At 36.5% G+C, this 72,089-nt stretch overlaps 2 protein-coding genes across 3 annotated transcripts; one reads left to right on the top strand and one right to left on the bottom strand.

The window, feature by feature from the left end:
* The first annotated feature begins 1,139 nt into the window (after positions 1–1,139).
* Positions 1,140–28,745, top strand: LOC18437485 (integral membrane protein (Protein of unknown function DUF92, transmembrane)). Of its 2 annotated transcripts, XM_088864808.1 has the most exons (6): positions 1,140–1,431; positions 8,983–9,236; positions 10,521–10,644; positions 12,064–12,168; positions 27,444–27,489; positions 28,375–28,745. In XM_088864808.1, exons 1-6 carry the CDS (start codon positions 1,165–1,167, stop codon positions 28,377–28,379), a joined length of 801 nt encoding a protein of 266 aa, XP_088720934.1. In that variant the 5' UTR covers positions 1,140–1,164; the 3' UTR covers positions 28,380–28,745. The 2 variants fall into 2 exon arrangements, with proteins under 2 accessions (XP_088720934.1, XP_011624597.2); XM_011626295.3 differs by lacking the exon at positions 27,444–27,489.
* A 31,055-nt stretch (positions 28,746–59,800) lies between these two features.
* On the bottom strand, positions 59,801–62,343 carry RLP29 (receptor like protein 29). The gene has a single exon (XM_020669213.2). It carries the CDS (start codon positions 61,537–61,539, stop codon positions 60,106–60,108), a length of 1,434 nt encoding a protein of 477 aa, XP_020524872.1. The 5' UTR covers positions 61,540–62,343; the 3' UTR covers positions 59,801–60,105.
* Positions 62,344–72,089: the final 9,746 nt, after the last annotated feature.

Genomic DNA, 72,089 nt, shown 5'->3' on the forward strand with positions numbered 1-72,089 from the left:
CATTTGGTCCTTCCCTTTCTTATACCAAACCCTACCAATTTTGCATACTTATTATTATAATCATAAGCTTTATCTTCGTCACTAAATGCCATTTCTATTGCAGGTTCAATACTTACAGCTTTTGCTAGGGCTGCCTCTGCATCTATAATTATAGGATGTCATTCTCCATCTATTCCAACTATGTCCTCATCAGAAAGATAATCATGATAAGCTTCATCTACCATAGCCTGAGCACCACACGCATGCCCATTTTTTGAATTAGTAATGTCGAGGGGGGAGGAAGGGGATGCTGATGTTGAGGCATCCATGACACATGTATAGTATGCATGTTTGATGTAATCAAATTACATAAATAGTGTGAGTTAAAATACAGAATTTGGGGAATCAACGAATATGAGACTTTGTATTATTACAATTATCTTTGTTGATTTTTGTGTATGCTTTTGCAATAATGTTATACTTTCAAAGTTATTAATCGAATTGCCAAAAATTACCAACATAAATTATATTTAAAAATATAATTTATTGCCAAACCCGCATTTCTACAATGTGTGGGTTGGCCGCATAAAAACCGTGTCCTTATCTCAAAATCTATTTTCATATCTAATTATAAAATTTTAAACTAAAAAAATAGTTAAATCAAGTAAATTTATAAACATATGAAAATCTTGAAAATAGACGGTCTAGATAATGTGTTGCAAGATACACTATTTCTAAGACTCAAAATCTTTTTCTTTCATATTCATACGTCGAGAGGATCAATTAGAGGATTTTTCTAACACTGAAACAACATGTTTGGATGGAGTTTTGCCGTATTGCATTTGTGTTTATTCCACATTGAGCCAAAGGTTTTATTACACACCTTAAGGTCGATCGCTTCTTTTGGAGATTCGGGAATTAAATGCCGACTTCACTCTTACAATTAATTCTCACTAGAGCTCAGTATGAAAAGCGAATCAGCCGGCCAGCATTACATCATTTTCTCTCACACGAAAGAGCATGGCTTTTCTCTCTCCTCTCGGCATAAATACGTTCCCTTTTACAATCCAATCCCAAAAGAATGGTTCTCATTTGCATCTGGCAACAACCCATCAAAGAAAACCAAGTGCGCTTAAAACTCTCAAAATCCCCATTCCCAGAAACCATGTATTAAATTTGAACACTATGATCCCCTTGAGGGCCCTGCAGACCCCAGAAGAATCATCAGGGATTTCAGGAGTTGTATCAGGCTTGCTTGATCCCATTGGAGCTTCAATACCAACTTGGGAATCAGCCATTGTGTGCAATTTGTTGATATTTCTGGTGGGCTTTCCAATTCTTGTATCTGGGTTGTCTGCTTCTGGTATTGGGGCTGCTTTTTTGCTTGGAGTTTTGACTTGGAGGGCATTTGGGGCCTCTGGGTTCTTGCTAGTTGCCATCTATTTCATCATTGTAAGTCTCTCTCTCTCTCTCTCTCTCTCTCTCTCTCTCTCACACACACACACACACACACACACACAAACACACACACACACATACACACACAGAGTTTAGTTGTTTCAATTAAGTCTGGAGCATCAATCTTTATCAGTTGCTATTCTGCCCTTTGCTCCAATGTCCTATCCTGAACCTTGTTCCTACAAGAAATCTGTAAACTTCTTCTACTAGAAACTGATAAAAGAGGATATTGAAGTGCTTAATTCGGATCTTATCTGGGATTTGATGTCACTTCTAGTGTAATGAGTATAATTGTAATTATGTGGTTAAGACCTTAATAGATCTACTTGGCTCGGGAAGAAAGACCTTAGATGGATCCATTAGTAGGTGAAACGCTTATTGAGGTTTAAGTCGAGGAATTTTGTTTTTTATTACTCTGCAACTTCTATAATTGATGCTGGTAGAGCCTGCCCATGTATTAAGAATGCTGCTCGATTTGAGCAATTTCAAATGTGTTATTGGTCCTATGCTATGTGTAAAGACTTGAGCTTCTGTATTTTTTGTTCTGTCTTTGTTATATGGATAACAAGAACACGTTTTTGGAATTTCAAGGGGGAGTGATGTGCCCCAAAACATATATGTTTCATTGATTTGTTCTTTCAATGATTACAAGTCCTTTTATGAGACTCTCACATTGCCTCTAAGGTATCAAATTGCCTCTAAGATATCAAATTTACAACTCTCACATTACAAGTCCTTTTATGTATTTGCCTTTGATAAAATTAATTCTAACTAAAAATAAAAGTTACTTGTTGTCCCTTATGATTACCCAAATCCATTTAAAATCAAGGATACGGAAGAGAACGAAACTTCTAGTAACATTATCCGCAACAATCCTAAACATGTCCTCCAAAAACCTTCTTGTTTAAAGAAATCATTCAGACTTTAATTTGAAATTAAAAATTGGAGATAACTTCCCATCGACAACAGTCTTGTCCTCAAGGATGGGATTGGGAGAATCTCTCGTGAAACTTCTGTCAGTTCTCCCAATTCATGAGTGCCCATTGTATTAAGACTTCTGTGACTTGTCTTATGATTTTTATTTACCATCTGGTGGTTCGAACTTGCTTGTGGCTCTATTGGACAATTCTGTCGTCGGTGAGAGACAGTAAATTCTCAGCAACAATATGAAATATGAAAGACCAGGTTAGTTTTTTACACTAGTGGTAGCTCAAGTTTGTAAGCTATTGAACCAATCTTTTGTATGATGTGATAGAGACTACAGACCATAGGAACGTGGAAATAACTTTGGTGATCCTCTAGCTGCTATTCATGTCTCCAGTATGGTTGAAGACATAGATAGGCCATATCACCCACATCAAGTATCGTTCGGATCGATTCTTATCAGCTGCTTCATTTGTTGTTGAGCTTTTTATCGGTTTTCCATCAGAACAACAAAGAATCTGGTCTTTTCTTCTTAATATAATATCCACAATTCCACATATTGGACCTTAGTGGATTCTAGGTTGTACTACAAGCTTGGGTGGTGTTTGGCTATATACAACCTTATACGGAGTCATCCAAGTTGAGGAGTGAAGGATGGTATTATACTACCATTTTACCCATGGAGACCACTTCACCTAGTGTTTGGGTTGGAAGCTTGAGTGACACAACAAATACATCTCCAAACGCCTATTGATCACCTTTGTTGGCATGATCCATTTGTGGGTGGTATGATGAACTCATTTGGAGCTGGTATCCTGCAAATGGAAGTACTATCCAAAAATTGCTTGTGAAGACTACACTTTGGTCATTAACTATGATGGAAGGCATCCTGTGCGACTTAAAAACATGTGCTACGAAAACTTGTTCCACTTGACTTGTTGTGAATGACCGAAATGGCATATGTGGACAATATCACGCTCTTTCCATGTGACCCAGTGGCCCTTAGATAAACGATGTTGAAGACTCTACTGAGTTCACTCAGGCTCGGCCACGTTACTCGGCCTCGGCTATGTGCCGAGGCAAGTATGGATGTATAGTGTACACACTCGCTCAGTGTGTCACCCTACAACACTTGGGTCAGTATTTTATAGACTCGCTTGAGTACCATGTGAGTAGGCTGAGAACATCTCGGTTGAGATTTGTTGAAATTTGGGGGAATCAAACCAAGTTTATAGGATTCTCCCAATTATTTTTCTGTGCAAGTATTGCATAGCACTTTTACAACATTGAGCTGTCAAAATTGATTCATCTAAAGAATTACTGATGGTGGATTGAATTATTGTTAGGGCCTTATCTGGGCTTGTTCGTCATCCAAATAGATCAAACCTTGATTTATTTGAATCAAACACACGAGAATTTGAGAATTTTTCCTCGGTTCTTTTGTGGAAAAAACTGATTTTGTGATTTTCCATCCAAAATAGAGGAAGGCATACGATTTACCAAATAACAAGCTGTCAAAACATCTCCCCAAAAATTTTTGGGCATATTTATATTCAACAATAAAGCATGAGTTACGTCTATTATATAACAGATTTTTCTTTTGCTGTCCCATTCTGTTGGGGAGTATGCGCATATGATGTGTGATGCAAAATGGCATTTGTGGCTAAAGAATTTTAGAAATCTGGAGACAAATATTCTTTGAAACTATTTAAACGCAAAAGGCAAACATTCCTTCCAAATTGAGTTTGAACTTCTTTATGAAACAATCAATAAATAGACAAGGCCTTAGATTTGTAATTCATTAAATATAACCATGTCATTTGAGAAAAATTATCAACACAAATTAACATTTGTAACTACATAGATTCTGAACTCTAGAAGGATCCCCATTGTTTGAATGAACATCTGAAAAAGACACAGACTTGGTTTATTTGTTTTAGAAGGAAAAGAAGTTCTATGATGCTTTCCTAACTCACAACCTCACACTCTTTAATGAAGGGATTAGCATCTTCAAATTATTGATCATTGGATGACCAAGTCTGCAATGCCATCGAGGAGAGGAAACACTGGAATGTAGAGCAACACCCACAAAACTATTATCAAGATAGTAACGCCCATTTGTCTCATGACTGCCACGAGTCATCTTCTTCGTCTTTAAATCCTAGAAAACACAATATGAGGGATATAGAGAGTCGCTGAACACTGAAGTGATTTAGTTAATTTACTCACTAACAATAAACTGAATGGAAACTTTAAAACATAAAGAACAGAAGATAAAGAGAGTGAAGATGTAGGACACACAATGCCTTTACCAGATACAACCATGGGCTGGAGTGATAATAGTAGTAGTACCATCTGGTTTATTGAGAGACGAGAACATAGAAGACTCACCGTCATATGATAAGAGGCTTTTGAATCAATGACCCAAGGAGAAGCCTTTTGAAAAGCAAGGAATGTAGAAGTACCTGTATTAGCTAGAGTGGCAGTGGAAGGGGAGGATGAATAGATGGCTGTTGGCTATTCTTGATTAACTTATTGTATTCTTCTTGCGAGAGCAGCATTAAGTCACTAGTAGAATGTAGAATTTGGTCTTGATCGTTGGAGCCAACTAGGTGCACACCATCACCTTCAGAACATAGGACACGTAATTTTCCCAAGTAGCCTTACCAAATTTACCCTAGCATTTTCAATAGTGTGATTTGTTCGTTCACAATGGGTGCACTCCGTGTTGCCTCGACCTCTACCACGACCTCCTCTTGAATCTTGACCACACCCTCTATTTCCACCACCGCAGCATCTGCCATCACCTTTACCCATGGAGGAGGTTAGAGCAGACCCATTAGCAGTGCTGGTAGCCGATGAAGAAGAAGATATAATAACCCATTGAAGGCGAGATATATATTATTGAGAGAGGGAAATTCACTACTAGCTAAGATCTGCCCCCAACAACATGATACTCAGGATTAAGGCAGATAGGAACTTTGCAACTCTAAGTTCCTCTCTTTGCATTTTATGAAGTTCCATATCATTAGTTAGGGGTTCCATATCATTAGTTAGGGGTTGCTAAAGATTCAACTCTTCGCACATTCCTCGAAGAGAACTATAATAATCACTAAGGCTTTTATCTCCTTGCTTTAAAAGACATATACTCTAATAAAATTGATAAATCCGAAAAATATTTTTATTAGAGGATTACATTTCCTTTACAGCTTCTCACACTTCCTTAGTAGTATCATAGAACATAACATCAGCTCTCACATGTGGTTTCATACTATTCCATGACCATGTCACAATCTGATAGTTCTCCTTAAGCCACTCATCACACCCACTTTTTGAGTCTTTTGGATCATCTTTAGTTAAAAATTTCATCTTACCCCTTTCACCTAAAAAAACCTTTATGTATCGGGCCCATTAAAGTTCTTGGGCCCATTTAATCTTTTAGAGATTGCTGGAATTCCTATTATGTCATTGACAGTAGGAACTTCAGGTTTACTTTCTGTGGCCATAACCATAGAACAATAAACTAGGTATGAAAGTATACACGAGATCACACTAAAAACACCTTAAACATGCTAAAAATTTATAAATCCAACAATCTACAAGCACGAAATAGCAGATAATACACACATTAACTTCTCAATCAACTAGAGGGAGAACACTTGTCTGTTTAAAAGCCGATGCACAAAGCTCTTTCCACTATGATGTACGAGGAAACCCCTAAACCAGTCATTCACAACTTCCGCAACACACCTTTCAGCATTTCACACTAGTTTCTGCTTTTCACATCCAAGAGGTGAACTTTTCAATGGCATGAACATGCACAATACACAGAGGCCACCATGTTGGCCTTACACACGTAAAGGAATATTTCTTGTTGAAATCAGCACATATAATTAGGTTTTTCCCTCTCTCTATTTTTTTTAAGACAAAAAGAACAAGACAGTAAGCATATCAATGCTCTGATATCATGTGAATGGTACTCGTGAACAGTTATGAGCAGTGCCGTGAACAATATCATGAATAGTGGCATGAACAATATCATGAACAATAAAAAATGTCAACACTAGAGGGAGAAAGGGAAAATAAGAGAAAAAGAAAAAGAGAAGATGGAAGAGAAGATAGGAGAGAGTGACATAAGATTCAAGCACCCCATTTCCCATTAGTATCTTTATTTGTAATGTTTGTTTAGGGCTTACAAAAGACAAAATACCCTCAATGAAAATAAGTATCCTAAAGCATATAAGAATGATAGAAATGCCCCAATACATAAAACAAGTTATTATTTAACAAAAACCATGCACACATGATTGAAATCAGTGTTCCTTGAGAGGGATATTGATGTAATGGATTTTTTAATTTTTTACTTGCTATATTCTAGATTTTAGGTTTGGGGTTATTTGGTGTTTCTAGTTTTTCATAGGGGCGTTTGTGTCTTTTTTAGTTGTATAGAATTGAGGGGTAGAATTGAAAGTTTAAGTTTTAACAGATGAAGTGTGAGGATTTAATCAGGATTTCTTTTGCAGCTCGTTAGGTTTTAGGGTTTTCATTTATAAATATGTAATTGAAGAAGAAAAGAATAGAACAAAGAAGAAGTGTTTATTCTGGGTCTTGTAAAAAGATCTTTTAGGATGGACTCCCTTGTATATCTTGAGAGAGGGTATATTCTCTCGCCCTTTGTTTATTTATTTATTTATTTATTTGGTTTGTATTTCCCCCCCTCCTCCCTGCATCAATTGATATGAGGGTCTTGAGATCCATATACGATAATGCTATCACAACATCTACCAATCGAACTATGGAGCATGTGGGTCAAATAATTGAGAGATTCAAAAAAGACCTAACAGAATATCTTGGTAGAATTGTACAAGTTCTACAAGATTTACTCTACAGATTGCAACACGTGTGACAGGAATATGAAGAGGTGGAAGATCAAAAACTGATCACCAGTTCAAGGTTTCGTCACACACCAGAACATGCTCTGGAAGTTGATAATGAAAAACAAATAGTCGATTTTTCAGATATATCACAACTGTGTTTGATTAAGTTCAGTACTCAAAAGTTTAATAAGAGAAAGGGTGAAAATTTTTAGTTGGAACAAAGTGGAGAAGATAATGAAGGAAAATTTTCGAATTCCATGAGCTCGAGGTTGAGCTTGTCCTAACCCCAGGAGATTGATGTAATGGGTTTTTATTTTCATATTGTTCTCTTTTCTAGATTTTAGATTTAGGATTATTTTGGGTTTCTAGTTTTCGTTTAGGGTATTTATGTATCTTTTAGTTGTAAAGAATTATGGGGTGGAATTGGAATTTAATTTTTAAGAGATGGAGGTTTAGGATTCAATATTGATTAGGGTTTATTTGGGAGCAAGTTAGGTTTACGGGTTTTCTTCTATAAATGTGTAGTTGGACAAGAAAAATAATAAAAAACAAAAAAAAAAATTATTTTGGGTCTTGTGAAAGGATATTTTTGGGATGGACTCCCTTGCAGACCTTGAGAGGGGTATAATCTTTCATCCCTTTAGTTTTATCTTTTAGTCTTCCCTACATTATATAAGCATATCGAGATTATTAGTTTGTCTATAGGAAGCTGAAATGATCTATGCATTGATAGTTGAACTGAAAATTCAGTGACCTGCATTTTGAACTAAAGCCGCTGAATACTGATTCACAGTTTTGTTTTAGCAAGCTAGGATTAATTGATTTCCTGTCACCATTTTGAAGGGGAATGCTAATCGATATAGTAGGTTCTCTGGGGAAGTTTGCTATTATGGATCAACTATCTATCTTTTCAGTCTCTTGATGTACTATAAGGGAAAATGATGTTTTTTTTTCCTTTATATACCTGTAGTCGCATTACAACTTGTTTTCACGTCACTTTAATCCCCAGGCACTGAAAGAGATGCGACCTAGAAACCTGAGGCTTCAGTGAGGCTTTTTTACCATGTCAATATTTAAGGAGTTCTTCATTTTGATACCTTTGTGGTGTATTGTAAAGATCAAGAAAGGATGATTAATAGGTGACATGCATACCCCAAGAAATAAATGACAAAGAGAACAGTAAAAGTGGGTTACGAGAACTTTGCCACTTAATATAAAAAAAAAATTGTTCTCCACTTGTTTATTTCTCAATTTTACCATTCTATATTATTTTTAGTACCATACATAATGCTCTGTTGATACTCATTTGCCTGGTCCAGGTTAATGAGTGGATCTCTGGAAATATGTGCTTAAAACCTTGATTCCAAATTGGAGAACTCTCCAAGTTCACTGGACTTGCCCACTTACCTTCTTCTATAAATGAAAAAAATAAGATATACCAGGGGTTTTTCTACTTTTTAGTGATGTTTTTATCACATAGATGATAGCTAGCGAAATGCTTAGAAAACGCACTTTGACATTCTGAGAAACAAGGTTCGCATCCTACCCTGCACAGTAGGGTTTTTGTTTTTAACCTGTTTGCAGTTTACTATTTAACTTTGCAAGTCGACTATGTTTTGGCAATTTCCAATCAGATCTCAAAGTTTGAGTTGTTAAACAATACTTGCAATATTTATGATCGTAATCATGAACAAAAAGGCTTTCTTGCTGTAACCATTTTTTTCTTAAATTAAATGCCAAACAGGGCACAGCCGCAACAAAGTTGAAGATTGCGCAAAAGGAGGCTCAAGGAGTGGCTGAGCAAAGGAGAGGAAGAAGGGGCCCTGGTAGTGTTATTGGTTCTAGTGCTGCTGGATGCTTTTGTGCATTTCTGTCAATCTACGGGATTGGTGGATCACAACTTTCTGCACTTTGGCAACTTGGGTTTGTGGCAAGTTTTTGTACAAAGCTGAGTGATACTGTTTCCAGTGAGATTGGGAAGGCTTATGGCAAAACAACGTAAGTGTACTGCTCTTTTATGCGACTACATGTGCTTTGAGTTGCATTAATAGTTATTTTAGATGCCATCATTTGTATGGATATAATTCTATTTGTGTGGTCTGTGTCCTGTGGTTTCTAACCTCCCTAAAAACTGTAGCAATTATCTAGGAGCTAACGTGGTTGGTAACCCATGTATTCTCTCCGCAATTTTTGATCGTTTGTGTTTCCCTCAGTTTAATGTACCTAGGAGCTTCCTTTTCTGATTTACATGGCTCTGGTGCAGTAATGTCAATATAATCCCATGAATCCTTGCATACTTAAAGTGTATAACGAAAATCTATAAATCTTATTATGAAAAGGCCAGGGGGAAATGTTCGTTCCACTCAAATTGATGGAAATATTTGTGGTGGTACCTTGAATGTGCCATAATTATGTACACATGAAACATATGATCTCAGTAGAAAATATTGAGGGATACCTGAAAATTCACGTTAGTCAATCATCACTATGGATGAATCTCTCAAGCAAAAAACCAGAATCAGATAGAACTTGGGCCAATGCCCTGCTCTTGAATGAAACCAAGCATAGGAAGTTGCATGAAATCATTGATTATTATATGTTTTTCTTGATCTTGTTAACTTTTTGGCCTGTCATATGTTTCATGAACTTTTTAAAATGAAAAAGGAACCTGATCTTTTCCCTTAAGCAGTCAAATTGCTTAAATGCACTCTTCTACAGCCAAACTAACGCAGTACCAAAGTGTACTTGTCAACATTGATTTAAACACACTAATTGTTTCGTTATTTTGAAGTTGCTTAGTGAATGGGATGTCTTTGAAACATGCTACTTCAAACCTTGAAAAGACAAAACTATGGAGAGAAGTGTTCTGAGGTTCATATTACGAAAGTGGTTAATAAAAGAAAATAATATTTAAACCATAGGAATGGTCATATGGGGATCAATGTGGGAGAAACATATGGAGTTAACTTGTTTCTTTGCATGACATAATATGCATGGAGGTTGGTGGGCCAGCCTGCTACAGCGAATATTGTTGTTTATCCATGTCCAAATTCTAAGGGTTAGAAAGCGTCATCACGGAAATTCACATTTATGTGGCACCATGCATACTGTTTATCCATATTGTTTTGCAAGCCAACTCAACTCTCTTCTGCTTTCTCTTCTGAATATTACATAAATGAAACCTGCTACCAAATACCAAAAAAGAAAGAAAATTTGTTCACGTAATTCTTTCTTAAGTGATGTGAAGCTTATAAACTCTGGAAACTTATTTGGTGAGAATAGGTATCTGGTGACGACATTGAAGGTAGTCCCAAAAGGAACGGAAGGAGCTGTGAGCTTCGAAGGGACCGTTGCTGGATTCATAGCTTCTGTTATTCTTGCCAGCATCAGTTGTTTCTTGGGCAAGGTCTGTATGCTAAAATTTTTCTAACTCTAAAAAGAAAAAAATCCCAAATGAAAATTATGCTTCTGAGAGTTTGCTTGGAAACTCAACTTACAATTGGAGAAACTCTGTTTTTGTTTGTTTAAACAGCCCTGGTTTGGCTGTCACACATGTTTTGTAATGTTCTGTACATGTGTTTAGTTTTCTAACAAAAATATGGCCTTTTACAAGGGGGATTAAACTTTTCATGTTCATTTTTTACCTCACCCACAAAATGGCAACTTTTTTTACTGTATACCTAAAGGTTTGGGTTTCAAAGGAGGCCTGGAACCATAAACTGGCTGTCACCTAAAAGGCATTGCAACAACATCTAAATGGCTTATTGGGGCATCATCCAGAGGAGGCCTACAGCTCTCTGGAAATACTACTATGCTTTTTGGCTTTGAGTATAATGTTGAATTCAGACTCTGTAGTTTGGCATGTTCAAATGCTTTAAAAGAAATGCAGAAGTTTCTTATACTAAAATTATTATAATAAAACTTTTGAGAACAAATTTGCAGAGCATAAACAATGGTGTGATGAAAAAGGAAATTCGTTGGTATATTGTTCCAGCAGTGTTACATGGTGTCTAAATATAAGAGGTGGAGGGTTTAAAGTTTCTCTCTTATTCAAACCTTGCTCACCAACCTAGTACAAAGAGGTAAAAAATAAGATATGTGATAGAATGTGGGCGACATATCATTTGAAGAAAAATGAAGATATTTTTTGCTTCGTAGAGTTAGGCACAGCCAGATGTATCTGAACCTTATTGAGAGGATTAAAAAATATTAATAAAGTAAGAGTTTTATGATTGTATTGACTGTTAAGCCTACAAAATAGCATGTGGAGATCCATGAAATGAAACAGTACTAATTTTCAATTTTTATATTTTATTTTTACGTCTTTTTGTGATTTAATTCGATCATAAATATTGCCATATTTAATACTTTGAAACTTTCCCCATAATGGGGGCTTTCATTAATGAGGTTGTAATTGAATTGCACTCGGTCGCTTCCTATGCAGTTTCCATCTCCTTTTGTTTCCTGAATGGGAATGGAACCATGCTTTTTTGCAAGTCCTAATCATAAGTTTTTTTCCTTTTTTGTGTTATCAAGAGAAATTTATCAAATCACACCTAAAAGTTAAGCTATTAAAAAACATTTCACCTTAGGTATGATCTGATGATTTCAAAACCCTTAATGATGTCATTTGATGGGCCATTTGAAATTTGATCAAAAGAATGATGGGCAATTTCAAGTCTGATGAAAAGATATGAGTCAAATGCTAAATAGTTCAACTCTTAGGTGTGATTTGATAAATTTCCCTAACATCAAATACTTTGCAATACCTTTCCATGTGAATTCCTACTAAAGACCTGATAGTATGATCCTTTCCATGAAGCAGATACATGTGGCAGAAGTAGTCATATGTGTGATAGCTTCTCAGGTTGCAAACTTTGGGGAGAGTCTGATTGGTGCTGCCTTGCAAGAAAAGGAGGGCTTCAAATGGGTATTCAAACTTTTTCTTCTTAACACACTAATTTTGTTTTTTTTTGTTTTTATTTTGCATAGAGAAAACTGAAAGAATCTGCTTTTAGCTTTCATAACTAAATATGGTTTTGTCAGTCTGCTCTTAGCTTTGATAACTAAAGTTGGTTTTGTTAGTTACCTTTTCTCTTGCCTTATGAAAGTCACAGCTTTCACTCGTAGGATATCAAATTGAACACTTATCTCTATGATCATGTTCTTAGTGATTTGACAATATCTTGTTACTTTTCCTTTCTGTTTCCTTTTTGAACATAAAAAATGCTAAGTATTTCTGATCAGCATCTATTTCTTGCTCAAATCTGTATGTAATAAAGGCTTGGTAGCAATGAGTTCTAATTGTCTGGTATTCATAAATATATGACCTTCAATATTACTGATACTAGTTGACCAGATGTGCCTGCCTAGGTGGGCAGCTAGGAACAAGGACATGCTAGGTCCCCTAGGAGTTCTTAGGATAAGGATTTAAGTCCGGTAGGCAGTTCTTAGGACATTTTTAGGGCCCCAAACTGAAAGGTGGACTATGTGACCGGGCAAGTGAATACCAATTAAAAATTTCTTCTATTCTTTTATACGTATTGCCACCCGGATCAGTTGTTCCAAAATACAATTTTGACTCAATGAAATAGCCAAGACCTCTCACTTGCATGCCATTAAAAGAAAATTACATTCATCATGAAGAACTAAAAATTACATAAGCAATAGAAACAACAAAAGCACGGAATATGAAACGTGTACCTTGCCTTAGGTTACCCCAATGACTTCGTATACCCCAAACTGGGTCACCTCCACTGATGGTGCATGGGATTTTAATTCAAGAACACACGTCACAATTAGGGAAACCTAGGCAAAAAAACCTTGGATAGCATCACATGGGTTTCCTTGACCAAGGCTCAACACATGAGCATGAGGCAAGGACCTAAGGCTAGGGCTTGTGTGACTTGGGTGTGCCATCCCTTAAGGGTTAACTCTTTCCTAAATCCTAATTTGGATGAGAGAAAGGAGAGAGAGAGGGCTAGAGGGGGGCATGCCCCCTTTGGTTGGTTAGAGAGAGAGAGGGAGATGAGATATAGAACCCCCATAGCCAGTATATATAGACAAGAGGCTAGGGCTTCTAGGTTAGGGTTTTGCCATCATAATGAGGTTTAATCTTGACCTTTGATCTTGAAGACTATGGGGTGAAGAGATCTCAATCATTCATTCTTTAGATCAGCCATCATAATTAAATGAATGATGTAGAATCTTATCCCTCTGTTTCTATAACTCCATTCCCATAAAATATTTTGTGTAAAGAAAGTATTTAATTCATACTTATTTGATATCTTATTCTTTCCTATCTAGTTTCAATTCAAATCTCTACACCTTAATTTTCCAAAACTTCAAATCATCACATGCCTTAGAAGGCACATGAAACAATAAGGAAAGTATGCATGGGGTGGGGCACACCACCCATGTCGTGTCCATGTGGGCCCCACGCCCCACACATTGGTAAGCCCATTGAACCCCATAGGGCCCCCAATATATTAATATTAATTTTTAGATATTAAAATAAATCTTACAAAACCTCCAAATGTTTTATTTTTCTCTTTGATTAAAAATAAATCCAGAAAATTGATAAAAATAAGTTTTCAATAAAATAAAATACCTAGTGGGGTCTAAAATTCATTTTCATTATTTATAAAATAATTAATATTTATTTAAATATATTAAAGAAGATTTGATGGGAATTGGATCCATGGAGATATGATTACGACAAATATACTGAGAACTCTATCCTCTCTAGAGACCGCATCTCATTACACGCACAACCCATCATAGGAGTTCATGATTAGACCGTCAAAATTAGCCAATAAGTGGAGAAGATACGATCTTAGACCATGGATTACAGGTCCCTCCCTGAGCATAAATCCATGGCCCATTTCAGCAGTATGCTCCATGGGTTCTTCCAACTACTATATCGTTGCAGGGAGTCATCTCTTCCACACATCTACACATCACACCTTTATCCAAATGGTCGCTTCCCGGATGGCTATCTAGTGTACATGCCGTGTGGTGGTAATGATGAGGATTTAAGCCTTTGTCCTCGCGGGCCATCCATCACACGCAGGGGTCAAATCCATGTCTCCTGGCTAACTGTCCAAGGCACATCTCCGACCTCATCTAGGGATAAGCCCACATCGAAACCCTTACTGGTTGTGCTTACACGATGCCCAGGACTATGGGTTTTGTACTTCACATTGAGTCATAGCCAGTCAAAACTCATGTGAGTCTAAGGCATTATTAATGCCCTTCAGTCCAAGCTAGACTATACTCCCACTGAAGTCAATAATTCATTATATATTTTTCAGTACATGCTCTCATAAGGCCTTTAAATGGTCACAAAAACCCAACATCTCCCACTTGGCCTTTGAAAGCCTTACAATTTCTCTTCCTCACTTTCTCTTTGCCCCATCCCATGTACATGTTTGGCGAACACATTCATCACTAACCCCTTAGTTAAAGGGTCTGCAATCATTGCCTTTGTGGGGAGATGCACAATCTCTATCTCTCCAAGTTGGACCTCGTTTCGAATATTATAATATGCTGGCTTGATGTGCTTGGACTTCTTGTGAAAACATGGGTCTTTAGATACACATTTTGCTGATTGGTTGTCATAGAAGATCTTCGCACACAGGTATCTCACAGGTACGCTGATTGAGAAACTTCTTTATCCATGCAGCATCCTTGGTTGCTTGACAACATGCCACGTACTCAGATTCCATAGTGGACAGTGCTCCCACATCTTGTTTCTTTGCCATTCAAGAATCTGCCTCGCCAAGCAGCATGAAGACATACGCAGATGTCACCTTGGCATCATCAAGGTCTCCTGGATAGTCCGCATCTGAGTACCCTTGTATGACTATGCTCACCCCCCTCTATATGCGAGTGCATAATCCGTGGTCCTTTTCAAATATCTGAGTACTCTCTTAACTTCCTTCCAATGTTCCAATCCAGGATTGCATTGGCAGCGGCTAATCACACTCATGGAAAATGACAGGCAGTGTTTCAAAAAGCGCTAGGCGGGTCCTAGGCGGCCTTGGGGGTTCAGGCCGCCCAGCGCCTAGGCGGGCACCCAGAACTTGCGCGGGCCAGTGGAATCCAAAAAGGATTCTACAGTTATATATTGTATAAAATATAAGAATTAAGTATTTAGGGCACATCAGAATTCAAAGTATTTTGCACACACTCCATAAGCTTAAGCATAAGTCGGTCCATATCCAATTAAAACTTAAAATTTACCAACCAACCAAATTACCAAACCAAAGTTACCAAATAGTATCAAACCAGTGGAACTACAAATCCACTATCCACAATACATAACCAAGAGGAAGAAAACAAAAATGGAAGTAATACTCGAAGACTCAAAAGAATCTTCAATAGTTCAATCAAAGTTCAAAGTTTAATAATTATTTAACATTCATCATTCATCATCATAAAAAGTAGGGTCAGCTGCATTTGCATCATATTCATCGGAGTTATCACCCTTCTCAACATATTGGTCGTTCTCCTCCGTCTTTTCTGAATCTGCCTCTTCTTCCTTCTCTTCCTCCACCCTCGTTCTCTGCGTAGAAGATCTAGTGGCCCTAGGAGGGTCAGCTGATGTCTCTGAAGCATCCATGTCCCATGTCCCATGTCAATCCTTCATACCCCTTGACCTCATCATTATCAACTAACCACTCCATAGCATTGTCCATATTTTTTGATCGATGGGGTCTCTCTTAGCAAATCTGTCCTTCAAGAATCAATTATACTTGATATAGACTAGGTCATTGAGCTTCTTTGATTCAAGCCTGCCCCTTTTCTTTCTATGAATCTAACAAAATCAAATGAAACTAATTAAAATCTATGGTTCAGGTATGATTAATACAATTATACAAATTACCCTTACGGCCTTACCTCTTCAAAAGTACTCCAATTGCGCTCACAACCGGATGAGGAAGTGGTTAGGTTTAAGATCCGAATGGCCAACTTTTGTAAATTTGGAGAACTACACCCATGTTGGCTCCACCAATTGGCTGCAAAGATATAAAATAAAATCATAAATAAGTAATAAAATTGTAAAAATGAAACTTGATTACTTGAACTTGATGAACTTAAGAATATTATTACTACCTAGATCAATTTTGGTCATTTGCCTCATCACCATTGGACTCCCAAAAGATCTTAATGAGCACTTGTAATTTATCAGCTCATCAGCGCATATAATATCCTGGATATCAATATCAGGGACTAACACATCTACACACTTTATTAAATCCAGTCATAATTGTGTCATTTGTGTGTATATCCTTGTCAATATAAAGAAAAAAGCTAGGTTCAAATAATAACCAACTGCAGGCAATGGCCGATGTAGCTGCCTATCCCACTTCTCATCAATAATCTCCCAAACAGACTTGTAGCAGTTCTTAACATCATCAAAATTTTGGGCTATCTCTCTGTTGTAGTTCTCCATAGCCTCATATATGTAGCCCGTAGAAGCCTTGTCACTATCAACCATGCGAAGGACTTTGATAAGATGAAAAAATACCTTAACAGCGGCCTTCACCCCTCGCCAAAAAGCCTTAGAAAAGATAATATCTCTCACTTTCTTCCTAACCTGATCTTTGGACCACTTGCATGCTCCAGTCATTTGAGGTAAACATATGTCTCAACTACACTCTCCTCGAATGTAGGCTATCTAGGCATAAGTACCACAAATCTCATGACTCCAGGCCTCACAATCTCTTTCTTCTTTGTAAATCTACGCATCATGTTGAGGGTGAGATGGTGGCTATAAATGAAATTTGTAACTGACTTTACCTTCTTCACTGCACCTGATATCTCGGTTAAACTACCAAGAGCCTCAAGCATGAGGTCTATACAATGTGTTGCACATGGTGTCTAAAAGATTCTACGATAAGCTATGCGCAATAAAGTAGTTGCAGCAACATTAGGAGCAGCATTGTCTGTGACAACCTGTAGAACAAGATGCTTCCCAATCTCCTCGATTTTCTTCTCTATAACTTGGAATATGTAACGGGCATTATGGATATGATCAGAAGCATCAATAGACCTCAAAAAACAGTCCCTAAAGGACAATTCACAAGCAAATTCTTCTGACTGCTTCTCTTCCTATCATTCCAAGCATCAGTCATAATAGAAACCCCATACTGAGCCCATGCATCCTTCTTAACTTTTACAACTTCCTTTGTGACACTCACTGCTTTTTTCAAAAGAAGCTCTGAAAGCTCATATGGGGTTGGGGGTTTCATCCCGGCGCAAATTGGCCAATTGTGTCTACCGCGGCATAGAAGCTGCTTAGGCGAGTGGTATTGAAAGAAATGCTCGCCTCATAAAACCATGTAGCAACAGAATAAGCAGCTCTATCTCTCTCTTCCTTCTTCATTCTATTTTCAATGGTGGTTTGCTTCTTTGTTTTCTCTCTTGCAACCTCAGGGTCAAGTCGAGGCAAAAAACTTTCCATAGGACTTCTAACCCGAGGCTTCTTACTCTCAGAACCAGAACCAGAACCAGAAGCAATTACAACTCCCTTTCCCTTTCCCCTAATAATGGATTGTTCTACCTCTTGACATCCCTCTCCAATCCCACCCTCATCATTATCATCATCATCATCAATTATGCTTGATATAGACTAGGTCATTGAGCTTCTTTGATTCAAGCCTGCCCCTTCTCTTTGTATGAATCTAACAAAATCAAATGAAACTAATTAAAATCTATAGTTCAGGTATGATTAATACAATTATACAAATTACCCTTACGGCCTTACCCCTTCTAAAGTACTTCAATTGCGCTCTCAACCGGATGAGGAAGTGGTTAGGTTTAAGATCCGAATGGCCAACTTTTGTAACTTTGGAGAACTACACCCATGTTGGCTCCACCAATTGGCTGCAAAGATATAAAATAAAATCATAAATAAGTAATAAAATTGTAAAAATGAAACTTGATTACTTGAACTTGATGAACTTAAGAATATTATTACTACCTGGATCAATTTTGGTCATTTGCCTCATCGCCATTGGACTCCCAAAAGACTTTAATGAGTACTCGTAATTTATCAGCTCATCAACGCATATAATATCTTGGATATCAAGATCAGGGACTAACACATCTACACACTTTATTAAATCCAGTCATAATTGTGTCATTTGTGTGTATATCCTTATCAATATAAAAAAAAAAGCTAGGTTCAAATAATAATCAATTGCAGGCAATGGCCGATGTAGCTGCCTATCCCACTTCTCATCATCAATCTCCCAAACAGACTTGTAGCGATTCTTAACATCATCAAAATTTTGGGCTATCTCTCTGTTGTAGTTCTCCATAGCCTCATATATGTAGCCCGTAGAAGCCTTGTCACTATCAACCATGCGAAGGATTTTGATAAGATGAAAAAATACCTTAAGAGCGGCCTTTACCCCTCGCCAAAAAGCCTTAGAAAAGATAATATCTCTCACCTTCTTCCTAACCTGATCCTTGGACCACTTGCATGCTCTTCAGTCATCTGAGGTAAACATCTGTCTCAACTACACTCTCCTCGAATGCAGGCTATCTAGGCATAAGTACCACAAATCTCATGACTCCAGGCCTCACAATCTCTTTCTTCTTTGTAAATCTACGCATCATGTTGAGGGTGAGATGGTGGCTATAAATGAAATTTGTAACTGACTTTGCCTTCTTCACTGCACCTGATATCTCGGTTAAACTACCAAGATCCTCAAGCATGAGGTCTATACAATGTGCTGCACATGGTGTCCAAAAGATTCTACGATAAGCTATACGCAATAAAGTAGTTGCAGCAACATTAGGAGCAGCATTGTCTGTGACAACCTGTAGAACAAGATGCTTCCCAATCTCCTCGATTTTCTTCTCTATAACTTGGAATATGTAATGGGCATTATGGATATGATCAGAAGCATCAATAGACCTCAAAAAATAGTCCCTAAAGGACAATTCACAAGCAAATTCTTCTGACTGCTTCTCTTCCTATCATTCCAAGCATCAGTCATAATAGAAACCCCATACTGAGCCCATGCATCCTTCTTAACTTTTACAACTTCCTTTGTGACACTCACTGCGTTTTTCAAAAGAAGCTCTGAAAGCTCATATGGGGTTGGGGGTTTCATCCCGGCCCAAATTGGCCAATTGCGGCTACCGCGGCATAGAAGCTGCTTAGGCGAGTGGTATTGAAAGAAATGCTCGCCTCATAAAACCATGTAGCAACAGAATAAGCAGCTCTATCTCTCTCTTCCTTCTTCATTCTATTTTCAATGGTGGTTTGCTTCTTTGTTTTCTCTCTTGCAACCTCAGGGTCAAGTCGAGGCAAAAAACTTTCCATAGGACTTCTAACCCGAGGCTTCTTACTCTCAGAACCAGAACCAGAACCAGAAGCAATTACAACTCCCTTTCCCTTTCTCCTAATAATGGATTGTTCTACCTCTTGACATCCCTCTCCAATCCCATCCTCATCATTATCATCATCATCATCATAATTGACCCGAACCCCAGACCTAACCTCTATTATGGAGGCAAATCTCTCATCTTTTTGATTTTTACCATACTCAAAAAATTGGTTATTTCCTGTTTAATCGCATCAAGAGTCTTTTCACTTGGGGCAACATCCCCCCTGATACCGGCAAGATGTTTCTTGAACCGGTTTATGCCCCCTTTTGTATCCTTCTCAGAAAACTTGCATCCTATGTAATTTTTATCATTAGGATCTGGGTTGTAGCCATATTTCCAACCAGGATCTCCTCTCCTATTAGATCCCGAAGAAGACATCTCAAAATAATACAATTTATACAAGAAATAAAAAAAACACTTACTTTGATTGCTCAATCTCCAAACTTCCACCTTAAAGATGCTTCTAAGGTTTCAAAATCTTCTAAAAAACCCCCCAATAGATTTATAAAACATAAAAAATTAAGGGTGTGGTTTGTATAGAGCCTAGGCTCTAAACAATCAAATTAGAGCCTACCTTCAAATAGTGTCCAGAAATGTGGTTTCAATACTGAAAATCTTTGTGATAGCCTTAGATTGTATTTTCATTTTTATTTATAAAATTTACAGCTTAAAAAATAGTGTAGATCGAGAGATCTATGAAAACTTGAAAATCTTGAAAATTGATGGTAAAAAATGCATTACAAAATACACTATTTCCAAAACTTGAAATCCCTTTTTTTCTCATGTCCATGCATCTTCATGTTGAGATGATCAATTTGAAGATATTTCGGCATCAAAACAACTTCTTCTAAGGAAATTTTTGAGGTAGGCTCTAATTTGATTGTTTAGAGCCGCGGCTCTATATAAACTTTCCCAAAATTAAATCTAATATCAATGGGTGATGTTTTGATCAATTTCTCATAACTTTGAGAAACCCTTCGATCTTAAAGAAATTACAGAAAACTAGTTTTTTGGGGGCTTTCTCTCTCTAAAATAGGCTCTAATGAGTTTTAGGTTTCAAATGAATCTAAAACCCCTATTTTTGGTCCCTTAGTATAAAAAAAATGGACAAAAATTGGCCCCACTAAAATTTTTTTTTGCATTTAGGCGAGGCACTGGACCTGGGCAGTCGCCGAGGTCTGGGCGTTGGGCTGTTTCTTGGGCACCCACCCAAGAACCTCCGATTTTTTTTAACACTTAGGCTTGGGCGATGTGCCCAGGCCCCAGATCCGCTTAGGAGCTGGGCGGTCCGCTTTTTGAAACACTGATGACAAGTCGGGTCTTATACTTGACATTGCATATATGAGTGACCCTACTACGTTGTGATGGGGCACTCGTTCCATGGTTTTCTTCTTGTACCTGTTATTGCTCGTTCTTCGACCATCAACCACCAAAGATCAAAATTTCATGAGGAATCGTCTTTGCCACATTTGCATGTATGAGAAGAAAGGAGTATGAGAAAGGAATCATCTTTGCCACATCTTTGCGACATTTGCCACATCTGCCTCAATTGGATTCTCCTCGAATGTATGCTATCTAGGCATAAGTACCAGGTAGCAAATCTCATGACCTCAGGCTTCACAATCTCTTTCTTCTTTGTAAATCTATGCATCATGCTGGGGGTGAGGGTGTTGCTATAAATGAAAGTTGTAACTGACTTTGCCTTCTTCACTTCACCTAAAATATCGCTCAAACCAACAAGAGCCTCAAGCATGAGGTCTATACAATGTGTTGTGCATGGTGTCCGAAATATACTAGGGTAAGTTATGCGCAACAAATTAGCAACAACAACATTAGGAGCAGCATTATCTGTGACAACCTGTAACCTTCTTATTCCCCTCTCCATCACTTGAAATATGTAATGGGCATCATGGCTATAATCAGATGCATCAATAGACTTAAAAAAAAAGTCCTTAAAGGGCAAGTCATCTGGCTTCTTCTCTTCTTATCATTCCATGTATCACTCATAACAAAATCCCCTTACTGAGCCCATGCATCCTTTTGAACCTTAACAATCTCCCTCGTGACAATCACCTGTTTTTTTCAAAAGTGGCTTTGAAAGCTCAAATAGGTTGGGGATTTTATCCCAGGCCCAAATTGGCCAATTTCCTTTATCAAGGTTTAGAAGCTCCTTAGGCGAGAGGCATTAAAAGGAATGCCTGCCTCATAAAATCATTTAGCAATATATTATGTAACTCTATCTCTCTCTTTCTTCTTGATTCAATTTTAAATAGTTGTTTGCTTCTTTGTTTTCTCTCTGACAACATCAGGGTTAGGCTGGGGCAGAAAACAATAGCCTCTTAAGCCCCCAATCCCATAACCAAGTACAATTCCCTTTCTCTTCCCCCTAGTCTAGGATAGGGCAAGCTGTTCTACCTCTTGATACCCATGCCCCTCTTGATCACTGTCATCATCATCATCAAAATTGACATGAACCTTAGACCTCAACTCTACTATGGATGCCTTTCTCTCCTCTCTTTTCTTTTTTGTAATACTCATAAAATATTTTATCTCCTCTCTAATAGCATCATGAACTTTTTCCCATGGGGGGAACATCCCCCCTGATACTGGAAAGATGTTTCTTAAACTACTTTATGCCCCGATTTGTATCTTTTTCACAATAATTGCAACTTATGCAATTTTTATCCAAAGGGTTTGGGTTATAGCCATTTTTCCAACATGAATCATCACTTCTATTAGATCTCAAAGAAGACATCTCAAAATAATACAAGTAAATCTAAAAAATAAAATATTTCAGTAAGTCGGATTGCTTGATCTCCAAAATTCCACCTTTGAGATGTTTTCTAATGTCAAAATCTTCTAAAAAACCCTCTAATTGAAAATTAAATCTAATCTCAATGAGTGATATTTAGATCGATTTCTTGTAACTTTGAAAAACCCTTCAATCCTATGGAAATCACAGAAATCTAGTTTTTTTGAGGTTTTTCTCTATTTGAGATGGGCTCTAATGGAGTTTAGATTTGAAATGGACCTAAAACCCACCTTTTTCCCCTTTTATTTTTCAAAAAGAACTAAAAAATGTCCCTCAACGTGGGGCATTTCTGCCCCTGGGCAGGGTGGCGGGTGCCCTAGTGCCGAGGTGGCTGACTGCCTAGGCACTGGGCGGTCCACCTTTTGGAACAATCTCAATTTCCCTTCTAGCCTGGGTCAACTTTTAGTTTTCCACCCACTTGAGGACTAACTTTAATTTTCCACCCATATTTAAAAAATCAAACTAGCCCTTTCTCCTTTATTGAGAGAAAGTCCCTACCCTTTTGCCTAGAGTGAGAGAATTATACTAATACGCAAACTACCCTCCCAAAAATTCAAAAATACTCAAAATGCTCTAAGGAAATAGGAAATAAAAAAATATACCCAAAAATTTCCCCAAAACCCTAGGACACCAAAATTACCTAAAATACCTCAGAAAACCCCAAATCCACTAACACCTATAAGGGATAAATAAAGTAGGAAATAGGATAAAAAACGGAGTTCAATTCGGATGGGATCGACTCTACCCTTTCAGAACGTCTAGGTACGTGCTTCAAGTTGCATATTCTTTCTCAATTAAAATGAGCAAGGCGGGGCTAAATTCCCCATGAGGAATGGTGTTGGATACTTGACTGGATTTGCTAGCAGACCACTACCTCCCCCGCTAACCGGGTGGTCCAAGAGGGTTGACTGCACAGACCTAGGGAATTCACAAACTCATACATATAAGCGCATTCTTTCCCCACTTTCTTCTTCCCCCCCCCCCCCTCCCCCCCCCCCCTTTCATTTTAACAGATATTCACCTTTCTCTTATGCGTATCATCTGCCTACCATTTGGAGTTGAGAAAATCACAAAGCACACTGACATGAGGCCACGAGAGACATGCGAATACGCATAGTGCTAATGAACCAGGCTCAATGGTGTCCCCAAAGCCTCACGACCCTGGCCCCAGGTCAAGCCCTCTCCATGGATTACCTCATCTTCCCTACCATCAACTATCCACTCGCTAGTGTCATCCATATCATCAACTTCTCTTACATTGTGCTTCAGCTCTTGATGACGTTGTTGCATCTTTTGATTATGCTGAACGAAGACAAGGTCTTTCACTCGCTTTTGCTCAAGTTTGTTTCTCTTCTTTGTATGGACCTATTAGATAAATGTTGAATGAACAATTACTATTTACAAAAACATAATATAGGTTATTTTACCTACCACTAAGTAAAATAAGTAATTACCATTTTAAGCGTGCTGAAGTTGCGCTCACATTCAGACGAGGTACAAGTTAGATTCAATATACGCATGGCCATCTACTGCAAATGTTGGGTGCTTCCTTCATGGCTTGTCCACCATGCCGCTCTTTCACATTAATGTAAGTGTAGTACATAAGGTATCTGTATGATTGAAATTTAATTCTCAAATCGTGAAATCAAAAATGAAAAAATTCTAAATGTACGAGGTGATCTTGGTCCTTTGCCTTATTGCCAACTCCTTTCCAAGAGACCTAGTTGAAAACCCACACTTTTCAAAATCCATTGAGGCCTTGTCTTGGGCTTTGGGATCAATGTTTCAAAAAGTGCTATGCGGCACCTAGGCGGCCGTGGGGGTCTAGACTGCTCAGCGCCTAGGCGAGCGCACAGAACCTAGGCGGCCCAGTAGAAAGAAAAAAGTTAGAATTTTGATATTCTAACCATAAATGAGGAGAATTTTGATATTCTAACCACAAATATTAGAATTTTGATATTTTATGCATAATATTTGATATTTCCATAAATGAGGAGAAGTCGAGAAGAGAATTTTGATAGTCCATAATACCATAATCCATGTTTTCATACAATGCTAAAACCATACAAGCATACACTGAGTGTTTGATTCTGATACACACAAAACAAAAGTTAGATAGTAGAAACTATAAACTAAAAATAAGAAAAAGAAAATATACAGAAATTCAGAAAATATACAGTCTGGGGGACTAGGACACAATAGTTAACACTCAACAATCAACACCAAGAGTCAAGCGTTTTCAACTCTTCATTCTTCAGTCATCATCATCATCAAAAGGAGTAGTTTAAGCCTCATTAGATGTATCAGATTCGAGGCCAGCATCATCAGAGTCATCTCCCTCTTCAACATAGCATTCGTCCTCCTCTGTTTCTTCTGAATCTGCCTCTTCCTTCTCTTCTTCTACTTCCCTCTTACTATGTGCAGACGAGGCCCTAGGAGTCTTGGGTGGTTCTACCCTACCCTGAACTCAAATATTGTATAATCTCCTCCTTGGTATCCTTAGGAACATTTTTACACAGAGAAATATCTCCTTTAATACCGGCAAGGTGTTTTTTGAACTGGTAAATACTCTCATTAGTATCATTTCCACAATAATTATATTTAATATGATTTTTGTCATTCGGATTCGGGTTATAACCATACTTCCAACTCGGATCACTACTTCTAGAAGAACCTGGAAAAGATATTTCCATAGAACAAGGCTCATTTTCATCATTTTCTGGTTATACTAAATTCAGAAATTGTCTAATCTCATCCCGAATAGCTTCATGAACCTTTTTACAAGAAGCAACATCTCTTTTAATACCGACAAGGTGTTTCTTGAATCAATTAATACCCCATTGGTATCTTTTTCACAAAAATTACACTTTATACAACTTTTATCGTTTGGTTTCAGGTTATGACCATATTTCTAACCTGGGTCGCTTCTTCTAGCAGAACCAGAAATAGACCTATTTAAATGACAAGGATTTTATTCCTGTTTTTGGTTTACAGAGCTCATATATTGTTTAATCTCCTCGCTGATAGCTTCAGGAACATTTTTACTAGGGGCAACATCCCCCTTAATACTGACAATATGTTTCTTAAACTGGTTTATGCCCCCTTTTGTATATTTTTGACAGTACTTGTATCTTATACAATTTTTGTCATTCAGATTAGGGTTATATCCATATTTCCAACCTGGATTTCCATTACGATTAGATCCTGAAGAAGACATCTCAAAATAAAACAAGCACTCTAAAACATAAAGTTTTGCACTTACTTTGATTGCTCGAACTCCAAACTTCCACCTCTGAGATGTTTTTTGATGTTAAAATATTCAAAAACACCCTCCAATAGGATTAAAAAAACTCCAAAACTAAATCTAATCTACCTGGGTGATGTTTGGATCTATTTTCCGTAACTTTGAAAAACACTTTGATCCAATGAAAACCATAAAATCTATTTTTATGAGGTTTCTCTCTCTCTAAAATGAGTTATTGTGGGTTTCTGTTTCAAATAAACCTAAAACCCAGCCTTAAAACGTTTTTTTTCAAAAACATCCAATAGAACCCTTAATAAGTCATTTCTGCCCCTGGGCGGCCACCTAGTTTGTCCGCCTAGGTTTGGGCGATGTGCCCAGGCCTCCTGGACCTCCTAGGAGCTGGGCATTCCACGTTTTGGAACACTGCTCTTTAAAATGGGTTCTTGTGGGTTTAGGTTTCAAATAAACCTAAAACCCAACCTTGAAAGTTTTTTTTTTTTCAAAAAAACCCTATAGAACCCTTAATATAAAAAAATCATTTCTGCCTTTGGGCAGGGCACTGGGCGCCTGCCTAGACAAGTGCTGTACTGTTGAGGCAGTCGCCTATGGATTGCCGCCTAGCTTGGTTGCCTAGCCTAGGCCTAGCGCTGCGCCCAGGCGTCCGAGACCGCTTAGGTAGCCGCCTAGGCACTGGGTAGTTCATGTTTTGAAACACTATTTGGGATCAGGGTTGAGCTTGATATTGCATTGGCTGATTGCTTCATAAACTTAGTCTTGTTATGTATCTCGTGATCAGTATAAAAGTGAGCAGGGTTAAGGTAGTACCCTGCTAAAACTATTCACAAAATATTAGTCACAACCGATAAATATTCATAAAATATTCCAATTACAAACATGTAATACAACAAAAAAGAAAAACAAAAAATAAAAGAACATCAAATCATAACACATTACACCCAAAAAAATATCAAACCCTTATTCAAATACTGTAATAAACTAAGCTTTTCCAAATAAATTTGATCTAGTCCCAAATTAGGAAATATTCACAAAATATTTCAAGTTTTTAACTACAAACATGTAAAAATATCACAAAAGATAAAAATAAAATAATGTCAAATCATAACACATTGCACCCAAAAAAAAAAAAAAATTTAAAATATTGTAATGCTCTAACCTTTTCAAAATGAAAGCCAAACTGGTGATTGCCAAATATCCTCTTATGTGACCACTCCAAGCCCCAAACAATATTAGAAAGTATATCTTTTGATTTTGCAAGAAATAGACAATGTTGAAATTTTTTTCAATCTCAAGAAAATCTCAAAATCTAAGTTCTTGAAGAGTTTTTCTCTCTCTAAAATAGGCAAAAGGAGTTTTAGGGACTAGAATGGTCCCCAAAACCCCCCTCCCCTTCTTTATAAAGGGGACATGCCCAAAATACCCGTGGCCGAGGGCCTATTTCAGCCCTCAGCCTTCCTGTATCGAGGCGCCACCAAAGCCCCCACCTCAAGGCGAGCACCTAAGCAGCGTTTTGGGGGCCTTGGCCCGCGACGTCTCGGAAGCCCGCCTAAGGGGTGCCTAGGTGTTTTGGCCTTCTTGTCTAGGGTGGCCAAATTCTTGAACATTGAGTATCTGTTGGGGGTGTTTTTTCATTTATCTTTTTTGTGTGAGTAGTGTTAATATCTATTCAGAAGGAAGCATGAAGATTGGTTTTGACTCTTAACAAATGCCAGTGTTTAAAAAACAGGTGCCAACTCAGTACTCTCCGATACGTGTTGATCCGCTGATTTCAGGTAAATCACGGAAACAATCGTAAAACTGGGGAATCCAGTAAAAAAAAAAGAAGGAAAAATCATATAATAGGAAATAAAATTGCACATGTTCTACAGTGAACCAGTTCCAGACAAATTTGGGTGATTCATCAGTTCATGACCATCTAGAACTGGGGCCCCACGTTCCAAGCCAACTTGTGCAATATTTGAGGCTCGCCGATTTTACCATCTCTGACAAAAACTACTTCGTAGCAGAATGAGTCTTTATCAAAAAAACAATAAAAACAAAAATGTTTCTCCACAGTGTCTTTATTTATTTATTCAGTTTTTTTCTCTTTTCTAACTTGAAATGAGTACTGAAAGATTTGAGATATTTGTAAGGGCACTAATCTATGCTCCCTCGGGAGCATAGTTTACTTCTACTCCCTTGGTCAAATGACCTACTTGTCAATCTGAAATTTGGGGAACCATCTAAGAATTATTAGATGATTGTTCTTAAAAGATAAAAAAATTGAAATTTAAGTCTTCTAACTCTTGGATTTCATCCCCTAAAATTGGACAATTTTTAGTCGATCTTGAGCATTATTTTTTCAAGTGCTTTGATGGTGCAATTAGGAATTTTATTGGGGTTAATCTATATGTTAAAGAGGTTATATCAGCAAAGTTGCCTAAAATTTATCTTAGGTGGGGTTTTCCTCGAGGGAGTAAATGGACTGTATACTCCTGAGGGAGTAGAATATCTTTGGCTATTCCTACGTGTAGAAAATGGATAAGCAGTTGGGTAAGATATATTGACTAGATAAAGGTTTATGCTAATGAATATGATAGTTGGTTTGGTTCGGCTTAGTATTTTTATTTATATTTACCCCAAATTGTGTAATTAATTAGGTGTTTTTGTTGCTGCAGCTTAACAACGATGCAGTTAATGTTATCAACATCTCAATGGGCAGTGCCCTAGCCATTCTTATGCAACAATTGGTGCTTCAGATCTAAGACCTGCCAAGTGGTAGGCTTATTTTGCACCTTTCGGGTTCGCGGGCACTGTTTTCTTCAGAAATATATGATTATATAGGCATATATTCATGAAGATTCTGAGGAATTTATCTGGAAATTTATTGATGAATTCAACTTTAAATTTGCGGTGGTTTGCCTCCAGGGGGTTGGAGCTGATTTCAAGTTTAGAACTTACTTTTTTGGTGATCTCCAAAATGGTATTAATTTATTGGCATTGTATATAACTATGAGACGTTTATCTTTATTACAAGAGGTTAAAACTACTCCTAGTCATGTTAAATTGGATGGCTTAGGGCATATCACAAAGGTAGAGGAATTTGTTTTCTAACTTTTGACTCAGGCTAGTTACACACTTACAACTACTCGATTTGAAATCCGACAGATATCAATGATTGTGACTTCCTCACTGTAAAAGTAAATGGTCTATTTGTGTACTTTTCCTAATTTATTTATGGTTATTTTGGTAAGAGATAAGATTGAGATTTAAAAATACACATTTTTGGATTTTACAGAGGTTGTGGTTTGTATAAGGAATTAACCTTAAACAATGAAAGTAAGATGTACCTCTAAATCTTGCAAAAAGATGTAATATCAATTCTGAAAATCCTTACAATGATCTAAAGTCTATTCTCACCCATGATGAAATTTAAAACTAAAAAAATGGTGTAGATCAAGTAGATCTATAAAAGCTTAGAAATTATAAAAATTGACTATATAGATGTTTAATTATAATACACATTATTTTTAATACTTGAAATCTTTTTTTTCGCCATATCCATAGATCTTGAGGTTGAGATGATACAATGTAGGGTTTTCTGAGATCCAAACAACCTTCTAGAATGAATTTTTAAGCTGCATTTTTTCCTTTTACAAATCAATCTTAAAAAAAATGGAATTGGGAAGCATGCGTTTAGAACCCAATGGGGCCACAACCTTGGGAATTAGGAGTAAGCCTGCCCAGTTTTGCAGAAATTGCCATACTCAATTTCCACTAACTCTAATTTTACATTGTCATGAAAACTAGCAATCCTGAATTTGGAAAAGATCAGATGGTTCCCCCTTCACGAGGCATTTTGTTTCTCTGTAATGCTTTTGGACATTGCATTTGTTTTCTATTTCTTATTATTCATGCCCTGGTTCAGTGAGCAACTATTGCTTTAACCTCTTTCTCTTCAACCTATAAATCGTGACACAGGCATAAGGCAAAAGCAAAAGTTTGTGGTTAAGATGCGAAAATAAGCTTCATGAGAAGTTATGGTAGGACTTGTAGAGCACGATATTCTTACTACTGCCCAAAAAAGAGAAACATTATTGGCTATGAAAGCAGTGATGCAAAAATCGTCGATACGAATGATTGGGACCGTGAGGTGGGCGATTTTGATTCAAGAAACCTCAGAATTGCATTGATTCTTGAGGTTTTCCAACTTTGGTTTTCTATTTTGAAATTAGTGTCGAAAGGTGTTTCAGTACTGGAAATCTCTGATTTCTTGAGGTAGAGATGATCATTTCGAAGATTTTCCAACTTTGAAAAATTCTTTTCTACTGGATTTTTGAGTTACACCTCACTTCTATGACATTAGGCCCCACTTCTATAACATGAGGTTGCAATCATCTAAAACTTTTTCTATTATATTAACATACAATAATCTATTTCAAAACATTATGAATTTCCTCCCTTGGAAGGAGTATTTTTTTAGAACTTCAAAGGCTTGATATGTAACTTAATCTAGCAACCAACCAAAAAAATTGAATAATCTCTTTGAATCTACTTGAAAAAGTCATTGAATATAGAATGCCCAATTTTTAGAAGTTTAGATCCAAGGATTCAGATATTATACTTGTATGTAGACTCTTATGTGGATCTCATAGCTTTTAGACCAAGAAGACCCTCCTCCCTAATTTTTACCCAAGGAGTATGCAATCTTATAACATACATATAGTAGTGAGGAAGATAATGTTCCTATGTATAGTCATGTATACGGTCATATGCGTCCCTTGGTACTGATATTTTTTGCTTTCTGTATTTTTCGATGTTTTTGGAGTTTGTGATCATTTCAAGACCTGAATCGGAGGTATCTAAATCCGAATTTTTTCGTTGTATAAAATAAGTATGAATTTGTTCCAAAAAATGTGTGGTTCTCTAGTTATTTTCCATTATTGTGGAGTCATAATCATATCATATTTACCTACACATTTAACGGAAACACACATCATATATCATTAGAAATCGCAACTTGAGCACTGAAAAACCTTCAATTAGATCATCTCTTACTATGACAATTATGATTTGGGGGAAAAAAAAAATTCAAGCTTCAAAAGTACGGTATCTTTTAACACGTTGTCTGGATCATCCATTTCCAAGTGTTCTCATATCCATTAGATTTGCACCATCTTAGGAGCTTTGAATTTCATAATCAGGTGTGAGGTCATCATAGGGTTTTGCATATCTAAACTGCATTTCCTTGCAAGGTTTTGAGGTGCGGCTTCGCTTTTTTTATCATAAGGCCTAGGCATTATACAAGCCCCATCCATTATTTTGTTTTTGGAGAAAGACCACCAAACTTAAAATGAAAAGGGCACATGACTGCAGCATATGAGCATAAAGAACCCGCATATGAGCATAAAGAACCCATCATTTACAACTTCCAGTTGACAATAAGTAACACTGAGCGATTGATTCCTTGTCTAGGCAATGCATCTGCCTCCTGATTCGCTTCTCTATACATTTTTAATAGAGACATTTAAAGGGCCAATAATATCTTGAATTTATTGTCAAGATTCACTCTCAAATATAATACCACTTCACAATATCTTAGGAATCTTGTCATTTGACTCATTTATGAATTACAGAAAATTTAATGTATCATTTACATAGTGGAAATGCGAAATACTTGGATCCTCTCTTGAAAATTTAAAAACTATTTAATAAACACTTTTCTTCAATCTTCCTTAGCATCACAAATAACACCCTCAGCCATCAGCGTGAAACGAAAAGCTGACAATGGATCCTCTTGTCTTACACCTCTGGTAGCTTTGAAGAACGTCATGCGCTTACCGTTAATAATCACTAAAAATGAGTACTAGACAAACAACCTTGTATCTACCTTCTCCACTTCTATCCAAAGCCCATCACTCTCCCTATTTTGGAAGCACACCCCAATCCACTTTATCGTGAGTTTTTTCCAAGTCCAATTTACATAGAATATCATGCCTATTTTCTATCTTCCCCGAATGTGCACATTCTTGGGAAATTAAATGTTATTTGTGATAAATCTTCCTGGAAATTAAAGGTTTATTAGGAGCCGGTTATTCAACTTGGAAGAACCTTCTTTAATCCGTTCAAAAGGATTTTAGCAATACTAAAAGCTTGTTAGCATGCTAAAATGATGAATATCATTCAATTTCGCAATGATAGATGTTTTTGGCATCAAAGCTATGCATGTTGAATTAACACCTTTATTGATCAGCACAGTCTCAAATAATTCCTCCACCATAAGGATCGAGTCTTGTTTTATTACACGCCAAAATTTCTGAAAAAAATATCAAGATCTATCCGGCTCAAATCTTATCACCTGCTAAGCTAAATACATGTTGCTTCATTTCTTCCTCCGTAACATCTGCTTCCAATTGAATGGCTTCTACTTCGGAAGGTAGAGTCTTAAAAGGAACATCTGTAAAATTCACTTCAGGACTTCCTTCTGCAGTGAATGCTTCTTTCAAATGATTAACAATAGCATGTTCCAAACCTTCCTTGTCATTCTCTTGCACACCATAAATGTGCAACACATCAATATTATTATTCTTCTCATAGAATTTGCTATTGAATGAAAGAATTTGGTTTTGAAGTCCTGCTCTTTTAAGCATTTTTTTTTCTCTATCTATGTCTTTGATATATTTCTTCTTTCTTCAGGCATTCATTTAGATTGCTTTTTAGCCTCATTCGTTGCAGCAATTATTCTTCATTAAGACCCAACAACTCTTCTTCAGCACCATCTAGTTACTGAATACTAGAGAGGATAGCATTAATTTCGTTTAGCACAGTATAACAATTGCTCCATTTCCATTCAATTAATTTGTGCTTTAGATGCTGCAATTGATTTTTTTTTTTTTTCTGATATTCATACATTTCACATGCTATTATATTGAACAATGTTTGTTTGATCAATTTACCCCCTCCGCCTCCTCAAGCCACTTAATTTCAAATCTAAATGGTCTTGGCCCCTCAAGTTCTTTCTCTATCATTGGTGTGTGGTCTGAAAAAAGTTCAAGTAAAACTTATATCGCACACCAATGGGAAAGATGTCTCCCACTGATTTTGGAAAGAGAAATCTATCAAGTTTTGACATGATTAAATTCTAAGCATTGTTATTAGACCATGTGAAATACTCACCACCAACTGGAACATAAGGAGTTTAAGATGCAGAATAAATTCATAAAAGAATTACATAAACCTTAATTAGCATCCATTTAAAAATAGACATAGGAACCTCTAATACAACTGACACAATTCTATCACCCTGCACAAAATTAAGACTTTTCGAAAAGGTACGATTCTAAAATCCACATACCACCGAAACACCATCACTGTATTTACCAAAAAATTGCACTGAGACATTTCCCCAATAACTTTCATCGAATGGACTCTCAGGCAAGGGAGCTTTGTTTCCTGTAGGATTAACACATCAGGTTTTTCTCTCCATACAAGCATCAAAATTTCGTTCTTTCTTTTATGATCTCCTGCATTCATTAATTATTAATTTAGTAATGGATGACGGATAGCAAATGATCATCAAGAAGTAGAATAATTTAAGAAAGGGGTTGGGTCGTGGTGGTGGCATCCCATCTTAGTTACCACGTTGTAGTTTCCAATCTTACTGACGCCACCCACCGACCACAACCGACTCGTACCATCCACTGACACCTTCAAAAAAAGCTAACTCGTTAATCTATCTGAAAAAATGGGTCGGGGCATGTCCTCCCGGCTGAATTATTTTTTTTGGAAAAATTACAAAAAACTACCAACACTACATTTTCTATGCAACTTACCTCCAACCTAACTTTTTTTGCTTATATTTTTCTTCAAAATACACTTTCAATGCAAATAATCCCCAACCAAAAATAAAATAAGAAAAAGCCTAAACTACCCTCCCTTACTATTATCTTACCCACACCTCTCTCTCCTCTATCTCACCAAAATAAGGGCTCCAGCTCGTGTAAGTGCGGTCCAGCAGTAGGGCTCCGGTACTATGTAAAGTGTGGTTTGGTAATAGGGCTCCAGCACTATGTAAAGTGCGGTCCAGCAGTAGGGCTCTGGCACTGTATAAAGTACGGTCCGGCAGTTGCAAAGGGCATTTCGACAATTTCAAAGTGCGTTCCGGCAGTAGATGTTACTGGATTCCAGGGCTCCAGCACTATGTAAAGGGCAGTCTGGCAGTACTCACTCTCGGTCTGGTAGTTGTCTTAGGGCGGTCTGGCACTTGTGGGCGCTCCGGCAATGTGCTACTGGAGGGCATTTCCATCTAAAAAAATGAAATTTTTCTCTTGGGGGTATTTGTATAGAAATTGTTTTTTGGAGAAAAAAGTGAGAAAAAAAAAAGAGTTAAGATTAAGTTGCATGGAAAGTGTAGTCTTGAGGTTTTTCTGTAATTTTTTTTTTGTAGGGAAGAACAAATAGAAGAGGATGGGTGAGACCTATAAAAATACCATAACTTTTTTATCTTTGAATCTGAACTTCATATTTTCTTTGATGTGCCCAAAAGAAAATCCCTTATAACGAGTTTGGTGCACAAAATTACAAGAACAAAATTGGAGCACTCATTAACAACATCATAATTAATATATTAGTGTAATTTAAGTACAATTAAGAAACGGACACAGTTTCTCGTTTGCCAAGTGAATCCAAGGGGAGTGTACATTTTACTTGAATTCCACGTTACATCTAGTTATAGACAGCTCAATCGAGTGGTCCTCAGGAGTGTACCCGTAAAGTATTTGTTCTTTTTCCTAAAAAAAATTGTAAAGAGAGATTCTCTGCATGAGTGAGGTGTTTTGCATAAACTATGCAGGTTTCTATTTTTGAGAATAGAAGTTATCATCCATGGATGGTGTTTTTTCTTTTATTTTTATGGTTCATGTGTCCTATTTTTAGGAATCTCCTGGGACTTCATTCGAGACCAATGCCTCACCACTTTTGAAAAACTCACAAAAGACATTGTCAGAATTTATCCTTATGTATTTCACATTTTGTAACTTGAGACAAAAATATTGTGAAGATATTTCTTAGTAAGGGTCGCAAAAGGCCAGGTCAGCCTTGGCTAAGGCCTGGCCCTTGTTCCCATATGGCTCACCTAGGCCCAACCCTTGCCCTGTTAGGGCAGGGCCAGGTCAGCCTTGGCTAAGGCCTGGCCCTTGTTCCCATATGGCTCGCCTAGGCGCAGCCCTTGCCCTATTAGAGCCGGGCCGGGCTGGTTTGGGCAAAGCTAAGAACAAATGAAATCAAAATAAAAGAAAAAAAGAGGGCCGGTCCAGCACTAGCCCAGACCTAGGGCCACAGTTTGTGGCCAAGGCCCCTTTTTTTTGGTACTGGGCTAGCCGGGCCCATTGCCAGCTCTATTTCTTCGGTTTTCTCGATGTATTTCACATTTTAAAAATTTACCGTTAAGTATAAAAACTAAACAGATTATAGGCTCTCGCTCTCCCTAGGGCAAAACCCTAGTTAGGAGCATTTTAAGGCCTCAAATTTTGAGACGTAACCTACTAAATCAAGTGACTGATTACAAAAAAGAAAAAGAAAGAAAAATTTGAATACGTACTCTAAAAGTGCCAAGAAGAAAATAATGCAGGATTGAACACAAACTGTCTGATTTTTGGATGTTCAAATCTAAGTGTATAAAAACTCAATTCTTTTTTAAATTTACTTTAATGTTGCTAAAATGGGCCTGAAATGTTAAATCCAGTAGATACTCATAAAGTGCGCCCACAGGAGCAAATGTATAATTTGCTCCCATAGGAGCATAGTGTACAAACTCATATTTTTCCACAGGAGCAAATGTATAATTTGCTCACATAGGAGCATAGTATACGAACTCATATAAAACTAAGCTTATGGGAATATAACTCAAATTGCACTCAAAAAAGGAAAAATAGAACTTAGATATGTACAAAGCGATATTCCTCATAAGAAATTCAAAAAAAAAAAAAAACAAAACAAAACAAAAACCATATTCACTTTCTTTTCAAATTTCATTATTTTCCCTTGGAACAATTTCCAATTGACTGCATAAAACAGTATACATTTCTAGAAAAACTCTGAGAAGAATACTGCACCAATGGATTCCCATGATCTAGATTTGTCAGTATATATGTTGATGACAGATGCATTAAAAAGATGTTCATATGAATGGAAAGCCTGGGGGCCCATGGTTCAGCCCCAAGACCTTCATAGTTAATGTGGTGGCAGTAGATGCAGTTGTTCCACTCAAAGAAAGTAAAATTGGAGCATTGTCTATCCATTAAATTCAATCTATACAAATTGGTAAATATATACTTGTTAGTACACTTGTAAATATGGCTACAAGGTTTTAGGGGGAGACAAATGTGATTTATAGTGAAGACATAAGATACAAAATGCATGTGAAGTATCTTCTTCATTCACCACTAAAAATCCAGGATTTTACATGCATAATTTGGGAAGGATCGGTGTTAGACATCGACACAGCGTCATTGTTCAGTGTCTGGTGTTTGATACTCCTCAACAGTCTTACTGGTACTTTTTGTTGATGCATCTCTCTTAGTGTTCTAAAACCTCGATTGAGAGGTTCGAACGTTCATCTGCTACATTGATCTTGATTTCTGATCTGGGCTGGATCAGATTGATTCTCTAGTATGAAATTTTAAATTTTAAAATAAAAAACTCAAAAATATAGAAAATTGCAGCGTGTGGAAATGATTTAAACGATCCACATTGCCAAGTTCCTGTCAAAACCAGGCCACTCTACCAAAATCGGCCTGATTGTTAGTTTCAAATAAAAACTAAGTCGGTTCTCACTAATTCCCGATCCAAACCGCAGGTTCCCAAATTTTAGAACACTAACCTCTCTCTCTCACCTTTCTCTTTATGAAAGCTTTCTTCTCTCTCTCTAACAAAAATAGTACTAGCCTAGATGTAACACTCAGAAATAAAAGATTGAAAGGGACAGTAGGGACTAAAGCATGGTTACAGTTGGGAAGATATAGTACTTTGCCGATTCCCACTCCCACGTGAGGTCTCCTGCCCCTCCCACGTGGGACCTGTCCCCCCTAAATTTGTTCTCTCTCTCTCTTTATCTCACTAGTTATGTTCAGCTGTCCCATCCCCTCGTGCAGTCAAACGAATGCTTATGTCAGTCTTTTTTTTATTTTTATATGTTTCTCTCTCTAGATATATTTTTTCTCTCTCTAGACCACCTTCTCTTTCTAGGAAATACTATACGAGAGAAGTTTATATAGAGCCTAGGCTATAAACAATCGAATTAGAACCTACCACAAAATTGTGTTTAGAGCTTACCTCAAAACTTTCATTAGAAGAAGTTGTTTTGATGCTCAAATATCCTCAAATCGATTATCTTGAAATCAATATGCATGGACTTGAAAATAAAATGGATTTCAAGTTTTGGTAGCAGTGCAACTTGTAGCGCATTTTTTTACTGTTAATTTTTAAGTTATTCAAGTTTTCATAGATTTGCTCGATCTATATTATTTTTTAAAGTTTAAATTTTATAATTAAAGATAAAAATATATTTTAAGGCTCGCCAAAGATTTTTATTGAGACCGTATTTCTCATTACTATTTGAAGGTGGGCTCTAATTTGATTGTTTAGAGCCTCGGCTCTATACAAACTACACCCAATATATATAGGTCCATACCTCTCTCTAGAGATATTCTTTCTCTCTCTAGACCACTTTCTTTAATACTTGTCTTTCTCTACTGAAGAGGAAATATTATATAGGTCCATACCTATTTTTGTTACACATCTCTTTGTTTGTTTATTGCCTTGCAGGTTCTCCTTTTAGCCCATCTGGATACAAAAAAATGGGAAAGAGCTTGAAAATGAGAGACAAGTCTTGAGTATTTCAATAAATACTAAAGGAGCACTGAAAAGTCTATTTTAGGGGTGGATTTTAGTCCTAAGATTTCACTACATGATCCTATACAGTAAGTACTATCTGACTACCACAATTGTGAATATAAAAGAATCGATTTTGCACTTTGAAAATGGATTTTTTTTTTTTTTTCTGGACTTGTTTATTTTAATTTTTTGTAAATCACTTGCACTAGTTTTCGAGTCGCAAAATCACTTATCAAAACTGAAAATTTTATCTTAAAGACTTGATATGTTTTTTGGGTAGTTTAGAGGTAAATGTCAAGCCGAAGCTCAATTCCTAAAAGGATTTGAGACCTCACTTTAACATTTTCCATTTCTAAGAGGGGCCCGTTTGGGGAACTTTAGAGTAATCAATCTTTAATTAAAAATTAACAGAGAAGAGGGGCCTGTTTTGGGAACTTTAGAGTAATTAATCTTTAATTAAAATTAACAGAGAAGAACTTGAGAAAGAGAGTTAAAACCGTTGTGTGGCTTCTTGAACAAAATTATTAAGGAACAAAGAAGAACTGATAAAATGGAGAAGAGAAATTTGCCACCATGCTTTTTTTTCTTTTTTTTTTAAATAAATCCATCCAAAACGATTGCAAATAGGGTCAAACTAGATTTCACTAATAGCTACCCATGTGTTGCAAGGCACACCAAAAAGATTTTAGTGCATCACTAAATCCCACGGTTAGTAATATGTTGCCATATTTTATTTTGCCTTGCACGCTTGTCTTGTTTTCCTTGTTATAGAAATTTAGGGGCGCAATACATACCCAAATTTAGAGGCGCAATACATACCCAAAATTCACTTAGTATACCCCCTTTAGCGATGCATACCATAGCGGTATGCCCTTCTCTCAGTATGCATCAACCGTCCATTTCAGTTGATGGTCGAGTCACAGTGTACGAGTTAGTGTTACAAAGATCGGACAGGCTATCAAATTGTGAGGAGTCTGATCAAGTCAAAATCGGTTATACCATCAGCCGAATCAGTTTGATCGACTTTTAAAAAAATAAAAAATATAAATACTAGTTTGAAAATTTATAATATATTAGAACAAAACTGCCCACTATATTTGGATTGTTGAACCAGTTGAAACTAACTGGTCATACCCCCGAAAACTAGTCAAACACTGATTTTTATTAGCTTTTTTGACTAAACCCAATTGTTACTGTAGATTATAATGGCCAAGACACCGGTCAGGTTGCCGGCCCTCTTTGATCTTTATAGCCATCTAATCCAACCCCTGCCATTTATTGCAAATGGAAGGTAGGCAGAAGAGAGAAAAGGACACCTTTTGCCACAATCCCATGTCACAAAATCTTCTAATAACAAGTTCTACAAGTTAAAGTACGTCTTGGAAAATCAAGGGGGTTAGAATTTGCTAAGTTTTAGTGGAAGCCATGACTTCATGACTGATGAAGGCTAATATGTGAAGATTGGCAACCACATTAAATTAAACAGTCATCTAAAATTTCTTCCTTCCTTAAAATTTTGGTGGATAAAAAGCAACCATTAATAATGTTATTTCGATTCCAGGTATATATAATAAGAGTGTGAGTAAGAGAAATGGAACAAAGAAAATTATACAAGAAGATATATCTTTTGTACAAATAGGTCCAATCATACTTAGTTGTTAGACATGAAATCAGGCGGTAGGAGGTGTATTATTGACTGAAAAATTATACAATGACCATATATCTTTTGTACAAATTGACTAGCTGCTATTGACTAGACACCGGATTTCGTATTCGACAGTTATAAGTATTTTAACTTTCTTGTATCAAAGGTAAACATTCTTACAATATACAATATCAATTCAAGCAAGAAGGAAAGCGCACTACAACAATACAAGATTATGTAGTTCATCCCAAAGGAGCTACATCGAAAGTTTGTGTGCAAGTGGAAATCTACTATCAGTAAATATTACAATCTGTTACAAGAGATACATCTCTCTATAAACAACAACATAATCATTGTCAATTTGCCTCTAAGCATGCTTTCCCAACCAAATTTGTCAATCAATCACCCTCTTTCCCACCAATGCATTGCTACCTAAATAAGAACCTCAAGACTATCTATATAGATGTAAAAAGTGAACTTGAAACTCAATGAAAAACTATCTATGTCGATTGCTTTGTTTGAGAACTCTTTTACAGTTCAAAAAATTATTCTTGAGAATCACAAGGAATCTGGAGACATCTGAAAAATTGGTGCAGTTAGTTTCCCTGTTTGCTTGGATAATTAGTGCAGTAAGTTTCCCCATTTTGATAACTTGTCTGGAAGATTAGTGCAATCAGTTTCACCTATTGGGGAAATTGTCTATTTTAACTATCCATAATGTAACTCAACAAAAGTTACTATTTGAAATATTGAATTCGAATGTTTTCACAATCGAGTTATCAATGCTAGCAAAGAAAATAAAAAGGGAGAGAGAGAGAGAGATAAAGTAAAATGTTACGAGGGGTTTGCATGAGCATGATTTCTCATTTACAAAAGTAAAAGTTAAAGTATAAGATCCTTTTTATATGCTATTCAAACTAAATGATGTGTACTGGCTGGTTGGGCCTCAATCTCGTCGCGGATTAGGAGTCGGTTTGGGACCCGACCCGGGATCGTCCTCTCGAAAAACCGTGGGACGTCAAGCATGTGCGTGTAGGCAATACGCATGCCTATGTGTGGGTGCGGATAGGTGTACTAACGTGTGAGAGGGATTTTATGTGGCGAGGGGTTCATCGCGGGTTGGGTTTGTGGACGGGTTGAGTTTGTGGACATGCCCGGGCCCTTGTGGGCCCTCTTAGATCAATCGCGCACAAGCCCCCGGGCCTTCTTGGCATGGTTTGGAATTTGCTCCCTTTCTGGTTCGTTATTGCTCTCGAGTGTTCGCAGTGATATCTGGAGTTGAATAACCCTTTGCTCGTCCCGGGATGGTTAAAGTTTTGGATTGGTAAAAAAAGAGGATCACTTAAGAGAGGTTTAGAGAGGATGGTTGGGGTCTTGGGCTAATCAGGGGTGAAATAAAAAAAACAGAGAAGGCGTGACCTCCCCCCAGGAGGTATTACCAAGTGCGTGAGAGAGAAGCTACTAATAAACGAAGCCAAAATACCCTGGAGGATTCAAGAGAGTGAAGTCAACGAGACAAAACTCATAGAGAATCACTTTTCGAAGAGCCTCCTAACAGATGAAGAAGAAAAAGAAAAGAGATATGAAAAAGAAGAGGAAAGCAAAGTAAAAAGAAAAAGGGGGAAGCAAAAGTGGATCGACTACCAGTTAAGTGACTTCTTAAGTCGGCCTCCCACAAGTGGCCTCACTAGGTTCTACTATAAAGGTCCTAGTCTGAAATGGTCTCGGCACCACAGAGGGGTCAAGCAAGCGGTGTCCGCAAGCCGAACTCGTAGATATTTGCTTCTGAAGAACCTTATAGTTAGTGGTTGGAGAGAGAGGTAAGAGGCAGAGGCAGGATGAGCAAAGCGGTAAAGAGGAAGGAGTATGGAAAAGAGGAAGAAAGGAAAGGAGAGAGAAGAAGAGAGAAGAAAGAAGAAATGGAAAAAGACCTGAGAGAGAAGAGATAATAGGGGAGGAGAAGAGAGAAGAGAGGGAAAAGGAGAGAAGGGAGGAAAATGGGGAAAGAGAGAAGAGAGGGAGAAGGGGAGCGTAGAGAGAAGTGCGAATAGAGGGAGAAAGGGGCAACCTAGCCATCCCCTTTGAGGGAGTGGGGCGAGAGAAAAAAGAAAGAGAGGGGAGAAAGGGGACATCCCAACTGTCCCTTTGAGGGCTAAAGAGAGAGAGAAAGAGAGGGGAAAAAAGGGGGCAGCCCAGCCGTCCCCTTTAAGGGGACAAGAAGAGAGAGAAAAGAGAAAGAAAGAGGGGAGAAAGGGGGCGGCCCAACCCATTCCCTTTGAGGGGGTAAGGAGAGAAAGAGAGGGGGGGCGAAGGGGGTGGCCCAACAGTCCCCTTTGAAGGGATAAGGAGAAAGAGAGAGGAGAAAGGGGACGGCTCAGCCACCCCCTTTGAGGGGTGAGGAGAAAAAGGGAGAGGGGGGAGAGAGAGAAGAGAAAGAGAGAAGGGAGAAATGGGGGGTGGCCCAGCCGCCTCCTTTGAGGGGTGAAGAGAGGGAGAGAGAGAGAGAGAGCAAGATAAGGGAGAAAGGGGGTGGCCCAGCCGTTCCTTTTGAGGGGTGAAGAGAGAGAGAAGAAAGGGGCAGCCTAGCTGCCTCCGTTGTGTGGTGAAGGAGAGAGTGATTGAGGAAAGAGATAGAAAGAAGAAGACAGAGAAGAAGAAGATGAGAGAGAAAGATAAAAGAAGAAGAAAGAGAAGAGGAGAGAAAAAAAGAGAGAGAAGAAGAGAAAGGAGAAGAGAGAGGAGATTGATAAATCGGGTACCGAGGTGGGTGAGGTAAGAGCTTGAACCCGCCGGCTAAGTGTGCTCCCGAGGTCCCTTGAATGCTCTTAAGAGGGATTTGGGTATTTAGATAAAGGGCTAGGGTGCAAGGTTGGTTTTGAATAAACCTAGGTGGGCTATGGAGTATGGTTGATGGGTTAAGTGGGGGTAGGCTAAGGTGTAGGATATGATTGGTCTAGGGAGTTGGGTATGGTATGGTATGGGGAGTAGGGTTAAGTGAGTGGTCTAGGGAGTAAGGTATGGTGTGTTATAGGGAGTATGGAGTATGGGAGTAGAGAGTGGGAAGTTTGGAAGTCTAGGGTACGAGAGTTTAGGAGTCCAAAGGTACTCCTCTCAATGAAAAAATATTCTCTCTCGTCTCTCTTGGAGTAAAAAAGTAGTAAAAGCTCAATCTCAACGGGAAAAAGTTTATGAATTTCTATCAACTTTACAACTTAGGTTACAAATAAGCATAATGAACTTATATAAAATAACTACAAAATAAGGGTGGATGACTAAAATACAACAAAATTGCTAAAAAAAAAAAAAAAAAAAGACATTAAAATGAATAAAATAATCAATCCATTTTTTGTGTAAAATGACCATTTTGCCCTTAGCTAGAATCTTGGAAAAAACAAATTACCCCTCTTGGAGGGGCCTGTTGCCATAGCCATACCTCGGGGCTCTTTTCGGTGCTTTACAGCAGCATTTCGAGCGATCCAATACCATAAAAATGGTGGTCATCTCGAGACGATTGATTTGATATCCATTATTAAGCTTGAATTGAACTTTTGAGATTTATCCCAAAATCTAGACAAACTCGTATTCTTCAAATTTTGGTTCTTCGATCTTTGCTCGTTTCTCCATGGTTTTGGTTACTTTTTTTGTCACAAATTGAATGGGAGATTGTTGTGATCGTTTTCCAACGAAAACCCCTCGATTTGAGCGGTGATTGATCATTTTCTTATTTTGGGTAGTCATCGAAAAATAGAATTCCGGCATTGAAAAATCATGCCTTGTTTTGAGTCAAAATAAGGTGTCTTCTCACCTTTAATCTTGAACAAAATTCACTTCAAATCGAACCCCTCCGAGTCGCAGTCACAACGGACCAATATTTGAGGCTATCCGATGTCGGGACATTGAGAAAAGATCATGGGACTGAATGTATGTTTCTCTTAAAAATTCTACATCTTATGCATTTTTGCAAAATTTCTCTGTAAGATTCCTTTAGTTCCAGATATTGTCTCGAGTCATGCCATATGTCAAAGCGTGTCTTGATGAGACGCACAACAGACTGAAATTTGAACTTGATTGACCTTGGGATGAAGAAGTTATGACCTCCCAAAGAGTTACCATTTTAAAAAAACACATATTCCATACATGGAAACTGATTCATTGAGGCTGCATGGGAATAATATAAAACATACCTGTTTTGGGTAAGTTGGGCCCAGAATGGTCCGGAAGTGTCCAAATGAATTGAAAATTGGTATTTGGGTAGTTTTGAGCCTTTTGAATCTAATAGTAGTGGTCTGGTACTCATATGATAACTTGACATTATAGCTCTAGTTATGAGGTAACTTTCAACAAGCTAGACAGCGGCACTGTGAAATGTAATTTTTGTATTGTTATGCTTTATCCTTATTGGATTGGAACGAAATTGGCAGAGACTCTTAGAAAATCAAATACAATCCTCTCATACTTTTTGGGGGCAAGGCGACACCTTTTCAAAATTGCTCAAAAGTCCAGCTTATTGGTACGGAAGCGCTTTCGTAGTCCACAAGTGTGATTGACACCTATGGGCTTAGGTCGTTGACCTTGGGGTGAAGAAGTTATGACCTCCCAAAGAGTTACCATTTTAAAAAAACACATATTCTATACATGGAAACTGATTCATTGAGGCTGCATGAGAATAATATAAAAGATACCTGTTTTGGGTAAGTTGGGCCCAGAATGGTCCGGAAGTGTCCAAATGAATTGAAAATTGGTATTTGGGCGGTTTTGAGCCTTTTGAATCTAACAGTAGTGGTCTGGTACTCATATGATAACTTGACATTATAGCTCTAGTTATGAGGTAACTTTCAACAAGCTAGACAGCGGCACTGTGAAATGTAATTTTTGTATTGTTATGCTTTATCTTTATTGGATTGGAACGAAATTGGCAGAGACTTTTAGAAAATCAAATACAATCCTCTCATGCTTTTTGGGGGCAAGGCGACACCTTTTCAAAATTGCTCAAAAGTCCAGCTTATTGGTACGGAAGCGCTTTCGTAGTCCACAAGTGTGATTGACACCTATGGGCTTAGGTCGTAACAACCTCCTCTATTATTCGATATGGGGCATTAGTGCATTAACAATATGCTCAAACAACAACATTAGCTATTTCATCAATATATAAAAATTTGAATAAATAATACTTTTCTTTTAGCAATAAAACCACAGACAAATAGAAAATCAAAATCAAAGAGCATATATGACGCAAAAAACATAAAGAAAGCTAGATATTTGGTCAATATACAGTATTTTTTGGCAAAAATTATCAAATTCCTGCAAATTGATATAAAAAATGTTAAATTTCACATAAATTGACCAGTCGCCTTTAATTTTTACAAAACTTATCAATTATTGTAAATTGATAAAATGTTCAATTCCAGATATAGTGATCAATTACAGCAGTCGTTACAAGAATTATCAACTCACTATAAATTAATAGTAAAAATATTGAATTCCACTGGTATTGATCAATTTACAATAAATTGATAGTTAAAAATGTCTCTTTTCACATATATCGATACATTTACAAAAACTAAAGTACAATAATAGCTTTGTAAAACCTTAATCTCAGCAATAGGTCTTTTATACCCAAATCTAAGTCCTAGAGCTGTAAAACACAATCAAATTTATTTTTCATTGCATTATACTTTGCATTGGTGTAGGGGTGAGAATTGACCCAATTTGGATCCGAAATTTAGATTTTGGACCCTATTCGAATCTGGGTATGGACGAAAAATTTGGATCCGAAATCCGGATCTGGACCCAAAAGTCGTCCAAATTAAAATCCAAATCTGATCCGGTTAGGTGGATCCAATCCGGATCCAGATCCAACCCAGTTTTTTTTTTAAAAATAGTAATTTTTTATTTTATGTATATACTTTTTAAATAGTATATATATATAGAGTAATCTGGATCTGATGTTTACTATTCGGATCTGGTCGGATCCGACCCGTTCTCACCCTACAATAGAGTTTCGTATAAAACTTTGATCTCAATTTTTTGACAGAGATAAAGTTAGAGGAATAAAGGGATATAGAGGGAATGAGTTGACTTACATCTTTTATAACTTACAAGGCAGGGATATTTGCTCTCTATGTGCATATGGATGATGGATTACCTAGGTTTCAGAGAAGATAATTTAGGAGTTCCTACTATATAGGATTTGGAAGAGTTCAATTAAGCTTAAATATGTAGTCAATTACGATTAGGACGTACGTGTTTTTTATAAGGTTAGACTGAGGTTGAGGATCTACCTAAAGAGAAGTCTTATTAGAGTTAGGAGTTAGTTAAGATGTGTTCTATTGAATATAGAAGTTTCTATTAGTGCCTGTATAAAGAGATGGTGGGGCCAATAGAGGCCATGAGAGATAGAGAGAATCTCATGAGCCATGAAAGGCGGACAATGTGATCTAGTTACGTTTTTTTTTTTTTTGGTAATTAAGTGGGGAAGTTATGTCCCTACTTGTTTTTTCAATAGATTTGGGAGTTACATCTTGGTGTTAATTAGGGGTTTCAGCGATAGGAATGAATACTACGATGTGGTAACTGGGTATGGGATGTTATTACCACAACCCCAGCCCCTTTCCTATAAAATTGGTAAGTGAATAGAGATTTGATCCCCTACCCTTTGGTGAGAATGGAGTCAGAAACCTCACCATGGGGCTCAACAATACTATCGTGAAAGTCCCAAACCATTCTCACCAATATAATTCTTAGAATCAAATAAAATATAATACATATGATTGAATCAACAACATGGAACCCTTAGGATATCAAATTATCTTGCCAAGGGTTACCTCAAAGGACTTGTGTTCACAATGCAAATCAGATCAGATTTTCGACTAAAGAGCGCTCGATTCGATACTACAAATTCGTTATGAAATTTGATAGAGAGTGAGATCAATCAAATTCCGATCTAAGGGCAGATCTATTAAAAAACAAATAGATATGTTCTTAGATCAGTGCGGAGCTAGCATCGATCATAACACGAAATACTAAAAGAAAAATACTGAAAACTACTTAAATCTAATAAATAAATAAAAGCACGGAGGAGAAAAGTTACCTAGCCAAGCCAGTTGGCCCGGAACACTCGAGGCATTGCCCATATCAAGACTGCGGTTGTGTTTACACCGCGAATCATCCGTGTCTCTCTTCAAATTTGACCAAGCCTTGGCTTGGTTGAACTGGGGTTTTTCTCATATCTGATCTAATTGTTTGAGGTTGAATGTCGATTCATATCTTAGGATTTGACTAGAGCTTGCCTAGATCTAGAGTTTGGCTCTGCTCTCACTTTGCTATCTGATTTGTTGGCTAACTCTGTCTCCTTTCTTAGCTCAATGGTCTTTAACCATAAAATGGTCGTGTAAATGCGGCTTTAAAGATTGAAAATATGTGAAAATGGATAATTTCAAAGAACCACTGGATCTGTCAGCTCAAAAACCAAAATTTAAATGTCTGAGGGCTAGCGACACACCTTGGATCGCCCAAACCAGACCCGGGTCTGGGGGACACAAGGTATGTTGCCTAGCCCAGATACACTATATCTGGCCCCAAACTATTTGATAAGCCTTAAAAAGAGGAATTTGGCCTATCTGGGCAACACACCCTATGTCGCCCACAGTTATAGGCGACGCACCTTCTGTCGCCCATGGATCTGGATGGTACGCCTTGTGTCACCTACTAGATCTGGGCGACACAACATATGTCGCGAGCCTTGATCTGACGAAAATAAAAGACTTCCACTTCTAAGTTGATTCATTCGCTTTTGTGATGCCGCCTGCAAAAAATCAAATAAAAATAAATTGTTTTACTATTTTAACTTGATTTATTAGTAAAACAACGTGTCTGTAGGATTTTGGATCTCAAGATGGGGATCATGGACTATGGTGTTGCATGGTTCAGGGGTTCTACGGAATAGTGTGGTCCAAACTATAAGCTAGACGGATACGCTCGACTTTTTACGTCATATGGGGTTAGACTGATACGCTTGACCTTTTACAAGGCTAGACGTTTTTGAATGACTTGTCATTTGAAATTAGTTGGCAGTTTAGACTCATGCCACCGGGAGTATTTTTTTTAACTTTTTTTAATGAAAATGTTTTTCATTTGAAATTGGTTGTCAGTTTAGGCTCATGCCACCGAAGAGCATTTTTTAAAAGAAAATTTTTTAAATGAACTTTTCAATATTTTTTTTTAAAATTTGGGTCTTACATTTTAACCACTTGTGACCTATTTTGTGGACCCTTATATGAGTTTATTTGGTCTTTATTGGTCTTCAAGACGAGGAATCATCAAGTATTGATTTATCTTCCTACCTAGGGTCTTGTATTTAACTTCAAATGAGTGTTCTCTAAAGTTTTATATCATAACAAAGTATTGGAAAATACAGGATATTGCCCCCTAAGTGTTAAGAATCTCTTTGGGTTTCTAATTCCATCCTCCACCACCTACCTTTCGAAGTTCGGATGATCAACGTCCTTAACGATGTTCTATAGAGCTAATACTCATTGATTTTTCTTTTGACACTATTTTAACTCAAGAAGAGGGAGGACAAGATGTTTATAGCAGTGGTTTAAAAAACTAATCGGTGCCCCGGATCTGGCACTCCAAAAACCCATCCGGATAGGTGAATCGGCGATCCGGATCAGGAATTGGCCAACTCGGTCGAATTAAGCTTTAAAAAAAATCCAAAAAAATTATTAAAATTCATTATAAATGTTATCTTTTAGGAATCCAATAAGAAATGAGGGTACTACATTGTTAATTTTCATTTTTTCATCAATTTGTGAATATTGAGATGTTATTTCCCTGTATAAATTTATGTTAACTATTAAATTTACATCACACAAAAGAAAAATAATAGAATTATCATGGACAAAGTATATAATCATGCATGGACTACAATAAAGAGTAGATTAAATCGATGAAAAAATGGCCACTAAAATCTCAAATTGGCGGAACACCCTAATCCACTAAAAAACCCAAATTATTACAACCTAACTAACAATAATATTATATACTGAAATTAAAATTGTTAGTTTACATTTTATAATTATTTTATTATACAAATAATAACAAATCCAAAATATTTTATAATATCATCAAATTTTAAATATATTATTGATAACTATAAGAAAAATAGTATATTACATGATATATAATGTAAAAATTAATAAATAAAATAAAATATTTAGTTATCAATATATAAATTATTAGAATATATACCAATTTTTGAAATAACACTTTATTTTTAAAAATTTAAAATTTTTAGATTTCTAGAATAAATTTAGTAAAATATATTGTTAGTAGAAAGAGAGAGATTTCAAATTGAATAAACTTTTGTTTTTTTTTTAACGATTTTATTTTCTGCTTATTTTTTTTAACCCAAACATTAAATAAAATTACACGTGCGGGTTAGAAATCGAACCTCAAACGTCTAATAACCATAAAGCCACATCACAACGCATGTATAAAGTTTCCATATTAATAATACTTATGCAACTGTCTTAATTTAATACACTGTTTGTGGGAATTATCCTACATCGAAGAATGAGAGTTACATTTATACATATAAATTGCTTTGTCACATGCATCTAAGTGCACGTGTAAAAACGTGGGGGCATCGCGGGCTGGTTCTGACCGGTGTATGACATCATACAAGCGGTTCAATGTTCAGAACCAACAGTTTTGTTTTAGAACCGAGCGATTCCCGGTTTTACAAAATAATCGGCACGAGTTACCGATTCCCGTGTCAACTCGACCGAGTCAAATCACTGGTTTAGAGAGAAAAAGACTTTAGAGAAGAGACGGAAAGGAGAGATAACTTTTATCTTTTTTCCGTCCTGGGTCCTTTGACTTTAGGGAAGAGACGGAAAGCAGAGATAACTTTTATCTTTTTTCCGTTCTAGGTCCTTTGACATTAGGGAGGAGATGGAAAGGAGAGATAACTTTTATCTTTTTTCCGTCCTGGGTCCTTTTCGAGTGTTCAGCATAGTGACTGATTTTCCAACACTTGAGGATCCTTTTGGAATTTCAGCCCAGCAGAGTGTTTTTATTCTTTATTTTTATTTTTTTATTTTTTTCATTTTTTTTATTATTTTTTTATTATTTTTTATTTTATTTCTTTATTTCTTTATTTCTTTATTTCTTTATTTCTTTATTTATTTATTTCTTTATTTATTTATTTCTTTATTTCTTTATTTTTAATTTTTTATATTTCTTTATTTCTTTAATTTTTATATTTCTTTATTTATTTATTTATTATTATTATTATTTTATTTTATTTTTTATTTTGTTTTTTTTTTTTTTTTACTTTTTTTTTTAAAAAAATTTCATTTTTTTTTTTTTTTTGGTTTTTGTGTTTTTTTGCTTTTTTATTTTTTGATTTTTTTTTGTTTTTTTTGTTTTTTGTTTTCTTGTTTTTTGTTTTTTGTTTTTTGTTTTTTGTTTTTTGTTTTTTGTTTTTTGTTTTTTGTTTTTTGTTTTTTGTTTTTTGTTTTTTGTTTTTTGTTTTTTGTTTTCTGTTTTTTTGTTTATTTTTTGTTTTTTTATTTTTTGATTTTTTTATTTTTTATTTTTTTCATTTGTTTTATTTGTTTTATTTTAAATTTTTTTATTTCTTTATTTTGTTATTTTTTTATTTTATTTTTATTTTATTTTATTTTTTTTTTTTTCTTTTTTATATGTTTTTTTTAAAAAACCTTTTTTTTTTAGTTTTTTATTTTTTTAGTTTTTTAGTTTTTTTAGTTTTTTCTTTTTTTAGTTTTTTATTTTTTTAGTTTTTATTTTTTTAGTTTTTTTTTTTTTTTTTTTATTTATTTATTTTTTTTTTTTGTATTTGCAATGACCCCATTTGGTCATTGCAAGGGGTAGTGATGACCCCACTCCTTTTCGATTGTCTTTTTCAATTGAGATTTTGTATTGTTCTTTGAAGGTTAAGTCTATACTATGCTCCTTCTTAGTGCTTAAGTCAAGTGAGACTCTTGCTTAAGAAGAGTGACAGAATTAAGACTTGATGACCTTATGACAAGTTAGGAGTTAACGAATGGGGCTCCATTTCATCAATAGTTCACGTTGTGTGTTCTTCATGAGAGGGGACTGCTCGTACTGAGTAGTTTGATGGGGATGCCCTGCAGGGTATTTTGTTTTGTTAGGAACTTGTTCTTCGTGAGATGAACTTTCTTGATATGGGGGTGCCCCGGTTATTAGAATTGTGCCCCTGTCCAAGTTAATTTATGAAAATCCCTCATCATGAGGAGATGACTCAATTTAGTCCTCAGCTTTTAATTCTCTGTCTCAAATGGGTATATCATTTAGGAAGTCTTGTAAAGGTGGCTCGGGTAAGCCTCTTAGGATTACTAGAAGTTAACTTCTTTTGATTTTTTAGGAAATAAGTATTCTTGAAGAATTTTCTCATATGTTTCGTAAGGAGTGATTATTTTAGGACTAAGGCATTTTCGTCATCATGAACTCGAGAACCCTTAGCTTTGGAGTCTTGGTTGAGCTTATGTTTGAGTTCATCTTGCTCTTGGAGTTTGATTTATTCTCCCACGTGTATGAGTCATATATTGCATTAACTTGGAAGAATGGCTCAAAGGAATTATCTGCCCTATTTTGATAGTCGATGATAAAGACTTCTTGTGTCACTTTCAGGTCGACATCTTCAATTAGATATATGCATTTCATGGTCTTCTCATTGGCCTTTTCCTGGGTTATGGGTTTAGAGCTATAGTTATCCTCATTACTTTGATCTTGAGGATCCTTAGTCGCAGAATACTGGATGTGCTTATGCTCGTTTTGTTCCTTATTCACCAGACTTTCCAGTTGATTTCTTCCTATGCTCCAAAGCCATTCTGGTGTGGGAACAGTTTGTGATTCACCTGAGTTAATCAGGTTGACATCAGCACTGGTTGTTGAGGTATTTAAAGTTTCTTGTTCTTCTTTGCCATCATCTTCCTTCTTTTGAACATTTATCACATCATTATCAATGAGTTCATGAACTCTATGCTTGAAAGCATGGCATTCCTCAGTATCGTGTGTGTAATTTTGATGTCAATCACAACATTGAGATGCATCTCCCCCATGGAAAGGAGGAATCTTGACTACTGCAGGTACTTCTATGAGCCTTGCATTAAGTAACTTTTTAATAACATTGGTCAGAGGCTCGTCAATGGGAGTGAATTCCCTTGACGTGGAAATCTGCATTATCCATGTGGTAAAGTAAGTTTTAATCTCTTCTCATGGTTGGTTTGCAGAAGGTTCCCTCTTCTCGAGCAAGTTCACCTCCTCGCTAGTTGACCCTGCATTATCATCTCCTTCTTGAAAGGGTTCTTCACCAATCGAGTCCTCGGTCTCATCTCCTTGTTGTGAATGGTCGACTAACATTAGGTTGTTAAAGACCCTGGCTTCATCATTCTTGGCTTGCTCATATCGCGATACTCTTTCAAACGAGTAAGGAATCACCCCATTGCTAAATAAGGTGACATATTCTAAAGTCATGTTTTCTAATGCCATGCCTATTTTCGTAGATTTGGGGAGTGGGATTTCGATGAATCGCACAGTGGCCTCTCTGAATCTTATTATAAAATCAGAGGGAGACTCGCATGATTTTTATTTGGTGGATATTAACTCACCAAGGGTAATGGGTCTCGGTCTTTCCCCATAATAGCGAGAGAAAAAGTGCCTGAACATTTCATCAGGAGTTGTTTGAGGGTTACCCTTCACGAATTTATGGAGCTATATCAGGGGCTCTCCCGATGAGCTATGTGAGAATATGACCTTAAGTTGATAGGGTAAGTATCACAATGTAGGTACCATTAACACGGAAGCGTTAATGTGTGTCTCAGTGCCCTCTTTCCCAGAATAATTGTTTTTGAATTGTGGCATCAATAACCCTAATGGTAGATCCCCTATATTTCCTAAAGTCTCTCGTGCGTAAACTTTAGGAGCTTAGAAATCATTTATTCCCATCATCTCTAAAGATTCTTGAATGTGCTTCATGCTTTCCTACATGTGGGTGAATTGAGTCGTTGGTATAATGGTGACATGATTCGGTTGTACAATCTGTTGGATCCGAGTATTTTGTATATGGCTTGCATAGACTGACGGTTTTGCCCATGTAGAAGATTTCCCCAAGGGCTGAGCCTAAGGAGTGTCTTGAATTAGTATGATGGTTGTCGGCTTATATGCTCACCTGGGTTAAATTGGGCCTGAGCTGACCCAAAACTCATGAGTTTGCACTACATGACCACGCAAGAAGGCTTACAGGATAGGATCACCACTTGATTGTGATAGATGACCTCTATTGCTATGATGGCTAGACCACTGACTCTGGATAGCTAAGTCCACCTGCCCTTGACCTTGGGTGCGTAATCTACCCCTAAGGTTAAACTGAAAGACTGAAAGAGTGACCAAAACTACTGCCAAATGGAGTCTGCCCTCGAGGTAATCCAGGACTCGAGTGATGGCTAGAGGTAGATCTCTGACACCTAGTTGGTTGAATTAGCAGGCTAACACCCCTAGGGTTATATTGGTTTGAGCCAAATAAGTTCGAAGTGGCCTATAGTTTGAACTTCTTATTTAACCTACCTGCATTGACTACGTTGTATTATGTACCATTGGTTCAGTAGGTCTTAAAAGAATGCTTGCACTCTTGGATTATCTATTACTGGGTTAGGCTTAGACCTTGACCATTACTGGTGTTAGATTATATGGGTAAACCTTCTCTAGCTCTATGTGTATGTAAACCCCATGCACTCTAACTGGCTGATTGCTAAGATTAGAATGTCGACCTCCTAACTGAACGTCAAGCTCCTAACTAAATGTCAGATTAACTTGGCTAGGATTGGCTGACTTAAAGGTCTGAGCGGGGGCCTTACCTTTGGCATGTCGACTAGATGTAAGGCTAACCCCCATGTCCTGGAGGATTGCCCCAAACCTAACTCCTTAAAAATATCATTGGAGACAACATTTTGAAGCCATGACTTAACCATGTCATTACGTTTCTTCCAGAGTGAGAAGGTGAGAGAAGAGTAATCATAGTTCCATCCATGAAACAGAGCTTGTTTTCTACACTAAAGGCCGTGAGGATAGCTTTGCTCCATGTTAGATACCTTTTTCTATTAAGACAATAGAAACTAAAATGTTTCTGGGATTATCTGAATGGTGCAAATATAGGATTATTATAATCAATAGGGAATTCCATGTTATTGATGGTGTTATCCGATGAGGTATTTGAATTGGTGGAGTTGTTTTCATCCATGGTCATGGCTGAACAAGTTGCACAGGCTGAATAAGATTAAACGAACCACTAGTTGGTGGTCAATGCGACAACAATGGACAGAGTTTCGTTAACGTGAGACAGTAATGAGCAAGTTTGATGGAACTATGTCAATGATGGGCTGCAATACGGAAGCCAAGAATTTTTGCCAATGAAAAATGACCTGCAATTGTGAAGACAGCCACGAAGGATGACGTGTGACAGTCAAGATTGGCAGTATTGCATAGGTTGCAATCAAGGAACTGGAGGATGTCCATCAATGGAAGCCTACTGCAATTGAGAAGGCAGCCAAATAAGTGAATGAAAAGAGTAACAACGTGGAGCAGGAGGATCTTTATCAATGAAAGCCTGCTACAACTGAGAAGGCAACTACACAAGTGGAGGAAAAAAACAGCAGTGTGGAGCCGGAGGATCTTCGTCAATGGAAGCATGTTGTAACTAAGAAGATAGCCATACAAGTGAAAGAAAAGAGCAACAACATGGAGATATTAGGTATGCTTTGATACCACGTTAAGTTTTGAGAAAATTGTATATTTTATTATACCAAGAGGGTGGAGATATATATATATATATAATACATTATCATAATCCCTTGATTATGGGGATTGTACAACAAGTATTACCAAGATATGGTTATACATATCCAACAACAAAAAACTTCCAAAAGGATAACTATGAGCTGCTAAGCCAGCTAATGGAGTGGCAGGTAGAGATAGAATGGGGCGCGAGGGTTTCAAGGTGCGGAGAGGTAGAATGGAAGGGAGAGAAAGAGAGGGATAGAGATGAAAACCGTTGGGTGGGCCCCTCCTACTTTTAGACCAGCTCCACCAATTGATTTCACCATCTATATTATCTATTCTATAATAAAATCATTGTTCAGGAAAAGAACTTTGGTATACCATTTAAAGTTTCCATAAGAGCCACTTTCCTAAAAGAAAACATCTTCTCATTCTATAGCTCTATAGTAGGCACGATTGCAATGTTTCTCTCTCTTGGGAGCTTTTTTTTCTTTATGTAGGGGCCTTGCATCTTTATGTAATGGGCCTCTGCTTCTTTCTTTCTTTAGATGAAGCCACATTTTTCATATAACGACTCCAAACGGGACACACATATTATTTTTCTTTTATTCCCTATATACATTAGGAATCCCCTACAAGTGGGAAATTTCTCAGAAATGTCTCATAGATATCAACTTATCAAGATCTAATAGATATAACCAAGAGTCGTAATCTAGTTGGATTGCAATAATTTTGTTTGTCACCAGTAAGAAAAAATACCTCTTTAAAAGGTCATGTGCCCCTCTCTCTCTCTCTCTCTCTCTCTCTCTCTCTCTCTCTCTCATACCAATCTATACCTTGGAAATCAATTTCCCATGACCCCAAAGGGTGGAGAAATCATTTGCTTGCTTCCCAAGAAAATTTTCTTGTTTTCCATTACTCAAATACAATAATAGCATCAATATATTAGAAGCTCATAGAATGTGCAATTTTAATTACTGTCTAACCTATCTGCTCCACCCAACACAGTATAATAATGGGAAATTATCTTAAATATATATTAATTCAAGCTTAATTGGAAAAAGACCCCAAATTTTTGTTTACCTCGTCTGCACCATTTTTCCTCATTTTATATTTTTTTTATATCAAAATGACCTTCACAATAGTCATATTGCCGTAATAGTTAGTGCATGTTATACTGTACTTTAAGTACCGTAATACTTAAGGAATTTTATACGGTACTTCATTTTATATGATACTTTAAGTACCGTAAACGTACACTAACCATTATACGACATTTTAAGTACCGTAAACACTAACCCATGTTATACGGCACTTAAAATGCGTAAACCCTTTTCTCATTATGTTTATATTTATCTCTTTCATCTCTAATTCTTTTTATGTTTATCTATTCATTCTCTCTCTAATTCTTTTTAATATTTATCTCTTCTTTCTCTCTCTAATTCTTTTGTATCTCTTCTTTCTCTCTACAATCTCATCATCATTTCTTTAGATAGATCATGTCCTCTATTTTGTATAGCCGAAATCAGTATTCGATTACTCGGAAGAGCCAATTTGGACGCGGCCAAAAATCTTAGTTTGGGAGAGAAAAGATTTAGAGAGAGAGAAGAGATAAAAAAAAATTAGAGAGAGAAAGAAGAGATAAATATTAAATAGAATTAGAGACAGAAATAAGAGATAAACATAAAAAGAATTAGAGATGAAAGAAATAAATATAAATAAAAGGAGAAAATGGTTTACAGCATTTTAAGTGTCGTATAACATGGGTTAGTTTTTATGGTACTTAAAATGTCGTATAATGGGTTTTAATTATTACAGTACTTAAAGTATCGTAATTGGCTTCACGGTCATTACCAGAGTTTTACGGTACTTAAAATACCGTAATATTACTTGAAGTTGCTATGGTATTTAAAATATCATATAAAATGATATGTATTACAGTAGTAAGAATACTATGAAGGTCATTTTGGTCCCCAAAAATGAGAAAAAATAGTGTAGACGAGATAAACAAAAGTTTAAAGTTTTTTTTCCAATTAAGCTTAAATTAAAATATATTTACGATAATTTCCCTATAATAATAGATAGCTAGATGGATTTTTCTATTTGAATATCATCTAGACCTATTGTAGTGTATAAGCAATTTGAGTAAAGGAAATGATTTTCTTTTTTTAATGAAAAGGATCACAAAATTTTATTAATCAAATGATAATTACAAATACATCACACAAGCAATTCATCTGCAACAATCGGAGTATTAGAAGTCACCCCTCTCTTAGCCAGAGCATCGGATATAATATTTACCTCCCTATAAATAAGTTGAAACACAATCGTGCAACATAAATTTGTAACCTCAGCTCATAAAGAATGTAATGACCAAGGTGGTTTGCTTACTTGATTGCACCAATTGACCACATTTAACGAATCGCCCTCCACAACACAACAACTACCAATATACCTCTCTTTTAGCAGTTTTAGACCTTGAAGCAAAGCATAGAATTCAGCCTTGTTTGTTCAAGAAATGCCGCATGGACCATCGTAAGAAAATAAGACCTGATCATCTAACTCTCTCACCAAACCTCCATTACCCGTAGGACCAAGATTCCCAGAAGAATTACTGTGAAAATTTAATTTGATAATTCCCATCATAGTTAAAAGGAAATCGATTTAATTTTTCTTTTTTTCTTGTTGAGTTCCAAATCTTTTCTTTTCTTGACCTAAAAAATGTGAAAATTTTTATTAAAATTATGTTATAAAAAGGGAAAATAGTTTTGATAGGGCTGCAACTCTATCAAAACAAGTCATGCCTTATCTTATAACTCATCAAAAATTACAATTCGAGTATTAGAAAACTTTTGCATCAATCATCTTGGCTCAAATATTATGATTGTGAAAAAAAATAGGATTTCAGGCTCTAGAAATAGTGCATATTTGTAAAAAATTATCTAGATCGTCCATTTCGCCATAAAAATAAGTGTTCATAGATCCGTAAGATCTGTACCATTTTTTTAGTTTTGAATTTTATTGTCGGTATTGAAATTTGATGTTAGAGCCATCATGGAGATTTCCGTTGCAGGAAGTGCTTTCTGGATGAGGATTTGATGTGTGGGTTTATTTTATTTTCATAGAGCCTAAGCCTTGTAGAAACCTCATCCGTGAAAAAGAACCCTCACTGTGTGTTTTGGCAAGAGACCGCTAGACCACCAAATCTTCTCCCATAATTTGTTATCTTTTTCCAATATGATTAAACTTTCCAATATGATTAAACTAACTTTATATAGAGCCGAGGCTCTAAACAATCAAATTTGATCCTACCGCAAAAATTTCACTAGAAGAGGTTGTTTTGATGCTCAAATATCTTCAAATTGATCATTTCGACATCAAGATACATGGACATGAGAAAAAAATGGATTTCAAGTTTTGAAAATAGTGTATTTTGTAACGTATTTTTGTACTGTCAATTTTCCATATTTTCAAGTATTCATAGATGTGTCGATCTATACTATTTTTAAAGCTTTAAACTTTATATTTATATATACATATATATATATATATATATATATATATATATATATATATATATATATATATATATATATATATATATATATATATATATATATATATATATATATTAAGGCTATCACAAAAATTTCTGTTATTAAAACCACATTTCTCGACATTATTTGAAAGTAGGCTCTAATTTGATTGTTTAGAGCCGAACCTCTAGTCAAACCGCACCCACTAATTAACACATGTACTCTGTAGAGTTTATGGGCCCAGGTGGTGAATTATTCAAGTCTTTTGTCTCCTTTGTGGAGTCACTGTGCTTCGGGTACTCAAGGCCTGAGCTAGTATGTACGACTCGGACCCACCACATGACTCGGCCTTACCCTTTTGCCCTTTTCCTTTCTCCTTTTCTGTTTGCCTTAAACTTTTTCTATTTTTTAATATCCCGCAGTGATTTATTATTGAGGAGTTTTTATTAATTTTCCATCTTTTGAAAATAAATAAGGAAGAAGTATCGAGTCAAGACCAATGGGCTCACATGAATTCAATGGATTCTCACCACTGCCTTTAACACCACCACACACTCTCAATACTGAAACTTGAGCACGTGAGTCTCTCCAAGTTACATTTAATTCAATATCACTGACCAATTCCCCATCCCCACCCCTCCCTCCCTCTCTCTCTCTCTCTCTCTCTCTACTTTCAATGTCACATATTAGTTCTTCATCACTTTCCCTTCTTTCTCTCTCTCACTTTTACATTATAAAACTAAGGCATACGTCAAAAGCCTATCTGAAAAGGTTGTTTAGATCATCCCAACCTGATATATACGAAGGAAAAAGTTTATATGAGGAGGCATCAATTTTTTGATAAAATATAAGGATGCAACCTTATAATCTAGAACTACGGATGCACCTGAAAAATCCATAAAAAAGGGTAGTTTTAATATTGAAAAACCCTTTGATTGATCATCTTGACATCGAGATGTATGACCATGAAAAATAAAAAGATTTCAAGTATAAAAAATAGTGCATTTTACAACATATTATCTACACCGTCCATTTTCAAGATTTCATATGTTTCACCATTTTTTAAATTTAAAATTTTATAATTAGGTGTAAAAATAGATTTTGACATAATCTTAAGAATATTTTTATAGATTTTGAGATAATCTTAAGAATATTTTGCATCAAAATTATATACCATGATAAAGTTTGAAGGTGCACCTTACCTCTACAGCTACATATACATCTGTATGCCAGCTGCACCCATATATGAATGAATAGAGAAACGACTTCAAGTCATCCCCTATAACATAAAAGACATACTCACCCCATCCAACTGTCCAATTTAGATCAAGTAAGCCACTGACCGCTTGAACTACATTTGACGTCTTAGATTATTTTTTTTTTATTTTTTTTTTAAAAAATTGTATGAATATGAAATTTGGCATCCAATTTAGATCAAGTCATTGACTATTTGAACTACATCTGATACCTTAGTATTTCATTTTTAATTTTTTTTACAAATTGTATAAATATGAAATTTAGTACATATCATCTTCTCAATAGGACGTACCTAAAAAAAATATTAAATTTTTTTTTCGATAAAATATAATGACAACATTAACCCTTGAATCTTTCATAGGTATTTTGGTTCTTTTATTTTATTAAAAATATTGTTTTTATAAATAGTATAGAGACGTGACATCATGATTGGGGCCATCTCAGCCGTCTATTCATAATAGACTGCTGGATAGGGAGAAGTATATAAGTTTTATACAATAGAGAAAGCGCCAGACGGTTTATTTTCAAGATTTTTATATACTTATAAATCATCTCGATCTGCCTTGTTTTTAAGCTTTAAATTTCATAATTGAGACTGAAAATAGATTTTTAAACCTTTGTCAAAACTTTAGGAACTAAAATTTACATCTTCCATTCAAAATTTAGAGGAGCACCTTACTTTCACTGTTTAAGAGTGGCACCATATGCAAACCTGAGCCTCGGTGCAATCAATCCAATTATTGAAAGTAGAAACTTCAACCACCCCCTTCTCCTAAAAAATTTGAAATTCTCACTTTAGACCTAAAAAAAAATATGAGGAGGGAGATACACCCGGCCCACCTGGGATGTTCTGCGTCTTCAGAAGCAGTACGAGCAGTACAAACACAATTATTAAAGGTTACACTGATTAAACTAGCAAAAAATGTAAAAAATATCAAGAAATGTGCTTCCTTTTCATGTTCTAATCTCAAATTTTCTATATTTCCAAATTCAATTGCAACAAGCACACTGACTACAAATATGCTCTCTATCTGTGCTCTCTGCACACACCATGCCTAACTCTAAGCAATATCCTTCAAAGAGTTAAAACCAGCATACAAATAAGAGAGAGAGAGAGAGAGAGTCCACTGCAGATTAAATTCTCCATTCTAGCTGAATAGCTACACAAGAACAACATGTTGGGCTCAAAACTAGCTTGCAGGCACAAAAGCCAAAGAATACTAGCCATAAATATACATTAAAAGAAGTAAACAGGCCTAAATCTTCCACATAAACACTTCCCAAACAAGAGCTAAAAGAACCCAGTTGCTGAAGAATCTTGAGAAACCGATTGATTGTAGAGGAGGAGATTGAGACCTCTTCAATGGCAAAACCAGAGACCCATTTCTAAGAGCCACATTCTTTCCATTTCCACAAGCCCCAACTCCAACTCTGACTCCTTCTAAGACCTCTGAACCATTAACACAGAGCGCCACATTTCCACTCAAATCCAAATTTCTTCCTAATCTCCTCAAGAAACCACCGTCGAAAGGAAGGACACCAGCCAACATATTTTTGCTCAAGTTCAAGTGATAAATATGAGGGAGTAAGCCCAAACCTGGTGGTATAGTCCCTGTTAACCTGTTGTTTTCTAGAGAGAGGCTGCTGAGGTTCCGAAGCTCTGCGAAAGTGTCTGGGATAGTCCCTGTATAGCCTGAATTTGCAAGCCTGAGCTCCTGAAGCCTGAACAGCTTCCCAAACTCCTTGGGCAGAGGCAAAGACATTGGATTATCATCCATTATGAAGTATTGTAGGCTCTGCAACTCCCCTATATTATTTGGGAAATTCTCTCTCATCTTGTTGTTACTGAGGGCCATGAAAACCAGGTTCTTGAGCCTACCCATTGTCTGAGGAATCCCACCTGTGAGCAAATTTGAGCTCAGATCGAGCTTTTGAAGGAGACCCAGTTCTCCAATTGTTTGCGGCACATTACCTGATAGTGAATTATAGCTGAGATCAAGGCCTAACAAAACTTTTAAGCTCCCAATCTGAGATGGGATCCTTCCATTCAAAGAATTGTAGCTCAAATCAAGGTGCAAGAGAGACGTTAAGCTAAAGATTTGGGGTGGTATCTGGCCATAGAGGCTGTTTTGAGAAAGAGTGAGGATTTGAAGGGACTTGAGGAGAGAGATGGTAGATGGTATCTGTCCAGTGAGTGCATGGTTTGCTCTCAGGCTGAACTGTTGAAGAGAGAGAGAGACTTTTGGGTTTGGTGGTATTGAGATGGTGGTCTTGGTGTGAGTGAAACAGTTGAAGAAGAAAGCAGATTGAAGGTAAGGTAGAGAGAAGATATCAGATGGAAAAGTTGCGTCTTTTTTGCAGGTTGGGTTTGGCTTTGTACCAAAATCAAGCCTTGAAACATGGTAGAGATTGTCATGGCCTGGTTTGCACTCAAGACCAGGCCATGAGGAGGAGCCCTGGCCACATGGGTTTGGGTAAGAGAGCCTCCATTGCTCATCAGAGGACATGGATTCCATGATCCTGAACAGAGTCTCATATTCTGAAGGGCTCATCATGCTTATGGGTTGGTACCCATGTGTAGAAATAGCAGCATTGTTTGATACCATTACCAATAGTAGAATCATCACTGTTAGTACTTGAGGGGGGCTTGGAAATGGTGAAAACCAGGCATTGGGAAGTGTTCCTTTCATGGTTTGGAGGTCTTAGAGAGAGATTGATGTGGAAACAAGTGAAGCAAGGGATTGGTGGCTCTCTACTGTCATAACATGGTGGTTTTTGGGGTGATTTTCGTGGTTTTGAAAAGCTTTTGGTTGAGAAAACAACTCACTGTTTTCTCTCTCACCAATTGGTTGCTCTCATGTTGATGTAGGCTGAAATGAGGGACGAAGTGCAGGCAGAGAGGCCTTTTGCATGACTTGGGACAATTGGGGCTGGTTTCATGGAAGGGTGGGTGGTTTTTTAGGGTGGTTTTTGAAGTGAGAGAAGGGGAATAAACCTTGAGCATTCAGTAACAAGCATGGAAAAGTTGGTTTGGAGAAGAAGAAAATGGAGAGAGAGAGAGAGAGAGTGGGATTTGATTGATATGATGGATGGGCCACAACATTGAGTACTTTTCTTTGCATTGCTTTCTGTAAGCATTTAAATTTCATGTCTATATAATAAGATGGTGGAAATTTTTGAAGAAGGGTTTGGAACCTGCAGAGCATTTTTTGGGAGGATTAAAATAATGGCAAGTATAAGAGATGGCCCTTTCACTTCTCTCTCCCCAACAAAGAAATCCGCAGAAATACACAGACAAGAAGTGCAAATCTACCTTGATTAAGATTCATGAGAATGAACCTAATTACGTCATTGAAAAATGGTTTGATAGTGCTGAAGCCTGATTAAAGTAAGTAAAGCCTCACTTTATAACTCATTGAAAATTGTGATTCAAGCATTAGAAAACCTTTACATTGATCATATTGACTTGATTATGGTGTTTGTGAAGAAAAAAAAAAGATTTCAAGCTCTAAAAATATGGTTACCATAATAAATTATGTGGATCTTCTATTTCAATCTTAAAAGTAAGTGTTTATAGATCCAGAATAATTATACTATTTTTTGAGTTTCGAATTTAGTTCTTGGTTTTAAAAATTGATTTTAGAACCATCATGAAAATTTCCGTTGCTCAAAGTGCTTTTTGGATGAGGATGAGGTGAGGTTTTATTTCGTTTTCATAGAGCCTAGGCCTTATAAAAAGCTCATTCAAAACATTTATTTTTCTTTGGGATTGAAAAAAAAGTCTGTAAACATGGACCCAATTCGGGCTGTTCAATAAACTGTTCATCTCAAATTCAAACTTCCACGACATTCATTACTTGGCTTATATAAAACATTAGAAAATTGTACCGTTCCCTCTTTTTTTTTTTTTTTTCTTTTTTTTTTGTGAACATTAAGAGAGTTTCGTTGTGTACTTTCTCTTCTCTTGGGCACAATGAGTGCTGCCCCTAAGGGACATCTAGTGTTCAACAATAGTTGGACGGTGGAGCTTGCACTGGGTTCACATTCAAGCTAATCAGGCCCGGAGAGGTGTGACTCCGGTCGACTCCAACCGAGACTTGACCTAGTAGGGTTCTAGGTGGACTCAGACTTGAACCTGGACCCGACACAGTTGGTCAAATTGAGATAGGTATGGGTCGAATTATAATATATATTAATAAAAAATATTATTTAAATGGTCAAAACTCCTTATGAAGTTATTAATGGAGTCAAAGGATCCTAATTAATATTCAACAATTACTTTTTTATTTTAAATTCATTCATATGCCTCCTTAAACATCTCTTTAAAAAAGCAATTGCTGCTATTAAGCTTAGTGACCTTTGGACAAATAAGGATATTTTAGTAGTTTGACCGACCTAAGAGGCCACAATAGCATGATAGGTAGGAGTATCAAAATCAAAATTATTGAAATGCCCTTACTTGTTTATAGCTTCAAACCTTAAAAAAGGGCAAGAGATATTTCTTGATAAGATAATTGAGTGCGATGAAATTAAAAAGTAAATCCTCTAATGTTGATTGACATCTTTTGATGACCATAATGATTTTGTAAGAGGCAAGAGATATTTCATGATAAGATAATTGAGTGCGATGAAATTAAAAAATAAATCCTCTAATGTTAATTGACATCTTTTGATGACCATGAAATTAAAAAATAAATCCTCTAATGTTGATCGACATCTTTTGATGACCATAATGATTTTGTAAGAGACATGATCGAAAGATTTAAAAAATTGGGTACATTTTAAACACTCCAAAAATCAAGAGATATTTACATTAACTTCCCTATTTATATACATATATACATGGTGGGACAGATAGGTATGAACCCAACCAAACTCGATTAAGTTCAGGTTAGATCCAATTCTAGTTAGGTCCAAATCAACTGGACATATCCCAACCTACTGCTGGGTTAACCTCGCAGGTCCAGACCGGATCATGGGTGGAGTTGACTTGACCCTATTATCACCCTTGAAAGTAATGTTGGAGCATACGGGTACATGAACATCGTCTTCTCTAAAAAGAATAGAATATCTATTTTAAATTTATCAAACTACGATTAATATGTCAACTATTTAACATTGGAAAAAGTTTATATAAGGTTGCAAACTTCAGATGTAGAATTAAAGATACACCTCAAAAGTCCATCGGAAAAAGTTATCTTCATGTTGAAAAACCCTCTAATTGATCTTCTCGACTTCAAGACCTATGAATATGGAAAAAAAAAAAAAAAAAAGATTTTGAGTTTCAGAAATAATGCATCTTGCAACACATTGTCTAGATCATCCATTTTCAAGATTTCCATATGTTTATAGATCTACTTGATTCTAACCATTTTTGGAGTTTAAAATTATATAATTAGATATAAAAATAGATTTTGAGATAATCCTAGGAGTTTTTTACACCAAAATTACATGTTATAATAAAATTTGGATGTGTGCCTTAATTGGATTCTTTAAGGTTGCAACCCTTATAGAAACCACACTCTTTAAAGGCAAAATAAAGGTAATGATAAACTTAGATAAATTTATCAAAACTACCCGGAGATGAACTATCTAACATTCACTCAGTTCCTTACCTTCAATTTCAAAAATGACATCAAATGTCACAAAATCATGAGTTAGAATAATTGATATTTTATGTATGTCTTACAAATGTATGAAATGTTATACTAAGATTCTTATTTTAAAAAATAATTCATTATCCATTCTACATTATTAAGCCAAAGTTAAAAGGTAAATACGTGTCACAAGAATAAAAAGATACCCTACTTCTAGACAGATTGTAGGTTAGGTGTTTTTCAAATAGGACACAAGTGACATTCTCTAGAGAGATATTTCCTAAAAATAATGCATGTAAAGAGAGGGATGGAAACTCCCTAACTTCATTATGTAAGAGAGAGAGGGAGAGAGAGAGAACACATAGGGGGAGAGAGATGGACAAACTTGAAGTACACAATGATTATTATCCATGTCCGACAAGTATCTATCTAGTGACAAGCCTAGGTAGTGTGCCCTATCCTAAGGGGGGGTCGACAACGGTTAGATTTTCCAATACAGCCTTCTCATTGAATAGGCACTTGAAATAAATATTAAAAGATCCAACCGTCAAATACTTCCCTTCTGAGGACATGAGCAATCTAAACATGGAAATGCCCTAGCAATCTATGGTCGTGAATGTGGAAATAATATTGTAATAACTAAATAACAAGTATAAGCGAGTTTGTTCACACATGGTTGTGTAATCGTAAAAATTATCATTGTATATAACAATTCTTTGAGTCTTCCAGGATAAAAAAGTCGTACTTCCAAAGCAATCTGAAAAGTTCATGCAACCAGATAGGGGCCAGGACTAGTAATCAACATCGGACCAAATCTGAAGAGCAAAGCACTTGATCATTGTCATCAAGGGAGTGGTCACATCTCAAATATGAATCCCACAAAAAGGGGCAAACTAATTGCAATTCATAATCTAATATGACATGCAACCAAATTGCCAAAAAAAATATAGGCAAAGAAGACACAAGAAACATAAAAAAAAAGGGCCCAAAATATATTTTTGAGGCTAAAATAGCGTTTTATGAGTGCAATCAATAGAAGAGACTCTGTCGGTTGCATCAAACTTTCTGAGCTGTCTCAAAAACATATATTTCTCAAAAAATGACCTCCATACGTAAAGTTATGCCCCTTAGAAGATTGAGGTTGCACATTAATAGTGTACAACCAATGCCGTACCAAAAGGTCCTCTGCATTTTGGTTGCAACTGCACTAGAATAATATATGGTTATGGCCGCACCATAAATCATGTGGCCGAGCGCATGGAAATAACATATGGATGTGGCCGCACCATAAGGTGTGCGACCTCAGTAACTAAGGCAGCATATTAACTATGCATCGACATCTGCACTTAAGTTTGTGCAGATGCCCATGAGCCCTCGCACTTGTGCCATCTCACATGTGCATAGGCCGCATGTGTGGCATAGCACCACATGTATGCATGTGCAATGTGCATAGTCGGCATGTGCGACCATGTGACTGCGTCAACCATGCCAGTTCACCACGTGGGACCAGAGCTCGTGCACGTGACTTCTGATTCCCCATCGCATGTTCACATGCGGATGCACTATCTGTTCACATGTGCAGTGTGCACCCTTCAAACCAACGTGCCAGTCTACCACGTGGGACTAGAGTTGGTGCACGCGCTCACACGTGACTCATGATGCCCCATCACATGCTCACATGTGGATGCACTATGGGTCCACACATGCAGTGTGCACCCTTCAATCCACCGCGAGACCAATGGGCTAGAGCCCTGTGTGCGTCTACACATGCTAGCATGGTGGTCCCTCGTAGTGGACCATTGCGGGACTAGGGTGGCCATAGCGTGTCTGCACACGTTTTGGCTCACCAAAGCATCCTATGTGCGAGCTATTTGCTCATATGCTTGCACAGTGTGTTCTTATACCACTTCTGACTCCCACATTGGCCTATGAGTGTCCAAATTACCCTACAAAAGCATAAAAAGGGATAGAAATATTCCATAAAATATGATTTTAGAAAAGAAATTGCACATCAATCGTATTGATTATTAGATTTAAAGGGTAAAATTTGGTTGTATTGGCTCTGATACCAATGTAGGATTCCATGGTGAATCTCAAAAGCAACAAACCATAAAAAAATGAAAAATGAAAAAAATTGATCGAACAAAAACCCTATATCTTTTTTCGGATCCGGTTCTTCCCTTGCAATTGATACGAACATTTCATTACTTTCTCGTGTGTGCTCTTTTTTTAGATTGATTTATCCCATTGAATTGATGTGATCATCTCATTCCTTTTTGTGCATGGTCTGAGAACTTGATGCTCGCATCCCTAGGCTAATTTTTGAGTACTACTACCAAAAGCATGGTATGTACAAAAAATCCTAAGCCTTTGATGGAAGGCCTGAAAAACTCTTAAATCGCCGCTATAGGTTTTTTTATTCTATGGTTTCTAGAGAGAAAAAATTAGGAGAAAGAGAGAGAGACAGTAATGTGAATCCTTTTAGTGTATAGATTATCTTTTTGAGAGGCATATGCATCCCTTTGATAATGTTTTACATGTTTCTCGCTATTTAACAGCTTTATATAGAATATCTCATGAGATAATCTAAAAGATGAGTTATCTTTTCTCTATTTTGGATAATATTCTATTAAATCTACCTTATTTCAATTGAAAATGCCCATATAGGATTCTCTTACTTTTTCTCTCTACTACTAACTAATTCGGTAATACTATGGACTTTCTCTTCTCTATTAGCTAATAAGAATATTGAAAATTTTATGGAGATCTTTGCAATCATAAGGGGCAGACTCCAAATATAATATCTCCACTCATCCCGCTATGGGTGCACTAAAATGTGTTAGTTCTCATACCATCATCTGATGATACATCCCAACACAAGAACGTTCTCATACACATTTTGGAAGTACGTCGTGTGACCTTCATAAGCAATTCATCTATGTAGAGAGAACCACATTAAGTCTCTATCAAGCTAACGTGGAACACCTCTTCTCGCTCTATTAATAAATGTTCCAGCATTCCTAAACACACTTGGCTGCACCGGATTGATTATCTCAACTAATCCCTCATGAGCTACTCTATGCTTATGTTAGTAGTAGTCTCACTAAGCATGTGTGGTGTAAGCTACATGCCACGATGTCATCATAAACAATAATAGGATCCTCGTCAAATTTACACCATGCAGACCTTAGTTCAGTAAAAATCGTACATCGCATTGCATCCAATGCCCCTTGGGTCAAACCCAAGCAACTGACCTGAACATCATCAATGCTCACACCTGGCATGCTACATGATCTGTGAAATGATATACTCAAATAGATCATGTTGATTCCTAACTATGGAATCTCATCTCGAACTCATATCGAGGTAATACTAAGACACCCTATGTGTGTCTCATCCTCTAATGTCCTAGACATGGCAAATAAAAAACATTCATGTAGTGAAAGAGTCATACGGAAATGATGGTACATAATATCAATAAGGGACACCCAAGTCCTAATTGCTCAACTCGAGCTCTATACTTTTCTATAGCTATAGGCTTAGTCACGGGTTGACAAGTAGTCTATTGTTCCCAGGAGAAGTGTCAAGTTCACTCCGATATATCCATAGAATTTCATAATTTTTAAAATTTCATTGATTATTTTCTATGGCCAAACCCTTATTATAACAATATGTTTCTAGAGTCATTTTTTCGCATTTCCAAAGTTTAAATTAATTATAGACACAAGATTTGAGAGTTTCTATAATTGTCAAGTACAATAATTTTTTATTACCAACTTTAAATTATTTAACAAAAATTCAAATTTTTTCTTTAAAAAAAATAAAATTTTAAAGAACTAGCTATATTTGTTTTATTTAGAATTACAAATTTTAAAACTTTGTATTTCTGTTTCATGCATTTTCAATTAATTTATTATATTATTATTATTAAAATTACAAATATTTCAATATAGCAAATGCGTTTTCTAATATATATTTTTTTTTTTATGAATTTTTTGCCCTCTGAAAGATTTTTAGAATGTTTTTAAATTTTTGTTATTCTGATTTCAGGAAATTCGATCGTACTCAAGCTGCTATTACAAGTATACTTTCTAGTCAAAGGCATATCAACTTAGAATTATCCTTCTCATGAATCCATTTATGGTTTTGTACAGGATCACATATTTCACAAATAAGATATGTAAGATATGCGATCATGTGCATGTAGTATGAGAGGCGTGTAGGATGTCTTTGATGGTGGCATTGAGGTTGGGTTAGGTTCGGTATTGGTGGGGCATATATATATATATATATATATATATATATATATATATATATATATATATTCTGAGATTAGCTCATTAGTTCACATTGAATCTGGGCCGATCTGACTGTCACGACCTCATTTCGTATTTTAATTTTAATTTTTTTTACAAATCTAAATAACTTGAAATTTTAGACGTATAGTATTCAAAAATAGAAGAACCTAATAAAAATATAAAAAAAATAATTTGCAAGCAATAAATAGATTAAAATACCACTTAAATATTTTGGGGGTATTTTGGTCAATTTATTTTTTTCGAATTATTTTTTAAATATTTTTATTAGGTGCGCCTTGATGAGAAGAATAGATGCCTAAAATTTCGAATCATTTGGATTAATAGAAAAAAAAAAACTTAAATTTTAAATACGAAATGAAGTTGTAACTGTCAGATTGGCCCAGATTCAATCTGGACAGTTGGACTTATATGTTTATATAAGCTAGTGGGCTCTATATATAAAATAAATGACTTTAGAGAGAGAGAGAGAGAGAGAGAGAGAGTGAGAGAGGGCATGAGAAAAGGGGTTGTATATTATGATGCCATTTATTTTTAACATAAGGATGTCACAATCATGTGAAATTCAATAGGTGAAAGTGTATCACAACATTCGAGAAATTTTATTTGGACTCTGTACCCAAAAAAGACACATCCTCAACCACTAGATTTCAAATATAACAATCAATGATGATTGTGACTTGCTTGTATAAAAAGTAAATAGTTTTATTGTATACATTTTCAAGAGAAAGAGGATTTATTTAATGGATGTACATGTTTGAGACATAGAAGGTAATTTTTGCCAATGTTTGTTTCAAATAGCGTACATGTGGTTCATGGTGCTTTTTTTAGAGAGAGAGAGGTTGCTTATGTTTGATGGATTTACGAGATTTATGTTATTATTTATGTGTATGTTTATTGTATTTCTATGTATTCTCTATTGCGTATTTAAATGATTTTTTATGTAATCAATTCTTTCATTGGGAAAATTACAAAAAACCCCCCAAAATACACTATCTATGCAACATACCCCCATCCAAACCTTTTCTCTCACTTTTTTTCCCACAATAACCTTTCTTCACAAAAACCCCCCAAGGGAAAAATTTGTTATTTTTGAATAGAAATGCCCTTCTCGTACAAAAAAATCAATTGGCGCTGACTATCGGTCCCAAGCAGCGTATTGCCGAAGCGCAGTATACAACTGCCAGAGCTAACTATCTAGAACATACTGCCAGCGCCCTTAGGTATTGAGAGTCGGAGCGCTTTGTAACTTTTGTCGGACCGCCCTATGCATTACCAGAGCGTCGTGGCTCCAGCGCCTCTATTGCCGACATGCCTTTATAGACTACCAAAGTGAAATGTCTCTAGAAGGTGTACTGCTAGAGTGCGTTCATCTACTGCCGGAGTGCTGAAAACACTGTCGGAGTGCCCTATTACAATATCGGAGCGTTGTGGCTCTAGAGCCTCTATTGCTGGAGTGCCTTTATAGACTGCCGGAGTGAAATGCCTCCAAAAGGTGTACTGGTAGAGGACATTCATATACTGCTAGAGCATTCTTTGGGACTGCTGGAGGGCATCATCTCCAGAAACTGTACTGTCAGAGCACGTCTTTGTGCTGTCGGAGCTCATTGTCTTCATTGCTGGAGTGACCTATTCAACTGCCGAAGCATTGTGGCTCCAAAGCACGTATTTTCGAAGCGCTCTTTAGGACTGCAGGAGCGCATTTTATCCAAAAAGTTGATTGTCAGAGCTTTTTATGGGATTGTCGAAGTGTTGGGGCTCTAGAGCCTGCATTATCGGGGCGGCGTTTCAGACTGTCGGAGCGCGTTCTTCTGCCGCCAGAGCGTATTCTTCTAGTACCAAAGCACTGTCCCTTGACCTATTTTATTTTATTAAATTTTTTTTTTTGTGGCTTTTTGTCTTTGGTGGTGTTATATGTTAGAACTAAGTTAGGTGTTTCTTTTAGTGGTGTTATATGTTAGCCTTAGTGGTGTTATATGTTATATGTTAGCCTTTGATGGTGTTATATGTTAGCCTTTGGTGGTGCCTTTACATTCTTTGCTTGATATCCTACATGTTTTGTTAAAGGAGTTACACTTCTCTTCAATGTATTCATATTTTATCACCAAAGCAACAATTAGCATTGCATGAAATCAAGCACATCAAGTGACCAAGTTACATTGTCATAAAAATATACAATCTCCAACTTGATGACTTTCTCATAATTGAAAAGGCAGATAAAGAGAGATCTCTCATTTACGTAACATACTATTGATTTAACTCTATTTCAAACATTCATGTAAAATCCAAAAATACATATCAAAATTAACATCAAAATATATACCAACCATATCATTTACGTAACATATGTTTCAAACATATTGATCAAATCCAAAAATACATATGAATGGCGATCAATATCAACCATTTGTTTCAAATATACATATCCAAGAAAAAGAAGAAGAAATGTCAATTTATCTGCCTCAATGTTTTTTTTTTACAACTAAGAACACTATTTACTCTCACATCGGGTTCCTCTTCGGCATTCTCATCTCTTCGCGATCGCAAATTCCACTTCGATTCCTCTTGCAATGCCAACGCTTGAAAGTAAGTAGCTTTTTTCTTTGTTCTTGTCTGATTTTCATGCTCAATATCACCATCATCGTGGCCTTCAACATCCTCTTCTCCATCATCATCCTCTTCTCCGTCATTGTCCTCTTCTCTGTTATCATCGTCTTCTTCTCTTTCACTATCATCATCCTCCTCACTTTCACTTTCCACTTCTCCACCCATAGTCCACGTTGTCTCCTCGGCACCTGTCTCTACAGAAGTGTTATTCAATAGTAGATCATGAGCCGCCTGTACATAACCCCTGGATTCCCCGACTAAACCTTCACCATTAAGTGCAGCTTGTAGCAACTCTATATAGGTATGTCGTTGTAAGTAGATAATGAAAATAAACAAAATTGACCATTAGATATATTTTTCATAATTTTAAGATATATTAAGACTATAAAATAAGAAAATACATATAATAAATAGTATACCAATCTATTATCTTGGGATTGGTCTGCAGAGGGTTGTACATGGGATTGCGACTGCGACGGGGGGCGAAATGGGGTTTTTCTTTGCGTAAACATGTTGTACCAGGTCATGTACTTTTATGTAGGTACTCCACCAGATTTATCTAAGGCTGCATTAACAATATTACGTTCTGGTTGTTTCCAATCTTTTATCTACCTACCCAATTCTTTAGTCCAATTTGTGGGGTGTATACCGACTTTCACCCTCCTATCCCACTTGGGTGGCGTAACAGGAATACCTTGCAACTTTTCAAATTGTCACAAC

This window comes from Amborella trichopoda, chromosome 1 (genome assembly GCF_054954075.1).
Source record: "Amborella trichopoda isolate Santa Cruz 75 chromosome 1, AtrichopodaSantaCruz75HAP2 v2.0, whole genome shotgun sequence".
NCBI classification, from domain to species: domain Eukaryota; kingdom Viridiplantae; phylum Streptophyta; class Magnoliopsida; order Amborellales; family Amborellaceae; genus Amborella; species Amborella trichopoda.

Excerpts from the sequence above, each read along its gene's own strand:
- RLP29 (XM_020669213.2), bottom strand. The coding sequence starts at position 61,539 with ATGAAAGGAACACTTCCCAATGCCTGGTTTTCACCATTTCCAAGCCCC.
- LOC18437485 (XM_011626295.3), top strand. The coding sequence starts at position 1,165 with ATGATCCCCTTGAGGGCCCTGCAGACCCCAGAAGAATCATCAGGGATT. Across the intron at positions 9,237-10,520 it reads AAGGCTTATGGCAAAACAAC|GTATCTGGTGACGACATTGA; the intron begins GTAAGTGTACTG and ends TGGTGAGAATAG. Across the intron at positions 12,169-28,374 it reads AAAAGGAGGGCTTCAAATGG|CTTAACAACGATGCAGTTAA; the intron begins GTATTCAAACTT and ends TTGTTGCTGCAG.